Source organism: Staurois parvus, unplaced genomic scaffold (genome assembly GCF_062004578.1).
Source record: "Staurois parvus isolate SC_StPar_1 unplaced genomic scaffold, SC_StPar_1.0 ptg000541l, whole genome shotgun sequence".
NCBI lineage: Eukaryota > Metazoa > Chordata > Amphibia > Anura > Ranidae > Staurois > Staurois parvus.
Window position 1 is genome coordinate 1761653 of NW_028318337.1, and position 55533 is coordinate 1817185.

The 55533-nt window shown below is 42.3% G+C and overlaps 1 protein-coding gene across 1 annotated transcript; it reads left to right on the forward strand.

Annotated features, from left to right (window-relative positions):
* Positions 1-21696: 21696 nt before the first annotated feature.
* AMH (anti-Mullerian hormone) lies at positions 21697-40477 on the forward strand. The gene is made up of 5 exons (XM_089690731.1): positions 21697-22087; positions 22197-22375; positions 23114-23234; positions 28273-28435; positions 39513-40477. The coding sequence occupies exons 1-5, from the start codon at positions 21697-21699 to the stop codon at positions 40405-40407; spliced, it is 1749 nt and encodes a 582-aa protein (XP_089546857.1). The 3' UTR covers positions 40408-40477.
* Positions 40478-55533: the final 15056 nt, after the last annotated feature.

Genomic DNA, 55533 nt, shown 5'->3' on the forward strand with positions numbered 1-55533 from the left:
AAAATCTATACAGTCATGGCCGAAATTGTTGGCACCCTTGATATTTCTCCAGGAAATCATGTATTTCTCACGAAACGTATTGCATTAACACATGTTTTGCTATACACATGTTTATTCCCTTTGTGTGTATTGGGACAAAACAAAAAAAGGGAGGAAAGAAAGCAAATTCGACATAATGTCACACAAACCTCCAAAAATGGGCTGGACAAAAGTATTGGCACCCTTTCACAACTGCGGATAAATAAGAATGTTACAAGCATGTGATGCTCCTGTAAACTCACCTGGGGCAAGTAACAGGTGTGGGCAATATAGAAATCACACCTGAAAGCAGATAAAAAGGAGAGACGTTCACTTAACCTTTGCATTGTGTGTCTGTCTGTGCCACACTAAGCATGGACAACAGAAAGAGGAGACGAGAACTGTCTGAGGACCTGAGAACCAAAATTGTGGCAAAATATCAACAATCTCAAGGTTACAAGTCCATCTCCAGAGAACTAGATTTGCCTTTGTCCACAGTGCGCAACATTATCAAGAAGTTTGCAACCCATGGCACTGTAGCTAATCTCCCTGGTCGTGGACGGATGAGGAAAATTGATGAAAGATTGCAACGCAGAATAGTCCGGATGGTGGATAAGCAGCCCCAAACATGTTCCAAAGACATTCAAGCTGTCCTGCAGGCTCAGGGAGCATCAGTGTCAGCGCGAACTATCCGTCGACATTTAAATGAAATGAAACGCTATGGCAGGAGACCCAGGAGGACCCCACTGCTGACACAGAGACATAAAAAAGCAAGACTACAGTTTGCCAAAATGTACTTGAGTAAGCCAAAAGCCTTCTGGGAAAACGTCTTGTGGACAGATGAGACCAAGATAGAGCTTTTCGGTAAAGCACATCATTCTACTGTTTACCGAAAACGGAATGAGGCCTACAAAGAACAAAACACAGTACCTACGGTAAAATATGGTGGAGGTTCAATGATGTTTTGGGGTTGTTTTGCTGCCTCTGGCACTGGGTGCCTTGACTGTGTGCAAGGCATCATGAAATCTGAGGATTACCAAAGGATTTTGGGTCGCACTGTAGGGCCCAGTGTCAGAAAGCTGGGTTTGCGTCCAAGATCCTGGGTCTTCCAGCAGGACAATGACCCCAAACATACGTCAAAAAGCACTCAGAAATGGATGGCAAAGAAGCGCTGGAGAGTTCTGAAGTGGCCAGCAATGAGCCCAGATCTAAATCCCATTGAACACCTGTGGAGAGATCTTAAAATTGCTGTTGGGAAAAGGTGTCCTTCCAATAAGAGAGACCTGGAGCTGTTTGCAAAGGAAGAGTGGTCCAAAATTCCGGGTGAGAGGTGTCAGAAGCTTATTGATGGTTATAGGAAGCGACTGATTTCAGTTATGTTTTCCAAAGGGTGTGCAACCAAATATTAAGTTAAGGGTGCCAATACTTTTGTCCAGCCCATTTTTGGGGTTTTGTGTGACATTATGTCATATTTGCTTTTCTGCCTCTGTTTTATATTTGTTCCAATACATACAAAGGGAATAAACATGTGTATAGCAAAACATGTGTTAATGCAATACCTTTTTTGTGTGAAATACTTGATTTTCAGGAAAAATATCAAGGGTGCCAACAATTTCGGCCATGACTGTATATACAGTAAAGGAAATAAGTATTTGATCCTCTGCTGATTTTGAATGTTTGCCCACTTACAAAGAAATGATCAGTCTAAAAATCGAATGGTAGGTGTATTGTAACACTGAGAGACAGAATAGCAACAAAAAAATTCAAAAGAAATGCATGTCTAACTAATTATGTACTGATTTGCATGTTCATGAGGGAAATAAGTGTTTGATCCCCTATCATTCAGCAGGATTTCTGGCTACCAGGTAGCTTTCATACAGGTAACAAGCTGATATTTAAAGAAGTCTCTTAAAGGGAGTGCTGCTAATATCATTTTATTACTTAAGAGACACTTGTCCACAGTAGCAATCAAGCAATCAGATTCCAAACTCTCCACCATGGCAAAGACCTGTCCAAGGATGTCAGGGACAAGATTGTAGACCTACACAAGGCTAGACTGGACTAACAAACTATCGCCAAGCAGCTTGGTGAGAAGGCGACAACAGTTGGTGCAATCATTCGCAAATTGAAGAAACACAAAACAACTGTCACTCTCCCTAGGTCTGGTGCGCCATGCAAGATCTCACCTCGTGGAGTGTCAATGATCATGAGAACAGTGAGAAATCATCCCAGAACTACACCTGAGGATCTTGTACTGGATCTCCAGGCAGCTGGGACCACAGTCACCAAGAAAACAATTGGTAACACATTCCGCCGACAAGGATTGAAATCCCACAGTGCCCGCAAGGTCCCTCTGCTCAAGAAAGCACATGTCCAGGCCCGTCTGAAGTTTGCCACTGAACATGTGAATGATGGTTGACTGGTTGAAAGTGTTGTGGTCAGATGAGACCAAAATCGAGCTCTTTGGTATTAACTCGCCGTGTTTGGAGGGGGAGGAATTCTGCGTATGACCCCAAGAACACCATCCCAACTGTCAAACATAGTGGTGGAAACATTCTGCTTTGGGGGTGTTTTTCTGCTAAGGGGACAGGACAACTGCACCGCATCAAAGGGATGATGGACGGGGCAATGTACCATCAAATCTTGGGTGAAAAGCTTCTTCCCCTCAGCCAGGGCATTGAAAATGGGTCGTGGATGGGTGTTCCAGCATGACAATTACCCAAAACACACGGCCAAGGCAACAAAGAAGTTGCTCAAGAAGAAGCACATTTAGGTCCTGCAGTGGCCTAGCCAGTCTGCAGACCTTAATCCGATTGAAAATCTGTGAAGGGATCTGAAAGTTCGAGTTGCCAAACATCAGCCACCAAACTTTAATGATTTGGAGAGGATATGACAAGAGGAGTGGGCCAAAATCCCTCCTGAGATGTGTGCAAACCTGGTGGCCAACTACAGGAAACGTCTGACCTCTGTGATTACCAACAAGGGATTTGCCACCAAGTACTAAGTCATGTTTTGTGAAGGGGATCAAATACTTATTTCCCTCAGGAACATGCAAACCAGTGCATAATTAGTTAGACATGCATTTCTTTTGAATTTTTGGTTGCTATTCTGTCTCTGTGTTACAATACACCTACCATTTGATTTTGGAAATTAAAATGATCAACCTACAGAGGACTGAATTCAAAGACACCCCTAAAATCAAAGTGAAAAAATTATGCAGCAGGCTAATCGGTTTTGCAGAAATTTCATTGCAGCAACTCAAAATGGTATTCAGTAGTTTGTATGGCCCCCACGTGCTTGTATGCATGCCTGACAACATCGGGGCATGCTCGTTTATAAGAACAAGCTTCAACATGCTTTTCACAATTATACCTGCTAATTCCAGGTCTTTCTGAAGCTCTCCACAAGTAGTCATTGGCTCTTGGACAACTCTTCTGATAATTCTTTTCACTCCTCTGTTAGAAATCTTGCAAGGAGCACCTGGCCGTGGCTGGTTTATGGTGAAATTATGTTCTTTACACTTCTGGATTATGGCCCCAACAGTGCTCACTGGAACATTCAGAATTTTAGAAATCCTGTAAGCAATAAAGTTGTGAAGGTCTTGAGAGAGCTCCTTGCTTTTACCCATCATGAGATGTTTCTTGTATGACACCTTGATAATGTTGTTCCCAGTTGTTTCCACCTTGTTATAATGCCACTAACAGCTGACCGTGGAAAATTTAGTAGCAAAGAAATTTCACAGATGGACTTGTTGCACTGGTGGCAATCTATCATGGTACCACGCTTGAATTCACTGAGCTCCTGAGAGTGATCCATTATTTCACAAATGTTTGTAGAAACAGTCTGCATGCCTAGATGCTTGATTTTATACACCTGTGGCCATGGAGGTTATTGGAACACCTGAATCCAATGATTTGGAGGGCTGTCCCAATACTTTTGGCAATATAGTGTATATTTTCCACTAATATATTCAGTGTTTGTTAAAGTGTTACAAAACCCACAACAGTAAAATAAGTCTGTATATGCAGTAAAGCATACTTGTTATACTTACTGTGGAACCTAAGGGGTTAATCCTTAATATTGTGTAAAAAGGATGTTTGAGCCTGTCTTTGATCCTCCCCCTATTCCAGGGTCTCTTAAATATCTGCTGATAGAACAGAGGCTCAGGGCAAGCTGCACATGCTCAGTTTGGTATGTATTGCTAGAGAGTTTTTTTTTTTTCCTTGGGAGAATGCATGTAATCAGCACAGGTCCAATCAGCACTGTCCAGACAGGTCAGGTGTCCTGCATCCTACAGGTGAATGAAAACTCCTCCTACAAGCTGGACACTTATAAAAGTCATAAGACTGCTCTAACTGCTGATGAGAAAAGGTATTTAGCAGTTTATATTTACTAAAATAATTGCATTTCCATGTACTGTCCCAGAGTCCTGGGTTTAGTAACACTTTTTAACTACCTGCAGACCGCAGATAGCCGAATGATGGCTGCACTGCGGCCGGCCAGTTCTGAGTGGACGTCATATGACGTCCTCCCAGAACGCGCTCTCCTGCGCGCCCCAGGGGGCGCGCACCCGGCGATCTCCGTGATCGCTGTGTCCTACGGACACAGCTGATCGCGTGATGTGGTAAAAGGCCAATCACAGCGGCCTTTTACCACGTGATCAGCGGTGTCCAATGACACGCTGATCAGAGGGAAATGCAAGTGCCGGTTCTCGGCTGCACTTTCCTCACGCTGTCAGATCGTGAGGAAAGTACTGCCGAGAACCGGCAGTTGTCAGAGCGGGGATCGGCACCGATCATCAGGGCACCGATGATCGGTGCCCAGCAGTGCCACCCGCAAGTTCCGCCCACCTGTGCTCAGCAGTGCGCCCACTAGCTCCGCCCACCTGTGCCCAGCAGATCACCCACCTGTGCCCAGCAGTGCACCCACCTGTGCCACTCTGCAGTGTCACACACCTGTGCCCAGAAGTGCCACCTACCTGTGCCCAGCAGTGCCACCCACCTGTGCCCACCCACCAGTGCTGCCCACCAGTGCCACCCACCAGTGCAGCCCAGCAGTGCTGCCAGTCAGTGCCACCAGTCAGTGCCCAGAGGTTGTGCCAGTCAGTGCCGCCAGTCAGTGCCCAGCAGTGATGCCAGTCAGTGCCGTCTATCAGTACCCATCATCAGTGTCACCTATCAGTGCTGCATATTAGTGCCGCCTATCCGTGACACCTCATTAGTGCTGTCTATCAGTGCCGCCTATCCGTGCCACCTCATTAGTGCTGCCTATCAGTGCCCATCAGTGCTGCCTCATCAATGCACATCAGTGAAGGAGAAAAAATGCCTGTTTGAAAAATTTTATAATAGAAACAAAGAAACTTTTTTTTTTCAAATTTTTTGCACTTTTTTATTTATAGCGCAAAAAGTAAAGCGCCCAGCGGTGATTAAATACCACCAAAAGAAAGCTCTATTTGTGAGGAAAAAAATGATCGTAATTTCATATGGGTACAATGTTGCATGACCGCGCAATTGTCAAAGTGCGGCAGCGCTGAAAGCTGAAAATTGGCCTGGTAAATAAGGGGGTATAAGTGCCTGGTAGGCAAGTGGTTAAGGAACCCTGTCACCAACCTAAATGCTTAATTTCTTTTTATAGTGTGTCTTCAACTGCAATGTGCTTTTGAACCTGCTAGAGCATTTGACTACAGCAGAAGAGCCTTTTTCCTGACACAACCCCCTGCTTCTTTGGGTGTCATAACACTCTTCTGTTTTGTAAATATATCTAATCATTCTCTGTGTCTGCCCAGAATCCTGGCCCTGCACTTCATCACATAATCTCTTTCTATTTCTTGTCCATTGAGGGACACAGGAATTCATATACTGTTGGGGGATATATTGCTGCCTATAAGAGGATTGAACAGTGGCAAAAAAAAAATCTGTAGGCCAGTCCAATGTAACCACTTTCTACCCAACATGCCTCTGACTGCTAATGCCCTAGGAGGATAGACAAGTTTAACTTTGTTTTCTTTCTCAGTTCTTCAAGCTTTTTTATCCAATCAAGGTTCCCCACTACACCCGTTTTTGAGCTGGTTTTTATATGGCAGCTATCCAGACCTGCTTTCCCCCAGCCTTGGTGTGCCGTATCTGGACCCCACTGGACTGGATGTTGCAAGCCCAGCCTGGAAGAGACCTTTAGGCACTGGGTTCCATGTTAAGCACTTCAGACCCTGTTCTGGTAACAAGTTAGCCCTAGAGCACTTTCCAGTTTTAGAACCATTGGCATTGCCAGAGCGCTTGCCCTGTGTCTGAAGACACTCTCTTGCGAGCAGGCTGATTGGGTTGAGTATCAGGAGCTACCGTTTTTGATTTGTTTTTTTTGCACTGCTGGGTGCCTTCAAATTTCCTGCTACTGTTGTTTTTACAGGGGTAGGTATTAATGCTGTCGTACTGAACACTGACGTAATCTGCTGGGTGGAATGTCTTGTATGCTCTGTACCCTCTTGCTATCTCATGTTTAAAACAAAAAATCATGCATACCCTGCTTAACATGAGTCAGTTGCAGCCTCGTCCATTTGCCAGATCGTAGCAGACTGGACAAATGAATAGAGAACGTGATTCTATATAAAAAGACCAACAATTGCAGCTCATGATTTCGGCACTACATTTTTTGTGTTGATGCTGTGGAGAATGTAATTCTAAACCCTGCTAAATTCCCTGTTTCCGCAGCCTATGTTGTTGCTATTTTTTTTACAGTGGCATGCACCCATTGCATACTGACTGCTGGGGGACCGACCCTTAATCTTTAAACATTTGCAGGACAAGGGAAAGATCCTATTTGGGAAATTTTTGAATGGAACCAGCCTTAACCTAAAAATGGCCTTAAAAAAAAAAATCAGCAGATTTGACTCCAAATTTTGTTCTAGGTAAACACATTTTACTGCACTTTAAGGGTGCCCATGGCAAGATCTTGATTGGCTCCATCCTGCAAAAAAATCTAGGATAGAAGGAATAGCAGGGGAAGCACTCTTAGCCTGACCCCACGAATGAAAACCCTCCAGACTTTCCTGTAGACAGCCTGTGAAACCTTTATCCCAATGGAAAATAAGGTATTGAATACTCTTTCTGATAGGCCTCTTAGACTTTAGGATCATTTCCTCAGACACTGAGCTGAAAGCTTCAAGGTCTGTACTTGTGGAAAAACCTCTGGCCACTGTACAGAAGGTCGTACTTGTCCGGAAACCCTTGGGGAGGCACTCTGGACAGGCACAATAGGCTGGAAAACAAGGTCTCTTGGGCTAATGAGGAGCTACCAGAATCAGTGTGGTGTTCTCCTGCTTTAATTTTCTTAACCACGGAGGAAACGTACCAAAGTTGGAAATGCCATGGCTGTGCCAAAGGATCTATACCCATCTCTCCTTGGATTCAGGGTTTCAGATCAGAGAAAAGAAGCTTTGAACCTTGGCATTGGTCTAGCTGGTAAATAGGGCCAGCTGAGGAATTCCACATTTCTTGGTTACAGAGAGAAACACTTCTTGATTCAGAGACAACTCTTCATTCGTGCCTCTTGCAGTTGGTGACTTAGGTTATCCATCAGTAGGTTCAGGGAGCCCTTTAGATTAACTGCTGAGATAAACTGCAGGTGGGTTTCTGACCAGAAAAAAAAATCTTGCTTGTCAGGGAATTCAGTGCAGGTCTGCAGGTGCCTCTCCCTGTTTGTTTAGGTAGGAAACTGTTGCCACATTGTTCTACAGTACCTGGAGATAATGGCCTTCCAGCTCCTGACCAAACACATGAAGAGCTTCCCAGACTATCCTCAATTCCTTCCAATTTAATTATTTCTTGGAAGCCATCCTGGACCAGGAGCCTTGAGTCACCCTGTCCCCCCAGTCTCAGGGACTTGCATCTGTGATTAATCTGAATGCGATCGGGAAGGACCAAAGGAGACCTTGAGAAAGATTATCCCTGGTCCGACACCACCACAAAGACCTCTTCGCTCTCTCTGGCATGTAAATGTTCTTATCTAAAGAATTCTGATCCCCATCCCAGGCCTCTACAATACAATATTGCAGGATTCTAAAGTGAGCCTTTGCCCACTGCACTGCCAGAATCAAGGATGTCATCAAAACTAGTTAGGGACATAGCCATCCGAATGGGATCAGGAAAATTTCACTGAAACAATGCCAGAGCCTCCATTCATTTCTTGATTTTCTCTTTCGGCAGACAAATCTGAGAAATCCACCACGTACTCCCCAAAAAATTTTTTAAAATGGGATTAAGTTAGATTCTTGCCAGTTACAAACCAGCCAAGATCTTGTAAAAAAAAGGAATAGCTACATGTAGATCTCTCTTACGTTTCTCTTCCTTTGGTGCAAAAAAAAGAGGTCATCCAAATAAGTGATGATCAATATGCCTGCAGCCTCAAAGGATCAAGGGGCTCTGCCAGGACCTTTGTAAAAATTCTGGGGTCAAAAGATATGCTGAAAAGGGAGAGCTGTGAATTGAAAGTGTTGATCTCATCTGTTCCACAGACATGCCAGCTGTAAAAAAACGTGAGAGTTCACGTGTATGGGGATGTACTGCTCTTACTGAAAAAAATTCTTCCATCTGAAATCTTATGTACACAGCAAACTTGTTCAATGGCTTCAGGCTTCCGGACAACAAACGTGATAATACAAACCCTGATCGCTCACTTCTGGAGGTACTGGCACTAAAACCTTCTGGTCGACCAACTCCTTCAAAAGTGACAAGAGAGCTGAAGCGTCTTCTCAGATCTTTTGGAAGAGAAGGTAGAAACCTTCTCAGAGGGAGGCTGCCCAAAAACTCTAGCCGATAGCCTTCTGATGTGAGTTTTTGAATATATACAGTGAGATTTAGCCACTGCAATGGGAAGCGCCCCAATAAATAGAATCCTTGTGAGCTGCTATGTATTCAAATCAACCCAATGTGGTAAATTAAAATGTGCCACAATATAGATACAAATTCCTCACCAAAAACATGTTAATAAAATCAAAAATTATATAACCATGAGGCAGCAGCAATGCACTATATAGACTCTCATATTAGTCACAGAACAAATGATAAATAACATACAAGTGCTGCGCTGGAGTGCTAAACCCCCCTTTTTACAATAAACTCTTCCACCTAATTAATCCCAAAGTGATCACACTGGCCAGTTATGTAAAATTATATAAATAAAAACAAATGGTGAAAAAAAGGAGTGTTGCACTAATGTGCTAAGCACTCCCTTTCCCATAAAAAGTTGTCAGACAATCAAGCCTGAGAAATTACACTACACAGAGTTGACAGTAAAGTGACTAAAACGTAGGTACACACACATCGAAATTTTGATCTGTGTGTGACCCTTTCTGTCCGACAAAAGTCAATCGATAGATCGACTTCTGTCACATGGAACTGTTTGAAAACCTTAATTCAGTCATCTGCTGCAGTGTATTCTGACGGTGAAGGTGTATTTGGCATGCCCAACTGGGACAGGGGCTTTTGGAAGGAACTGCAGGCTAGGCTCTTGCCTACTGACAATGTGCCCTGGCTCTATTCTTTGGGAGGTGTGTGCCTGGGGGACCTTTTGGAGCAGTTTTACTTTGGATTCAAGTCCATGTCTCCAGTTTTACTTTGGATTCAAACCAGCATTGACTGTTTCAACCTCCTCCTAGAACGTAAGGAACGTAAGGATGCCCCATTGTTTGATGGAAAAGAAAATGATCAACCTACAGAGGACTGAATTCAAAGACACCCTGAAAATCAAAGTGAAAAAATGATGCAGCAGGCTAGTCCATTTTGCTGAAATTTAATTTCAGCAACTCACAATGGTACTCAGTAGTTTGAATGGCCCTCATGTGCTTGTATGTATACCTGACAACTTCAGGACATGCTCCTAATGAGACGATGGATGGTGTCCTGGGGTATTTCCTCCCAGATCTGGAGTAGGGCATCACTGAACTCCTGGACAATTTGAGGTGCAACCTGGCGGCATCAGATGGACTGAAACATGATATTCCAGAGGTGTTCTATTGGATTTAGATCAGGCCAGTGTGGGGGCCATTCAATTCCTTCATCCTCCAAGAACTGCCTGCATACTTTCGCCACATGAGGCTGGGCATTGGCGTGTACCAGGAGGAACCCAGGACCCACTGCACCAGTGTAGGGTCTGACAATGGGTTGAAGGATTTCATCCTGATACCTAATGGCAGTCAGGGTGCCATTGTCTAGCCTGTAAAGGTCTGCGCATCCCTCCATGGATATGCCTCCCCAGACCATCACTGACCCACCACCAAAATGGTCATGCTGAATGATTTTACAGGCAGCATAACATTCTTCTTGGTTTCTCCAGACCCTTTCACGTCTGTCACGTGCTCAGGGTGAACCTGCTCTCAGGCGTGAAAAGCACAGGGCCCCAGTAGTGGACCTGCCAATTCTAGTGTTCAATGGCAAATGCCAGTCGAGTTCTATGGTGCCAGGCAGTGAGCACAGGGCCCGCTAGAGAGCGTCAGGCCCTCAGGCCATCCTCATGAAGTCTGTTTTTGATTGTTTGACATTCACACCAGTGGCCTGCTGGAGGTCATTTTGTAGGGCTCTGGCAGTGCTCATCTTGTTCCTTCTTGCACAAAGAAGCAGATACCGGTCATGCTGATGGTTTAAGGACTTTCTATGGCCCTGTCCAGCTCTCCCAGAGTAACTTCATGTCTCCTGGAATCTCATGCATGCTCTTGAGAGTGTGCTGGGAGATAGAGGAAACCTTCTGGCAATGGCACGTATTGATCTGCCATCCTGGAGGAGTTGTACTGCCTGTGCAACCTTTGTAGGGTCCAGGTATCGCCTCATACTACCAGTAGTGACACTGACCCTAGCCAAATGCAAAACTAGTGAAAAACAGTCAGAAAAGATGAGTATGGAAAAAATGTCAGTGGCCTCCACCTGTAAACCATTCCTGTTTTGGGAGTAATTTCATTGTTGCCCATCTAGTGCACCTGTTGTTATTTCATTAACATCAAAGCAGCTGAAACTGATTAACAACCCCTCTGCTACTTAACTGACCAGATTAATATCCCAGGAGTTTAATTAACTTGATGTTATACTCTGATTAAAAAATGTTCCTTTAATTTTTTTGAGCAGTGTACAATGGCTCAACTGGGAGGATTCCTCCAGCTATCTCACTTGCATAGATGGTAGGAATCCCGCTGGCTGAACGGAAAAAAAAACTATGTGTGCATACCCAGCTTAAGTGACACAGGTTAACCACTTCCCTCTGGAAGATTTACCCCCCTTCCTGACCAGGCCATTTTTTTGTGATATGGCTCTGCATTACTTTGACAATTGAGAGGTCATGCAATGCTGTACCCAAATTAAATTTATGTCCTTTTTTCCCCCACAAATAGAGCTTTCTTTTGGTGGTATTTGATCACCTCTGCATTGTATACTTTTTGTGTTATAAACAATAAAAAAAGTGACAATTTTGAAAAAAAACTATATTTTTTATTTTCTACTAAAATTTTAAAAATTTCCTCATAAATTTAGGCCAAAATGTATTCTGCTACATATTTTTGGTAAAAAAAATCGCAATAAGCGTATATTAGTTAGTTTGTGCAACAGATGTAGCGTCTGCAAACTATGGGACATATACTGGAATTTTTTTTTTATACTAGTAATGGTGGCGATCAGTTACTTATAGCAGGACTACATATTGCGGCTGACATTTTTACACTGACACTTTGTGGAAACAGTGACCGTAATACAGTGATCAGTGCTAAAAATATACACTGATTACTGTACTAATGACACTGGCTGAGAAGGAGTTAACATCTAGGCTGATCAAAGGGTTAAGTATGTGCCCAGCTATGTGCTTATTGTACACTAGGTGGTGCTAGAACAAGAGGAAGTGATGGATCATGTTCCCAGCTCTGTTCTTCCTCCCTGCCTGATGATCTGTGGGTGCCCCAGATCGGCTTCTGCTTGCGTCCCCATGAGACGGAAGTGCCATATCATGTATGTATTCGTGATTTGGCACAGGAGAGCCGCCCTGTAGCAGTCAAATTGCTATGTCACACAAGGAACTCTGGTGTTTGATGGCCAGTTTAATATAGTAAAATAGGGCAGATGATAACTATTCAGGGTGACTGATCAGACACATTGATGCTGGCTGACAGGCAGGCACACTGGACTGGGCAGGCATGTAGGCCCAGAGTTTAATTTTGCTCTGATAGGCAGATAATGACTGCTAAGGGTGACTACTGGTCTTGGCAGGCAGTCAGGCAAATGCAGGGATGATTCTAGCTCTAATAGCTTTAATAGCTGGAAAGATGGTGACTGGTCAACTCACTGGTGATAGCAAGCACATTGATCAGAGAAGGCTACTTTGCAATATATATGAATAAAGGTATTTGTGCCTCTAAGCAGTCCTGACCAGACCCAAGGTAAAGGAGTGAAATACTACATCCAATGTTTTATTATACTGCAGAATATTTGGCACGGGTTGTTAAATGGTGCAGACACGATGATTGCAAATTGTAGGTCTTACTTGAATAGAACTTCTCCCCCATTCCATTGTCAGGACTCCCTTGGGCCAGAATGCAAGTGCCCAAAAACCAGCTCAACCATCCTCTTATAGGTAAAGGATTGTAACAATATGGTACAGTACCCCCATAGCCTTAGCTAAATATTTCCTTCAGCAAAGCTTTAATTGTTGGTGCTGCAGTACCCATGTGGGCACCTTAATGCATGTATCCTGGGAGTGTCCTGTGAAAGAACAGTTCTGGCATCAGGTTATGGAAATTATTAAACAAATCATGGGTTTTGCACTATCCCCGACCCCACTGCCTTTCTTCTCCATCTTACACACATGTCCCGGGAGAGATATAAAAAGTCCATGTTCACTAATTTACTGAATGTTGCTAAAGTCTATATCACTGTTGTCAGGGAGCGAGGAGCCAGACACACAAGGAGGTGCAATTAAAGGTACGGTAGGTTTATTAATATAAAAATAAGACAAGAGTCTATGCAAGTCCAACAGCGGAAATCATAGCCAATGCCGGGGTCAAGAGCCAGGAAGAATCGTCGCCAGAGCCAGGATCAGGAGCCAGGAAGAATCGTCGCCAGAGCCGGGATCAGGAGCCAGGAAGAATGGTCGCCAGAGCCAGGGTCAGAAGCCAGGAGGAGTCTTAGCCAAAGCCGAGTCGGTATCCAGGAAAGCAATGAGTAGCTAAACAGGAGCTTGCTGTTGTGCAACAGACAGGACACGAATGCAATGGACAGCCACAAACAGCAGACTTATATGTGATAAGCCGCCACCTCCTGGGGGAGGAGCCTCAGAGGCCTGAAAGCATAAAGGATCCCACAATGCTTTGCAGACACCTAAGATAGATGCCAGCACGTGGAGCAGCACAAGGTCTGAGGAAAGGTAGGACCTTGACAGTACCTCCTCCTCAAGGGCCCCTCCCCCTCCACGGCTCAACATAAGGCTTCTGTGGAAAGCGGGCGTGAAAAGCGTGGAGGAGGGCAGGAGCATGAACATCCGCGGAAGGAACCCAGGAACGCTCCTCGGGACCATAACCACGCCAATGGACCAGGAATTGCACCCGACCGCGGACCAACCGAGGGTCCAGGATGCGGATCACCTCATACTCCTCATGACCGTCGACCCGGATAGGATAAGGCCGAGGCGGAGAGGCAATAAAGCGATTACAGACCAGAGGCTTCAACAGGGATACGTGGAAGACATTGGAGATACGCATCACAGGAGGAAGAGCAAGGGCATAGGCAACCGGGTTCACCCTGCGGAGGATGCGGAAAGGACCAACAAAACGGGGGGGCCAGTTTCGGTGCGGGCACCCGAAGATTGAGGTTACGAGTGGACAACAACACCCGATCTCGGGCAACCATCTACGATCAGCCTGGAGCTTCTGGCGCTGAGCTGAGTCCTTCAAGGACCTCTGGATCTGCCCCCACGAGGAACGCAGGGCAGCAAGATGGTTATCCACAGCCGGAATGTCCTGTGGCGAGAACAACTCAGGCAATACGGCGGGTTGGAACCCATAGTTGGCCATGAAGGGAGACATCCCAGAGGAGGAGTTGACAGCCGAGTTCCTCGCAAACTCTGCCCATGGCAGGAGATCGACCCAATTGTCTTGATGGTCAGAAATATAGCAGCGAAGGAATTGTTCCAGGGCCTGGTTGGAACGCTCCGCAGCCCCATTGGACTGCGGGTGGTAGGCCGAAGAGAAGGAGAGCTTGATACCCAACTGGGAGCAGAAGGCACGCCAGAACCTGAACACAAACTGGCTCCCACGGTACGAGACAATCACCTTAGATAACCCATGCAAGCGAAAGATCTCCCTGGCGAAATCCGTAGCCAGTTCTTGCGCAGTCGGCAATTTCTTGAACGGAACACAATGGCACATCTTGGAGAAATGATCAATGACCATAAGAATGACCGTATGGCCTCGAGACGCAGGGAGGTCTACAATAAAATCCATGCCCAGATGTGATCAGGGATGTTCCCCATTGGGAATGGGTTGCAGAAGGCCCAAAGGAAGATGCCGAGGAGATTTATTCTGGGCACAGGCAGAACATGCCGCTACATATGAGGCGATGTCAGAACGGAGAGATGGCCACCAGAATAAACGAGAAACAACCCAGGACAACTGGTTCCTCCCTGGATGACCGGCGGTCTTGGAATTATGGTAGGTACGCAGCAAGTAGATGTGCAATCCCTCAGGTACGAAACATCTACCAGCTGGTCTCTCAGAGGGAGCATCAGTTTGAGCCACCAAAATCTGCTCCCCAAGGGGAGAAGTCAGGCTGGTACGAATGGCAGCCAGCATCTGATCCGGAGGTATGACAGAGGTCAGCTCAGAGTCCTCTCTGGACAGCTCAGGGTATTGCCGTGACAAGGTCAGTGAGAATGAGAACCGGAACCTCAGAACCCTCGAGCAGGTGCCTCCATTCCTTGAGAGCCTGAATAATGGCCCAAACCTCCCTGTCTCCAATCTGGTAGTTGCATTCTGCGGAGGAAAGCTTCCTGAAGTAGAACCCACAGGGAAGTAGGGGTCCATCGGGCGACCGACGCGGAGACAGGAGGGCGCCTACTCCCGTCTCAGATGGATCAACCTCAAGGACAAAAGGCAACCCAGGATTGGGATGAGACAGTATCGGAGCTGAAGCGAAGGCGGATTTCAGAGCTTCGAAAGCTAAGATGGCCTCGGATGACCACTCGTGGGGATTACTGCCCTTCTTGGTCAGATGTGAGAGAGGCTTGGCCAGCGTGGAGAAGATCCTGATAAACTTCCGATAATAGTTGGCAAATCCCAAAAAATGCTGAATGGACCGAAGACCACTGGGACGAGGCCACTGCAGAACCGCCAAAACCTTCTGAGGGTCCATGGAAAATCCCACAGCGGAAATGATGTAGCCCAAAAAGGCAACCTGGGATCAATGAAATTCACACTTCTCGAGCTTACAGAGAAGCTCGTTCTCACGTAATCGTTGCAGCACTCGCTTAACATCCTGGATTTGAGACTCCATGGACACAGAGTAAACCAGGATGTCGTCCAAGTAAACCACCACGCACTGCTGCAACAAGTTACGAAAGACATCATTAATGAACTCCTGAAAGACCGCAGGCGCGTTACACAACCCGAAGGGCATAACCAGGGATTCATAGTGGCCGGTTCTGGTGTTGAACGCGGTCTTCCACTCGTCGCCCTCCTTGATCCGTACGAGGTTGTACGCAGCCCTAAGGTCGAGTTTAGTAAAGACCGTTGCTCCCTTAAGGCAGTCGAACAACTCGGTTATCAACGGAATTGGGTAAGCATTCTTAATCGTGATTCAATTGAGACCCCTAAAATCAATGCAAGGCCTCAATTCACCGCCCTTCTTTTTCACGAAGAAAAAGCCAGCTCCTGCTGGAGAAGTAGACTTTCGAATGTGCCCCCGGGAAAGCGCATCCGCAACGTACTCCTCCATGGCCTGATTCTCAGCAACCGAAAGAGGATACACCCTGCCACGCGGAGGAGTGGCACCGGGTTGTAAGATTATGGCACAATCATATGGACGATAAGGAGGCAGAGCACCGGCGCGCACCTTGTCAAACACGTCCAGGTACTCCCCATAGTCAGTGGGCAACACAGAGTCCGAGGAGGCACACAACACCCTAACAGGTCCACGGATGCAACCGGCCCCACACTGTGTAGACCACGAGAGAATCTCGGCCGACCGCCAATCAAAGGTCGGATTGTGCTTCTGAAGCCAGGGATATCCCAAAATCACGGAGTAGTGCGGGGAAGAAATTACCTGGAAACAGGCCAACTCCCTGTGAACAGCCCCAATAGATTCTTCCACCAGCAGGGTCTCGTGGGTAACCTGCGGTGGTTGCAGGGGCCTGCCATCTATCGCCTCGAGGACCAATGGAGTAACTCGAGCCTGCAGAGGAATGGAGTACTGGGCAGCAAACAAACTGTCCATAAAGAACCCGCCAGCACCAGAGTCTACCAACGCCTGGGCCGTCACTGAGCCTTCCACAGGCAGTTCTTTGGCTGCAATCTCGTTCTTCAATGCATCTGAGAGACCATGAGAGAAAGCAGCCACCAGAGCCTCATTGTTCCAACCCACCTCTGCCACTAGGGTACGAAATTCTATGGTGTACTCGGCAACGGTTCGTGAATCCTGATGCATGGACATGAGCAGCTTAGCAGCAGAGGCGGAACAAGCAGGTACATCAAATACCATACAGAAGGAGGCAACAAAACCGGCAAACTCGTAAATCACAGGTTTATTGTTCTCCCATAAAGAATTTGCCCAGGCCAAGGCCTTGTCCGAGAGCAGCGAGATTAGGAAGCCCACCTTTGACCTCTCAGTAGGAAAAGTGTGGAGTATCAATTCAAAATATATGCCACTTGGTTAAGGAAGCCCCGACACTGACTCGGTTCACCCCCAAAGTGCTGTGGAAGGGGGGCTGAACCAGTCATACCTCTGGGCACCGCAGGTGCGGCAGCAGATGCGGAGGTAGGCGCAACAACGGGAGCGACCACAGGAGTGACAACCGGCCTAATAGCACCAGGAGCAAGGTGCGCTGTGCGTGCAAGCAGCGTCTGCAATGCCTGAGCGAATTGAGCCAACAAGAGATCCTGCTGATCAAGTCTGGCAACCAACATAGGGAGCGGGGGCGTACCTGCACCGTCAGGATTCATGGCATTCGTGTAGTGTCAGGGAGCGAGGAGCCAGACACACAAGGAGGTGCAATTAAAGGTAGGTTTATTAATATAAAAATAAGACAAGAGTCTATGCAAGTCCAACAGCGGAAATCGTAGCCAAAGCCGGGGTCAAGAGCCAGGAAGAATCGTCGCCAGAGCTGGGATCAGGAGCCAGCAAGAATCGTCGCCAGTGCCAGGATCAGGAGCCAGGAAGAATGGTCGCCAGAGCTGGAGTCAGAAGCCAGGAGGAGTCTTAGCCAAAGCCGAGTCGGTATCTAGGAAAGCAATGAGTAGCTAAACAGGAGCTTGCTGTTGTGCAACAGACAGGACACAAATGCAATGGACAGCCACAAACAGCAGACTTATATGTGATAAGCCGCCACCTCCTGGGGGAGGAGCAGCAGAGGGCTGAAAGCATAAAGGATCCCACAATGCTTTGCAGACACCTAAGATGGATGCCAGCACATGGAGCAGCACAAGGTCTGAGGAAAGGTAGGACCTTGACAACTGGCAGCTGGAAAAAACCTACCCCCTCTCACTCCGACAATGGTTTGACAGGGAGAATGATATTCAGACCATGGAAGACCTTACTGCCACCCTGAGGGACATCTCCGCAGACCAAACTGAGAAATGGTTTTACTGGGAAGAATTTAAATGCTTGTCCGAATACAAACAATGTCGTTGAGAGGCTATTACCACCTTTTCAACCCTCATTTTATTGTTTTTTTCTGCCTTGGGCTGGAACCCTGAACCCCTCCCACCCTCTTTTTTTTCTCTACTCCCCCTCTGCGATCAGAATATGCCCCTCAACATGTGTCAGGGATATCCTTATTCAAACTGTGGAAAATTACGAGTTTGACCGAATGTGTCTATACATGGAGGGGTCTCCAAACCTTCAAAACAAAGGGTCAGTTTGTTGCCCTTCAAACTTTAGGGGGCCGGATTGTGGCCACTGGGAATAGAAAATGCCCTGGCATTGATGGGAATAAACAATGCCATAGGCTTGATGGTCAGTGGGAGTAAAAAAAATTACAATATTGTTTCTGTGTGACTAGAACCGCTAGTCTCAGCGCATAGGAAAGACGTCACATCTACCAGAAACATGATGCCTGGCTCCACTGCTAGGAAGCTTCCTCACCAGCCTGAACCTTCTATCACCAGCCTGGCAGTCCATCTCTCTCCCAAAATCATACCAAATAAATGTAAAAGAAACACAATCGTTGGATGTATAAAAGGGAGATAAAAAAAATTGATTCTAATATAGTTTCGCCTCTGTATAAATCACTTGTAAAGCTACATGTAGAATATGAGATTCATATTTGGTCACCACATTAAGAACATAGATTCTTAGAGAAAATATGGAGAGGATTTGAAGACAGGCAACTAATCTAAAATAATGTAAGAAAATGGTTAAAACAATAAAGGGTACATGCTGGAGATGTCGGTGAAAACCAGCTACTCCATGTTTCTGGAATTGCTCCCTGCTATGTATTTTCTGGTCTGAGGTTTACAAATTGATTCTTAAGTTTACATCCATAGATCAAGGGACAAATTCCATTGGCTATCTACTTCACCTTACCAAGGTCTCACTGAAGTGATAAAAATCTTACCTGATCATTCATCTACTTAATATGACCCACGCCTACATCCATGCCATGTGGAAATAAACTACACCCCTTTCATTTTCTCTGTGGTTTACCAAAGTTAACCAAATCAAAACATTGGAATACTTGTCTGCTTCTCTCCATAAACAAGAATAACAGCTTTGAGACACAGGATTCCCATGAATAGACTTAACCCGCCCCTCTTATGGATCTATGATTCTCCCTCCAATGTTGCCTGACAATAGTGACCCTATCTATATATTTTAATTTATTGATAGCTTTCAGCTAGTGGCCCATGACTCCAGGGCTACATATTGAGATCCAAAATTCGGGTAATACAGCATGTAGCAACTTAGTATTTCAAAACACAGATTTTTTTTTTTTAAATATTATTTTGTTGATCTGTCATTTAATAACATATTGGTCAGAGAAGTGGGATTGTGATTTGAAGGAACCCTTTATAAACAGAAGCATAATCACATATACTGTATCTCCTGAGCATGCTTGTTCCTTAGTTGTCTTACTTGATCAGTACTTTCTAAGTCACTGATTTTCAGAAATGGGATCTGAATCGACAACGTCTGCTGCATCTGGCAGTAGCTTTTCTTGATAAGCTACCTGGGATGCTGGACAGCAATTTATTTGATGCTTTGAACAATCTTGCCTTTTAACTTTGTTTCTGTTGACCCTTGAACTCCTTGCTCCTCCCATGAACTTCCTATTTAAGGTGTTACTAAACCCACAACAGTAAAATCAGTCTGTGTATGCTGTAAAGCATGCATGTTATACCCACTTTGGAACCTAAGGGATTAATCCTCTGCATTGTGTAAAGTGAAAAGGCTGTTTGATCCTGTCTTCTCTGATACTCCCTTCTTGACTGTCCCCAATCCACCTGCCATAGTATACAGCAGCAGTGGTAAGTCAACACATGCTCTGTTTGGTGTATATTGCTAGTTTTTTTTTTCCGGGGGGGGGGGGGTGTGCATGCGATCAGTACAGGGCCAATCAGTGCTGTTCAGACAGAGGGTCAGGGGTCATGCAGTCTAATAGGACAGTCGGAGAAGAGTGAAAACTCCTCCTGCAAGATTAACCAGTGATCGGCCAGACACTAAAACAAGTCACAAGACTGCTATATACTGATGAGAAAAGGTATCTAGCAGTTTATATTTACTAAAATAATTGCATTTCCATGTTCTGTGTACTGTGGCAGACCAGATATAGCGAATGTAGGGTCATGGGTTTAGAAACAGTTTAAGCCATGCCTTTGCACTTCATGATTGTCAGGTTGTTGTCCAATATCTTTCTCCTTTGCATACCTGCAGCTGTCCTTCTCTCCACTGCCTAACTTTGGCTTGCTCCTTGACTACACTTCCACTTGATCCCCACCTGCAACCACCTGTTACTGATTTTTGGCTTGTTCCTTGACTACGCTTCCACTTGATCCCAACCTGCAACCACTTGTTACTGACCTTTGGCTTGTTTACTGACTATGCTTCTGCTTTATCAGTGTAATATCTGTCCTCGGCTTGCTCACTTGTTGGTGGGGCGATCCTGAGGACAACAATCTGGTATTAGCATGCAGCAAACCCCATCTCCACCATCAGGAGCTCTGGTAAATACTGGTTAGTGCTTAACCCCTTGGCGCCGGTGCCTCCCGGCCCTTTAAGGGTTTCGGGAGGCGGGGCGGGGTTTTAGGGTCATGTGACAGCCGTGATTCGCTGTCATGGCGGTCACGTGATCAGGAAAGGTCGAAAGAGGAGATCGGGACCTTTCCGTGAGTACCGAACACGCATGCTGGGAGAGCGCAGGGTGCGCGCTCTCAGCACATATCTGTTTTTTAATAGAACGCAAATGTGCCGCCGCTCGGCATCTAGGCCCAGACGCCGGGAGGCCGCTCATTTGCGTTCAGCCGGCACCAATAGGTTACACCCCGCACCTCACTTGAGCCCACATCATCTGCCAGAATGACCTGCTTGTGTGCTTATCCTGCTCTTAGGTGGGAGCCTCTCTACTGCTATAGCTACTGGTCTCTGAGCCTGACCTGACTGTGACACTGACACAGAACAAATATGAAGGTTGGGAATTCTTTAGTCATTATTTTCTCATCTGAATTCTGTTGGCAAGCTCTGTATTTCTGTTAGTGCATGATTATTTTTAATGCACATATTCATTATACAGACCATGAAGTTTTCATGCAGAGTTGTACAGATTTTTCTAGTACCTCTCTACTCCACATTACATATTATCTAATTATGTAAAATATTGGCTAATTGTAATTGACTTGTTTGTGTTCACAAGAGTTCAAAACTGGTGCTCAAGGTTCAGTTCTGTTACAGCTTTGATGTCAGTAGAAAAGCATTGTAGTCCACAGGCTGAAATATCCAATCTTTCATTAAGCAGATGTCTCTGAAATCTCCCCATTTGTAATAACCAGTTATACATGTGCAGTTGGTCTTTTCTGGCATTATAACAAGTTCCTCAATAGATGTATTGTTATCCTGGCCACATTCAAGGTCAAGGTACAGGAGATTCTTTCACAGGGGCGGAAGAGTAAAAATAAATTCCTAGGGATCCCATTCCATCTGTATTAACAAAATACACACACACATGGGAGAACACAGTTTGGGAATATACATCCCCCAGGTTGTTCAAGGTTTTCAAACTATTCACAACACTGGAACTTCCCTCCCTTCTGCACATGATTTGGCAACATCTTCTCAACAGAATAATTAGGAGTGAGATGGTACCACTACTCAGGAAATACTAGGCTATCTAACAGCAACTGGTCTTCTTCAAAAGATGTCTCTGACCCCGTATGCTCTGGAAGAAACAGGGTTAAAATAGTGGTACAGTCAAGGATACTTACAATTCTATTAATACTTTTTCAACGGAGTAATGGGGATTTTATGTGCTGTGTGGTGGTTTTTGTTTCCCCTAATGTGTCAATCACTGCCCAGCAACGTTGGCACGAGGGACATAGCAGAAAGTATGGTGGAGAAGAAAAATCATGTGCTACCAGTAGAAGTGTTATACTCTGAGCAAAATGAGACAGAATGTGAAGCATTGGCAGGAACAAGCTGGGGTAACCTGGAGACACATGGGCTCCTTAGGGAGTATGAGGCTGGCTTTCTGGATTCGGTCAAGCAAGAGTCTTGGGGACAGTCACACTTGTTTGGCATATGCTTAGAAGACAAGCAGTCCACAGCGTTAATAGCTACAAAGCAACTTGCAAACTTTCTTGCAGATCCTCAAGGAAGACAATTGGTGATCATGCATCTTAAAAAAGGTATTCTCTTTTTTGTTCTCTTATAAAATAAAAAAAGCACATAATTGTCATTTTTAAAATGCTGCATTAATATTAGTAACTAATATACTTTTTTTTTTCTCACCTAAAGTGAAATGGGAACTTGGAGTCAACATGCATTTTCATGGAAGCGTACAGGAATACATTTCTCCCATCCTTCAACACTTGCATTTACTAATAGGAGTATTTTTTCTTGATACCCGCAAGCTTCCTGTGAGCCATCTTCAATCCAAGATCAGAATGTCAGGAGAAGCTTTCCCTCAACCACAAGTAGGTATAGACAATTTAATAAAACATTTATTCAGCTGGGAATACTGTATGTGTAAATGTTGAACATCATGTACACTCAATTGTTGCTAATATAATGTTATATCTAGAATAAGCATGGACAGTATGTAGCTTTTAGAGCTGGTGGGACATGTTGGAACTTGTAGATTTTCTGTGGTTGAAGCCACTATATGGATAAATGTTTTTTAAAATGGTGAAGCCACTATATGGCTAAATGGTTGTTAAAATGGTGAAGCCACTATATGGATAAATCGTTGTTGAAATGGTGAAGCCACCATATGGATAAATGGTTGTTAAAATGGTGAAGCCACCATATGGATAAATAGTTGTTAAAATGGTTAAGCCACGATATGGATAAATGGTTGTTAAAATGGTGAAGCCACCATATGGATAAATGGTTGTTAAAATGGTGAAGCCACCATATGGATAAATGGTTGTTAAAATGGTGAAGCCACCATATGGATAAATGGTTGCTAAAATGGTGAAGCCACCATATGGATAAATAGTTGTTAAAATGGTGAAGCCACTATATGGATAAATGGTTGTTAAAATGGTGAAGCCACTATATGGATAAATGGTTGCTAAAATGGTTATGTGAATTACTATTATTATATATTATACTAAGATGTTATTATAATGACTGTAACAGGTTATTATTGTTTAATATTTTTTGCTTGTTAAGACAAAGCTGAACTTTTGATGAAAGCACTGTATTTATAGGTTGTCTGCATGTCACCAGAGACTCGCTATCTTGTTCTCAAACTCAGTGGAACAGTTAAGAGTGTTGAGTCGGGGGACCTACAGCTCCACATCTCCTTTCATATGAAACAATATCCTGAGGGTAAGGAAGCAAAAAGAATAACAAGCTATGATTTCAGTTTAAAGGAAGCACATGAAAAAAAGGAGGAAAAACCCTGTTTGCTGGCTTGTTTTTAAAAATGTCCAGGGCAGACATTTGTATCCCTACTCACTATCTAGCTAGTCAGTGAAAGGAAGCTACTGTTTGGCATGCCTGTTCCAGTTCAGTGGAATACTAGGTAGTAAAATTAGATTTAGGGTGATGAACCCAGGGTCTGTATATTTAAAAAAAAAAAGTCAACAGTGGCAGCTTCCATATTTCTTTCTTTACAAGGGCACTTTAAAAGGCTAGTCCAACTAATATTGATATTTTAGTGTTTGGAAGCTCCTGGAGAGGTAATACCTGTGAGTATTAACACCAAAGTGACGCCTATTTTGTACAACAGTACTGTATCTGTACATCATTTTAGTTTCTTGTTGAGCACTCCATGTGTCATCAATACCAAGATTAGCACCTTTGGTCACTGGATCTGGCCTGTCTTTTCTTACCTTCTGCATATTACGATTGGACCACCACAATGTTGTGTGGTCTCATTAACCAATAGTGAAGGGTGGGATTTGGTGGATCAAAGCCGGTGATCACAGAAACTGCTAGCTACTTGCATATCAGAGCACCTCAGTAATCAGGGCTCAAAAAATGATTTACAGATAATCAGAAATTACATGTAGGCACCTAGATATATGGGACACTAACATTATGGTAAGGCCCACAAGTCAAATATAATTTAATCCATGCAATAGCTGTTATATATTAAGTGCAGTCACTCCAGCTTTTTTTCCATTCAGCATTGAATTTGCTCAACTAATTTAATGAAGGGTAAGCCACCCAATTAGAAATGTTTCTGATAAAAGGCACTGTAAAAAACAGCAATTTTATCAGAAAGAAAGATATACATCTGTAAAATGTTTGTGAATAGTTAACTTGTGTGGATTCTTTTGTTTTCAACAAAATTAGACTTAGGCTCCATTCCTATCTGAGCGTAGCATTTTTTAGGGTTTTTGTGCATATTTTACCGTGATTTTTGCATGTTTTTGCTTCAGCATTTCCATCTGCTTTTATTTCTTTTTTTATTGTTATTATTATTATTTTTATTATTAATATTAATAATTTATTATTTTACTATTTATAAATTAATTATTTTATTATTTAATATTTTTTGATAGGCTGATGATAATAATAATAATAATAATAACAATAATATTAATAATAAATGAATAAATAACTGTTAAATAAATACACAAGTAAATAAAAATAATCATATATAAATGCTATGTAATAAAAAAATAAGTAATAATCAACCCCTAACCTTAACCCCCTAACCCCTAAAAATATATTAAATTATTATTATTAATAATAATACATTTAAAAAATACACAAATAAATAAAAATAATCATAACTAAATACTTGTAATAATAAATTAATAATAATTAACCCATAACCTTAACCCCCTAAAACCTAAGAAAGTTGAAAACCAACAACAACAACAACCAAACAAACCAAACAACAACAACCAAGCAAACAAACAAACAAAACAACAACACCAACAACGGAACACCCAAACAACAACCAAACAAACAAACCAACAACAACCAAACAAACAAATAAACAAACAACAACCAAACAAACAAACAAGAACAACCCTAACCATTTTTATAAGTTTAAGGGTTAATTATTATTTATTTTACATTTATTTATTCATATATAATTACTATTTTTTTTAAAACATATTTTCATTTGAACAGAAAATCGCGTAAAAACGCACCAATTAAGCATTTCTATTCTTTTCTATAAGAATAAAAACATGACAAAAACGTGCATATCTGCCCAATTTGAGCTACAAAAGTAGCTCCAAAACTTTTTTGAGCTTCAGGCGTCCTACTTCAGGTGAATTGGAGTGGAGATGTGAACCATCTACATAGAGTAATATTGATTTTTTTTCCCCCCTGAGCGTTTTGGAGCTCTGCACTACAAAATGCTCAGGTGTGAATGAAGACTTATAGTTTAAAAGGTGTCAAAGGTTAAGTTAGCACTTACCTGCTGTAACCAAAAATTCAAAAAGGCTATAGGTTGTAGTTCAATTTCATAGTTTGGCCTAAGGGTTAAGGTAAAAAAATAGGAACAGGGTCAGACATTAGGATTCAACTAAAGTAGACCTCGCAACCCACAACAATTAAGGGCTTTATAGTAGCCAATTCCCATCTTAAATAATTATGGAGGAAAAAAAATGTTTCTTGTTCCCCAGTTTCCAGTTGTTTTGCCTAGGTGAGAGTGATGTCACCAAGTATATTAGCAGGATCCTGGGAAAGTCAAGGATCCTATTCCTGCATTGTACAGGAGTGCCTTCTTGTGAGATTTGGGATCCTCAGCCTAGGTGAGACAGCCAGAAGCAGAATTCCAAAGTAAATATTGTTTTTACTTTGAGTAATAGTTTTTTTAACCCCAGAAATATATGATGTAATGGGTAAAGAGTGCGTGTGTACACGAGGGGGGGTCTACTGTAAAACCCTTAGCAGCTGCAAAAAATACTGTAAGGTCCACCTCAATTGTTAAAAGTTATTTTTAGTGTTAAGTAGTTAATTAAAGAAAATTGAACTGTACTGCGCCAAAAACTAACATTTACCTGGAACAGATTCTTGTTTTTTTATCAAGTTGTCTTCTTATATCTCGAAATTAAATTATAATATCTGCCTCCACTATAAAATTGTTTATGCTTTTTGTTTAGATAAATGGCATTAAAATATATGTACTTGCAGGCTTATAGTATACATTGTAAATGATTGTAATGTTTATTGTATATTCAACTTAATAATGTATAGGTTTCTGCTGTTTTGGTTATAAGTATAAGGAAATGTACCTTTAGAGCCATAAATCAGATAACCCCTCTTTTTAATCCATTCTAGATGAAATGCAGCTAAGGTTTTATTGATGTTACAGACAGATCAAGTCCTCCTCTTTCTTCCATTATAATAAGTGGCCCTTATATGTTAAAGCACTAGTACTAATGGTTTTAAATTGCCCAACAGCCATCAATCAGTTTTAGGCATATAGGTTGTAACTGTTTTGTTTCTTAATCTGAATGTGGGAAATAAACAATGCTTGCTCAAAGATCCTGCAGAAAAGATCTGTATAGGATTAAATGAACAAAAGCAAACAAGGGTGCACTCCCATCATGCATTACTGCGGTACACCATGTGTTTATTGGGGCAGCACAGTGGCTAAATGGTTAGCACTTCCGCCTGGCAGTACTAGGGTCGTTGGTTCGAATCCCAACCACGGCACCACCTGCCTGGAGTTTGCATGTTCTCCCTGTGCCTGTGTGGGTTTCCTCCGGGTACTCCGGTTTCCTCCTACACTCCAAAGACATACTGGTAGGTTAATTGGATCCTGTCTAACTTGGCCCTAGTATGTATATGTATGAATGTACGTTAGGGACCTTAGATTGTACACCCCTTTAGGGTTAGGGACTGATGTGAATGTACAATATATATGTAAAGCGCTGTGTAAATTGACGGCGCTATATAAGTACCTGAAATAAATAAATAAATAATACATAATCAAATAGATATATACTCACAAACCAAAGGAGAATAAAAGCAGAATAAGTAGTCCGCAATGGCAGTCAATACAATGCTGTGCCCTAATTAGGAATAAGCTGATGCGTTTCGGGGAGACGAACCCCCTTCTTCAGAGCTATATATATAATTTGATTAGGATATTTGATAGTTCCATCAAATATCCTAATCTTCCCAAACCATTTCATAGTATACTGTATTTCTACCACAATGAACAATTATAAATAGTCATGTTATATTTCATGATTAAAAAAAAAGGAAAGAAAAACATCAGAAGCATCAATCCAACATAAACTTAACTGGGGCGTCATATTTCAATATATATATAAACATGATTGTAAACCCATTAGTCCTATAATCCACCAAACATGAACCCTTTTGGTTAGTAATATTATAAAACAGAATTCAAATAGTTTATAATTACTGCAATAGTGATCTAGTGATATATCAGATTTGTTGGATTTAAATACACATTGATTGGTTAACATATTGTGCAGACTTTGGCTTTTGATGTGCATTTGAGATACAGCTGATGATGTGCAATTTGTTTAAAATTTGTCAAGTTACATTTAGGCTACGTTCACACTAGCTTTGTCAGCAGGCGTCAGACAGGCGTTTGGGAAGCGTTTTTAACGCTTCTCAAACACCTATGAAAATTCTGCACATGGCAGCACACAGTGCTGTTCACACTGAAGCAATAGCATCGCGTCAAAACTTACGCCTCGTGTCCAGTCAGGAGGAGTTGAAGCCTCCCATTCAAGTCTATGATGCCGCCCCACAAACGCTTGGCAAGCATTTGTCGTGCGGTTGCTGTATGGTTGCGGAGCGTTAATACCATTTAACTTCATTATAGGCATTTGTGGTGTGGTTTTAACACTTGGCAAACGCCTCAAACACGCCTCAAAACCTTGCATGGGGCATTTGGGGAGCGTTTGCGGAGCGTTAAAAACGCTTCCCAAATGCCTGTCTATCATTTGTCAAACGCTATAGGGGTGTTTGGCAAGAGTTAGAATTAGTCAAGTGTGAAAGAGCTCTTACTTTTAGATAATATGGAAATATTTATTTTTACAATTGTATCTACATGCAGTTAAGATAACTGGATTTTAGCTATAAAATAAAATATACTTAGATGAATGGTGGTAGTTATAAACACAATGGTCTATTTAATTAGTGATGTATAATATTCTCTACTTAATAGGTCCATGATAGTTTAAAATTAGATTTATTTGTTCAGTAAAAAGTACTGAACTTTGATACACAAGATCTACTACAGGAATAAGATCTTTGTTTCCATTTGCAACCTGTTTTGAAACATTAATATTTATTGCTAAGGACAATCTTGACACATTTCTGCACTTTATCTTCTGACATATGAAAACATTGACTTGTATACCATGGAATGTATATTTCTTCACTCACTTTGTCTTACAATGTCTTATGTGGACAGGACTTACAGTTTCAGCTGCTGAATCAGAACAGTACTTGTTTGGTATGGATGAAAATTGTTTGACCAAGATCACACCGGTTATATTTATGATTGTAGGCCATCATGCCCAGGCTGCAGTCTATCCATCCATCATACAGTCTGATCGAAAAAGACCAAGTTCCAGGTGTGTATAAAAGACCATTGCCTCCATTATCTTTTTCTCTAGTGACGTTATTTTGTAAGACCACAGGGTTCTCCTTATTTGTATACTTACATAGCAAAGTAACTATAGCATAGATACATCTGTCTATAAGCTGTTCTGTAAAGAAATATTTGCTGCTGATAAACTGAATATTGATTCAATATTCAAAATAATGAATTTGCTTGTTTATTATGTATTGGCTTAAACATCAGTAATGGTAAAAGTTTGTCTGGGAAGCCAGTGCACCTAGAAATAAGTACTGATGCCTATTTTTTAAACCTTCCAGTGTCTGCTGTTCATAAGTTGGACTGATCAGCTTCTAAATGCATTAATTTGTTCACCCTTGTAATAAATAAACAACAGTAATGCCTATAATCTCAAAAGAAATGTAATCAGTTTGATTAAAATTAACTTGTGCTATTTCTTAATTAAACAAAAATAATAGGTATGCTGCGCGCAGGCATCACATGGTCATAGTTGTCTTTGAAGCCCCTCAAAAGGCCTATGCAAATATCAGGTTTCCGAAAACTGCGCCATGTGACAGTACTTGGGCCAGGCAATTGGCAGCTCAGGAAGGATGGAGACATTCAGGAGCACAATTAGTTTTCTCTGCAGTGTTTATAGAAGAACTCAATAAATACATATTATGTATTTGTTAACATTGTTGAATATATTCTAAAATACTATGGATGCTGGCACCAAGAGCTGGAAAGGAGGCATTTCATAAATTGCAGGAGGAGCAAAATACAGGAAGATAATCTATGTGATTATGTTCTTTTATATCGTAAGCAGGCAGATGAAACATGTAGTGCTGATGGATTGGCTGAGCAGAATTGGAAATATTTTGGAACGCAAATCAGTTATATGTGTTTCAATATGGCGTTAAGTTGTTTGGTTGGAGTTCCACCTTAGTTTTTTTTAATTAAATTGGTGTGGAAAAAATAAAAGAGCTACCATTGCTTGCTGGTTTTTAAAGTTATAGACTCTGGGGCTGTCATCCAACCTGATCCTGAATTTTCTATCAAGTTACTGATGTACTTGGAACAAGCATGGAGCCAGAGAAGTGTAGAAAATCTCAACTAAATACTTGTTCCAGGTCAGTGGCTCACAAGTGTCATGGAATTTAGTTACAACACAAATTCTTTGAAAGAATTGATTAGTGGCTCCTAATTGCTCTTATCAGTATCCTTGTAGGGAGTGAACAGACAAGCATGCTAGGCATGTTTCCAAGGCTGCTTTAACCACTTGCCCTCCTGAGGATTTACCCCCCTTAATGACCAGGCCTCTTTTTGTTATTCGGCGCTGCACTCAACTGATAATTGCGCGGTCATACAATGCTGTACCCAAACGAAATTTACATCCTTTTTTTTCACACAAATAGAGCTTTCTTTTGGTGGTATTTGATCACCTGTGCGCTTTGTATTTTTTTTACACTATAAATAAAAAAAAACACAAATTTTTAAGAAAAGTGATATTTTTTACTTTTGGCTATAAAAAATATATATTAAACTCAAGGTTAGTCATAAATGTAAGCCAAAATGTATTCTGCTACATGGTTTTGGTAAACAAAAACCCAATAAGTGTATATTGATTGCTTTGTGTGAAAGTTACAGCGTCTATAAACTATGGTATAGATACTGCAATTTCCACCATTTTGTGCTTTACAGTGCTGCACTAGTTTAACTGACAATTGCGCGGTCATGCAATATGGTACATAAATGAAATTTACGTCCTTTCTTTCAGTGGTATTTGATCACCTGTGAACTTTTTATTTTTGCCGCTATAAACAAAAAAGTTTTGAAAAAAAAATATTTTTTCATTTCTGTCATAAAAAATATCCAAAAAACTCAAATTTCGCCATAAATTTAGGCCAAAATGTATTCTACTACATGTTTTTGGTAAAAAAAATTCCCAATAAGTGTATATTGATTGCTTTGTGTGAAAGTTATAGCGTCTACAAACTATGGTATAGATAATGGAATTTACACAGCTTTTACTTTCTGAATGATCACATTTCTTGAGGTGCTAAAATACCAGGATTGTACAAACACCCTCAAATTACCCCTTTTCGGAAAGTAGACACCCTAAGATATCTGCTGAGAGGCAGATTGAGTCCATGGAAGATTCTTTTTTTTTTCCACAAGTTTCTGAAAAATGCCAAAAACATTTTTTTTTTTACACAAGGTTTTCATTTAAATTATATATTGCTCACACAAGCCATGGATATCTGTGGAATTACACCCCAAAATACATTCTGCTACTTCTACCAAGTATGGGGATACCACGTGTGTGAGACTTTTTGGGAGCCTAGCCACATACAAGAGCCTGAAATCCAATGACCACTTTGAAAGCCTAAAGGTGCGTAACTACTTCATTTTACTTCCTCACTACCTATCACAGTTTCAGAGGCCCAGAAATGCCAGGATAGCACCCCCCCCAAATTACCCCTTTTTGGAAAGTAGACACCTCAAGGAATTTAACAAGAGGCATGATGAGTATTTTGCAGATCTAATTTTTTCTCACAAGGTTTTGAAATAATAAAAGAGAAAATGTTTTTATTTTTGTTTTCTTTCTTCATTTTCCAAAAACTTGTGGCAACAAATGAGATCTGCAGAATACTCACCATGCTTCTTATCAAATTCCTTGGGGTGTCTTACTTTCCAAAAAGGGGTAATTTGGGGGGGGGGTTTGGTGCTATCTTGGCATTTAACGTCCTCCGAAACTGTGATAGGTAGTCAGGAAATGTAATGAGGAAATAAAGCCCTTTAAAAGCCTGAAGGTGCTTATTGGATTTTGGGGTCCTGTACTTGGCTAGACTGCCAAAAAGTCTCTCACATGTGGTACCCCCAAACTCGGGAGAAGTAGCAGAATGTATTTTGGGGAGCAATTCCACATATACCCATGGCATGTGAGAGCAATAAATCATTTAATTGGACAATTTGTGTAAAAAAAATGTATTTGTTTTATGTTATTTTCCAAAAACTTGTGGTAAAAAAAATTAATTCTTTTATTGATTCGACATGCCTCTCAGCAAATAGTTTGGGGTGTCTACTTTCCAAAAAGGGGTCGCTTTGGAGGGTGGAGGCATTTTATTCCCAGCATTAGAAGTTTATGCCACACATCATTCACTCTTCTAACCACCTGAAGACCAAGCCTTTTCTGACACTTTTTGTTCACATGAAAAAAATCAGTATTTTTGGTAGGAAATTACTTTGAACCCCCAAACATTATATTTTTTTAAAGCAGACACCCTAGTGAATAAAATGGTGGGTCCTGCAATTTTTTATTGCACAGCGATTTTTCAAGCGCCAATTTTTAAAAAAAAATACACTTTTTTTACTTTTAATGCACAAAAACACAATATATTGGCCAATTATTTGCTACAATATAAAAGATGATGGTATGCTGAGTAAATAGATAGGCAACGCTTAAAAAGCCTCACTGCCCTTGATCTGATGTTTGCGGCGATACCTCACATGCATGGTGCAACCGCTGTTTACATACAGACACAGGGTCAACGCTTGCGCATGCGGGAGGGGGGTCGAGGGTGCTTTTTTTTTAGTTATTTTGATTTTTTTTCATTAGTTTTACACTGTCCCTTTCATTTTTATTTTTATTTTTTTTTATCACTTTTAATGCTAATCACAGGGAATGCAAATATCCCCTATAACTTCAATGGGCATTGTCATATATTCTTTTTTGAGAAATCTGGGGTCTATCAGACTCTAGATATCTCCTCTGCCCTTACATTATCTAATCTCACCAAGATCGGTGTAATCAGACGGTTTCGCAATTTACAAATGGCACTGTTTATATCCTGCGAAACTGAAGTGATGAAATGATCGTAGCTTCCGGTCTCTTAGACTACAGATATGATTGGCACCATTCCGGTCTCCAATCAGATCTATGGTCAGTTGGCAGAAAAACAGGCTGCATTCTCAGGTTCCCCTGATAAGCACGGGATTGCCTGAAAAGGCCGTGGAAGGCAGCGTGGGAGGGGGGGGGCATCATCTCCCGCTGCTTGTAAAAGCAATCATGCAGCTAATTAGCCACTAGGATATCTTTTACATGAAAGAAGATCGCTGGCTGAAAAAAATGATACCAGGATGATATCTGCAGCTGTAGGCATCATCCTGGTATAACCATTCAAAGTCCAGTGATGTACCAGTATGTTGCTGGTCCTTCTTGGGTATATATGCTATGTTCTCTTATTGTCTTTTGTATGCAGCCTGTGGGCTGAATAAAAAAAAAGAGAAGAAATCTCTGCCAGAAAAAGTGTGTGGTATGCTCATCATTAGAATATACCGCCCTGCATCCACCCACTTCTAATAGTGGGCACACATTAGATCACACAGTGCCACATGCGCCAATTCCAAGATTGTACAAATGTCTAAATAGTGGCACGCATGAATAAAAATTGTCCACGTATAAGTGGTACCACATATGGAAAAAGGATGACACCAATCCCAAACTATCTTGTCACTACTCCCCATGTAGTCTGGGCATCCAGGGGGCTCCACGTGATTATCTTTTCCCTCGTAAATCTGAAACTTATATGTATAGCATGTTGCCCTCTCACAAGTCTTATACATCTTGACCCCATATCTGGCATGCTTGCTGAGGAGAAATTGTTTGAAAGCAAGGCGACCAGAAAAATTAATGAGGGACTCATCAACGCAGATGTTTTGCTGGGGAGTATAGATCTCTACAAATTTTTGGTTAAGGTGATTTACGAGGGGCCGAATTTTGTGGAGTCGGTCAGATTCAGGGTCACCCTGAGGACGACAGAGTGTGTTGTCGTTGAAATGCATAAAACACAATATACTCTCATATCTATGCCTGGCCATGGCAGCAGAGAACACGGGCATATGATGAATCGGGTCTGTGGACCAATACAACCACTATTCATTTTTTTTAGTAATGCCCATGTTGAGGGTTAGGCCCCCAAAAAATTTAAATTCGGAAACTGCAATGAGTTTCCATGCGAATGGCCTGGCAAGGTTTGAATTTGACTGCGATAAATTGTTGTGCATAAAAATTGCTTTGCTCCACAATCAATGCATACTGATCTTCCATGAAAACAGCTCATAAAAATCTAATTACATTTGTTGTTTCCACCTGAATTCCAGGTTGGGCAGTGAATGGGGGAAGTACGGGTGTTGATTCTGTGAACACTGCGGTTTTGTGTGCAATGTATTAGGTGACAGTGACCTACTGACACTGCACTTGGTGGGGGAGAAGGGGGGGGTAAGCGTAGGGGCTAAACGCAGGTGCTGGCAGGTGCCGGGGCTGATTCCGCTGCATTTTTGGAGTCACTATACTAATGTGAACGCTGGTATAGTGCTGATCTGATCAAAGATATTGATCCGTTCAGACACTATACTAGCAATGGTGTATGAGCGTGTTCCTGGCAATCAAGGGGTTAAATGTGATGACTGGTGTACTGACGGGCAATCTGACGCTATCAGGGAGGGGCGTAAAAACCATGGGAGCGCAATTCACGTATATATGCATGATTTTGCACACCCGTGCCGCCCTGTAGCAGTTTTTCTGCTACAGGGAGGTCAGGAAGCAGTTAAAAAAGCCGTTAGTGTTACGACACTGCGTTACATTAACTGACAATTGCGCAGTCATGCAACGCTGCACCCAAATTAAATTTACATCCTTTTTTCCACGAATTGAGCTTTCTTTCAGTGGTATGTGATTGCCTGTGCGTTTTTTATTTTATGCGCTATAAAAAAAAAAAGACCGACAATTTTGAGAAAAAAACTATATTTTGGACTTTTTGCTATAAAACATGTCCAGTAAAAAATGTTTAAATCAAATTTAATCATAAATTTAGGACAAAATGTATTCTGCGACATGTCTTTGCTGAAAAAAATCCAAATACGTGTAAATTAATTGGTTTATGTGAAAGTTATAGCGTTTACAAATGGCAGTATAGATACTGGGATTTTTTTTATACTAATAATGGCGACGATCAGCGACTTATGGTGGCAATCAGTGACTTAAAGCAGGACTGCGGTGGGCATTTTTACACTGAGGGGGAACTGATTTGGTGTCACTGACATCCCCAGTGACACCAATACAGTGATCAGTGCAAAAAAAAAAAGCACTGACACTGTACTCTTGGGACTGGGGAGGAAGGGGTTAACATTTGGGGGGCAATCAAAGGGTTAACTGTGTGATGGGAGTGTTTTACTAGGAGCAGGGGGTGTGTACTTCAATGTAAGCACACTGATCGGGATGGCTGTCCTCAGCCATCTTGATCAGTGTGCCCAAACTGACAGGAAGGAGGGCTGCATTTGTAAACAATGCAGCCCTCCTCCCTGTCGGTGTTTGCCGGTAATCACCGGGTGCTGGTGGGTAATCACCGGCTGGGACCCGGTGATTGACACCCAGGGGCCGCGATAGGTGGCATGGGTAGGGAGGTCAAGCGCCTCGTGCGTGCCCCCTACCCGGACATGCAAAATCACGTATATATACGTGATTTTGTGTAGCGGGCCCGCCCTGCAGCAGTAAAAGTACTGTGGGTGAGCCTTAAGCGGTTAAGCTGTAAAAACGCTCTAACGCTGAAAAACACTGTTATATGGTGTTTATGAGCGTTTTTGATCCTCAAGCTTGTGTAGGAGTATAGTTTTGCTAAAAGACGCAAATGTTGAAAAATGCTAAAAACGCTAATGCAAAAAATCTAAAAACCGTGAACAAAATTTTTACAGCTAACACTACTAGTGTTTTTATAGCGTCCAGTGGGTATGAGGCCTATTTGCACCAAATGCTGAAGACTGTTATTAGTGGGGTCTGGTTAGACATACTGTCATACAGGCTCCAAGATGTTTCTACTGACTCTTTAATCCTCATGCAGTTCACACTCAAGGATGTACAGTGGATATAAAAAGTCTACACACCCCTGTTAAAATGTCAGATTTCTGTGATGTAAAAAAATTCGACAAAAATAAATAATTTCAGAACTTTTTCCACCTTTAATGTGACCTATAAACTGTACAACTCAATTGAAAAACAAACTGAAATTTTTTAGGTGGAGGGAAGTAAAACTAAAAAACTAAAATAATATGGTTGCACAAGAGGGCACACCCTCTTATAACTTGGGATGTAGCTGTGTTCAGAATTAAGCAATCACATTCAAAATCATGTTAAATAGGAGTCAGTACACACCAGGGGTGTGTAAACATGTTATATCTACTGTAACTAAACACATAGATGTGAATGCTATAAGGTTTAGGTTGTGGGGGTCAGAGCTATCTGGTTATATAGTGATTTATGCTGGGGACAATAGTATTTAGCAGACAGATTTGGAAAGAAGTACTGTATGCACAGTATGGGAATCTCTATATGAATAATATAAAACGTCTTATGCGCTGCCAAGGGAACAATGCCCACCCTAAATTCTGAAAGCACCAAAAAGTGTCCTAACACTCAATTGGCCAATTAACAAATGAGGAGTGCTGCTACTAAATAATCCACCCATCTAGACTCAATTGTAATAAGAAAGCTGACAAACCATTTAAATTGAAAAATAATAAATGCCTAGCAGAGCCTTACTCAAAAGACTGTAAACACAATAATCTATTAGTGTATTTGTTTGTGAAATCAATAAGAAATGTGTTCAAACTGAATAATGTAAATAAATAAGATCATGAAGGTAAATCAATAAATACCCGGCTGACCTGCTAGTCTCAGCTGTGCGAACAAATCTCAATATAATGCCTTAGATGAAAAAAAGTGAACAATAGAACACAGTCCCAAAACAACTGAAACTTCCAAAAAAATCCCAAAGAAACCCCCACCCGCATCCGGTGTGTATATGAAGTGATACAGTAATAAATCTTCTTATACATAGAAATTCTCTGTGCATAGTGCTCCAATTAGTGCTCCCCCTCCAGATCCCACTCACCACAGATAACTGACCACCTGGAATGGTCCACTATGGCAATATCCACTATGGAGTCTGTCATCAGTGTATAGAGGTGTCAAGACTACACAGATGGCCAACTTTCCTGCAGAAGAGCACTGCAACATCTTATGCAATATTTGACCTACCATTCCAGGTGGTCAATTATCTGTGGTGAGTGGGGCTGTGGAGGGGGAGCACTAATTGGAGCACTACGCACAGAGAATTGCTATGGATAAGAAGATTTATTAATGTATCACACTTAATATTCACATTGGATGCAGATGGGGGTTTCTTTTGGATTTTTTTGGAACTTTCAGTTGTTTTGGAACTTTTATATGTTTGCACATTATTGGGACTATATATATATATATACACACAGTGAGGGAAATAAGTATTTGATCCCCTGCTGATTTTGAATGTTTGCCCACTCACAAAGAAATGGTCAGTCTAAAAATCGAATGGTAGGTGTATTGTTTCAAAAGAAATGCATGTCTAACAAATTATAAACTGATTTGCATGTTCATGAGGGAAATAAGTATTTGATCCCCTGCACAAAACATGACTTAGTACTTGGTGGCAAATCCCTTGTTGGCAATCACAGAGGTCAGACGTTTCCTGTGATTGACCACCAGGTTTGCACACATCTCAGGAGGGATTTTGGCCCACTCTTCTTGGCAGATCCTCTCCAAGTAATTAAGGTTTGGTGGCTGACATTTGGCAACTCAAACTTTCAGCTCCCTCCACAGATTTTCAATCGGATTAAGGTTTGGAGACTGTCTAGGCAACTCCAGGACCTTAATGTGCTTCTTCTTGAACCACACCTTTATTGCCTTGGCCATGTGTTTTGGGTCATTGTCATGCTGGAACACCCATCCACGACTCATTTTCAATGCCCTGGCTGAGGGAAGAAGGTTCACACCCAAGATTTGACGGTACATTGCCCAGTCTATCGTCCCTTTGATGTGGTGCAGTTGTCCTACCCCTTAGCAGAAACACACCCCCAAAGCAGAATGTTTCCACCACCATGTTTGACAGTCGGTATGGTGTTCTTGGGGTCATAGGCAGCATTCCTCCTCCTCCAAACACGGCGAGTTGAGTTGATGCCAAAGAGCTTGATTTTGGTCTCGTCTGACCACAACACTTTCAACCAGTCCTCCTCTGCATCATTCAGATGTTCAGTGGCAAACTTCAGGCAGGCCTGGACATGTGCTTTCTTGAGCAGAGGGACCTTGCGGGCACTGCAGGATTTCAATTCTTGTCGGCGTAGTGTGTTACCAATTGTTTTCTTGGTGACTGTGGTCCCAGCTGCCTGGAGATTATTGGCAAGATCCTCACGTGTAGTTTTGGGATGATTGCTCACTGTTCTCACGATCATTGACACTTCACAAGGTGAGATCTTGCATGATGCACCAGACCTAGGGAGACTGACAGTTGTTTTGTGTTTCTTCAATTTGTGAATGATTGCACCAACTGTTGTCACCTTCTCACCAGGCTGCTTGGCGATAGTTTGGTAACCCAGTCCAGCCTTGTGTAGGTCTACAATCTTGTCCCTGACATCCTTGGACAGCTCTTTGGTCTTTGCCATGGTGGAGAGTTTGGAATCTGATTATTTGATTGCTCCTGTGGACAGGTGTCTTTTTATACAGGTAACAAAATGAGATTAGCAGCACTCCCTTTAAGAGACTGCTTCTAATCTCAGCTTGTTACCTGTATGAAAGTCACCTGGTAGCCAGAAATCCTGCTGAATGATAGGGGATCAAATACTTATTTCCATCATGAACATGCAAATCAGTGCATCATTTGTTAGACATGCATTTCTTTTGAATTTTTTGTTGCTATTCTGTCTCTCAGTGTTACAATACACCTACCATTCGATTTTTAGACTGATCATTTCTTTGTGAGTGGGCAAATATTCAAAATCAGCAGGGGATCAAATACTTATTTCCTTCACTGTATATATATATATATATATATATATATACAGTATACACAGTTTCATGGCATTGTATATGTGCTATTTTTGTCGTTTAAGCACCTTGTATTTACATATTGGTTTATTTAGGATTTAGTCACTGGGGAAGAGGGATATAATTGCCAGCCCACGGGGCATTATAGCACATGTACATTTGTGGGGACTCTTTGTGCAGTAGGAGTTCATTCATTCATTTATTAATTATTTAAAGTAGTTTTTGGGAGAGGCAGCACAGCAATTTTTCTGCTTGCACTCACATTTGTTCACAGTACACATTTGTGATTTTGCTAGCAGCAGCCAGTCTAATTGATTAGTCCTCTGTGCAGGTTATACTCACACAATATAACACAGTGATCAGTAAAAAAATGACAGTCCCACATGGCAGTGAAAAGTCCCACTAAACATAAAAAAGTGATAGGAGATCCTTCTGTACGCTCACCTCCACGAATTGTCCAATCGGTCAGAAAAGCATTCAATCCAAATCCTCAATCCTCTGTATGTCAAGGCTGGCGGGCATCACCTCCTCTACATATCAGGGCTGTTGGGCATCTCCTCCAGACAGTATCCAACTCAGGAATGTGCTCAAATGTAAAGAGAGGAGCTTCTCATAGCGCAACCAATTTTTATTTCACAGACAAATAAATAATAAAACCACACTCACATACAAATCCAGGGCTATGAACCCTCATAAGACATGACACATAGGATAAACAAAGATGATGGTGATTGTCGCCATACCGGAAATTACGTCATCATGTTGACTATACGACTATATGCTATATGATTATTATTATACAGGATTTATATAGCTCCAACAGTTTGCTCAGCGCTTTACAAAATAAAGGGAGACAACACAGCAACAATACAGTTCAATACAAGAGGGTTAGGAGGGCCCTGCTCTTTGGAGCTTATGATTGCTATGAAAGCAAACAGAATTCCAATTAGAGAAGCATAGGACCACCTAATAATTTTCCTAGGGGGGCCCGTGATCCATAGTTACAGTATTATACTGTAAAATGTAAACCAGACATCTTTTAGGGGTCAGCATGCTTCCAAAAATTGCCATTTTACTGCAGTGTACAGTCACTGAGATCCTAACCCCTTCCTATGTACTGCTCACGAAGCAAATATCTCCTGTGTGACTAATACTAAATACTATGTTATATTTGCAGGATGCAGTCTAATCAAATAGTGGTTCCATCTAAGAAAAAGGACGAATTTTTAGAAACACTGTCTCACTTCTCAACACTTTTGATGGCATCTAATGGAAAAGCATCTTCTACTATTCATCTTCCACTTGATCCTGATGATGACAGTGCTGGTGACCTTCGACCTCAGCTTTTCAATGTTACAGAAACTGAGGCTTTGGAATGGTTGGTCGAATCTCAGGAACCTCTTGTTCTTCTATTTTTACCTGGCAGCAAAGATGTACTGGCTAGCAGAATTCAAGGTAGCTTGAATGGAACATTGCTAGAAAAGATAACAGAAAAGATGCAAGTGGTACTAGAAGACTTGAAGGAAATTCTCTCAACTGCTGAGCATATTCAAATTCTTCAGAAACTTTTAAATTCTTCCTATGGTTATTTTAACATTAGTTATTTGCATGGGGGAGAGGAGAAAGTACCACAGTTGGCTGAAAGTAAGCATAGGAAACTACATTCTCTGATGCTTCTTAAAATGTTACAGACAGTTCGAGCTTATTGGCAGGACCACAAAAAACTTTCTCGCCAAAACCGGGGAGCAGATCTAAAGCCTTATTGTCGCTTGCAAGAGCTTACCATCAACTTAAAACCTTACGCAGAATACAAGGATATTCATTTTCCTGAAGAAATCAACATAAATAACTGTGTGGGACCATGCCGTTTTCCACAGACCACTCAAAGTGACTATCAGGCGCATGTTATTCTGCTTATCCAACTTCAAGAGAGAAGGCAGTCTGTCCTTGACCGACCTCCGTGCTGTGTCCCTGTACAATATCAAGAACAATGGCTTATGGTAGCACACGAGAATGGCATTAAGCTTCAGCTTTATCCCAACATGGTTGCAAAAGAATGTGGTTGCAGATAATGACATTAATGTGAATTGTACACATTTATGTCACAAAAGCAACTTCTTTATAAAATATATATATATATTATGAGAGCAGGGAAGGTGTTGAAAACATTTGTAGTTCCAGCATAATTTTCCAAGTGTAGGCTAGAATGTGAATGAATAAATGACTAGTTTGCTGGGCAATATTTCTACTTTTTCCTTCCTTCCTGTGTACTACTGTAAAAAAGTTGAGATTTTCTCTTGATCAAGGGATTTGCTGCATCCTGAATAACATATTTCTTCACAAATAGTGCTCTTGATTTTATTTCTTTAAGTATGTCAAATATGTTTTATAACCCACATTTCTGTTCATATCTACATGTAACCAGCATTTGCATAAGTATTAAGTTCAGTACACACAAGCCATAAAAGGGAGCATTTGTTGCTGAAGTCTGCAGAGCACCGTACAAAGTGAAAGTTGAAAAGTTTGGTTCACATAGAATTTTGCCAGTGGTATGTAGGCCAAGCCTGAATCTATAGGCAAATTAACTTATATCATTCCTCCTAAAGACTACCTCCCATCCAAAACCTCCCTTTAAAGTGTATGTCCACTTTTGCAGTTACAGTTGGGAACACTATTTGTTTTGTGTTCCCATTCACACAGCTCACAACAGTGGCGTCCCTAGGCGGGTGTGGGGGGTGGGGGCCGCATCGGGTGACACCATCACAGGGGGTGCAGGAGCAGGATGCCAGTAGAGCCACTGGGCCCTGTGAAGGTCCTGGCCAGTTGGGGTGATCCTGGATTCCCAGAACAGTAACAGCTGCCCCCAGTGTAGCAGTAAAATGAGTATCCCGTGAAGATATGTATCCCCTGAAGCAACTGCACATGTGCCGGTTTCAGGCCAAAGAAGCCAATTGCCAACCTCCGACTTTAGCACAAAGCTGCCACAGTTAACCCCTTACAGGCTGTAAACTGCTGAAGCTGATCCCGTGGATCACTATGGGTTGCAAGATCAGTTAACCCCGTATAGGTTAACTGATCTTGCAACCCATAGTGATCCGGGGTTAACTGATCTTGCAACCCATAGTGATCGGCGGGATCAGCTTCAGCAGCTTGCAGCCTGTAAGGGGTTAACTGTGGCAGCTCTGTCCTAAAGTCGGAGATCGGCTTCTTCGGCCTGAAACCGACACATGCGCAGTTGCTTCAGGGGATACATATTTTCATGGAATACTAATTTTACCGCTACACGGGCACCACTCTTTCCTCTCTGGAGGGGTGACAACCCTAGGGACGCCTCTGACACAGCATACCTAAAAACAAAAAAATCTTTCTTAACTTTCTAGGCAATTGTTTAGAGCAAGCTTCAGACAGACAGACAGACAGACAGACAGACAGCTACTCTAAACAATTTTAAATGAGAGGAAACTCAAGTCTGTCCCCACTGACAAAGAGTGGGACATACTGAGTTTCCCCTCATTAACATACTGAACATGCAGAAGTCCAGCTTCTAGATCTCTATTACTTTTGTTAAGACTGACAGTGTTCAAATTTAGTATACATCTAATAATGAGATCTACCAGAACAGTACATACAGGAAAGTCTGGAGTTTTTAGAAAAGACAAGTAAAACATAAGCAGCCATTTTCTTTTAAGTTATGCTATTTGCATAAGAACACAAGTGCAGTAGTAGGTATTATCCCATATTGGCTTCCAATGTTCAATTACACTTTAAGTATAAGTGTATTTTATTGTAAATTCCAGGGCCAGAAATGGTTACAATATTACCTACCAATCTGTGAAACAGCGTTTCCTTGTTCTCTATACATGTGAAAGATCGAAAGGAAGTAGCAATCAGTACATCAACATAGAATCAACAAAGGGTAAAAAATTGAAGCAGGATATGTAAGCATTCAGTGTCATACTTTGGTGACATTAAAGTGTTACTAACCCACAACAGTAAAATCAGTCTGTATATGCAGTAAAGCATGCTTGTTATACTCATTGTGGAACCTAAGGGGTTAATCATCTGCATTGTGTAAAAAGACTGTTTGATCCTGTCTTCTCTGATCCTCCCCTTCATCCAGTGTCCCCCTCTTATCTCCTGATAAGAAATATCGTGTGGAGTCACTCTGCACATGCTCAGTCTGGTGTGTATTGCTAGAGAGTTTTTTTTTTCTTAGGAGAGTACATGTGATCTGCACAGGTCCAATCAGTACTGTCCAGAGAGAGGTCAGGGGTTCTCCATACACCTAGAGCAGAATGAAAACTCCTCATACATGTTTTAAACAGTGCTCAGCTGGACACTGATAGAAGTCACAAGACTGCTCTAACTGCTGATGAGAAAAGGTATTGAGCAGTTTTATATTTACTAAAATGATTGAATTTTACATTGTAGGATGCGGCAAAAGTCTTTAATTTGAGCTTCATCCCCAGGTTCCTGCTTTCCAAACTGATTGCAGGGAAATCCGAGGATACGTAAACCTTTCTCAGCATAATTGGCGTGAATTTCTGCAAGCTGAGTGTAGTTTACAGGTGTTTTTCTTCATTTAGATGCTACATTGACAATGATACAGACATAGCCCCTGTATTTCTCCAGGGAAACTGCATTGCCATCGATGTCCGTAGCAGAAAATTCATAAATAATCTTCGCATTCTTCCAGTCATCCACCTGGGCACACATGGCTCGCCCGCACAGCAGTAAAGCATGCTTGTTATACTCATTGTGGAACCTAAGGGATTAATCATCTGCATTGTGTAAAAAGACTGTTTGATCCTGTCTTCTCTGATCCTCCCCTTCTTCCAGTGTCCCCCTCTTATCTCCTGATAAGAAATATCGTGTGGAGTCACTCTGCACATGCTCAGTCTGGCGTGTATTGCTAGAGAGTTTTTTTTTCTTAGGAGAGTACATGTGATCTGCACAGGTCCAATCAGTACTGTCCAGAGAGAGGTCAGGGGTTCTCCATACGCCTAGAGCAGAATGAAAACTCCTCATACATGTTTTAAACAGTGCTCAGCTGGACACTGATAGAAGTCACAAGACTGCTCTAACTGCTGATGAGAAAAGGTATTGAGCAGTTTATATTTACTAAAATGATTACATTTCCATGTTGTGTGTACTGTGGGAGACCAGATATAGTGAATGCAGGGTCCTGGGTTTAGTAACTCTTTAATATTAGTAGAATATATTGGTCTTTGAAAATCAGATCTACAGTTTAAAATGCTAATGGCTACATGACATGTTCTAATTTAAAAATGAACCAAATTTAGGAATAATTAATAAAAAAAATATTGTACTGGCTTATAAAAAATAAAGAACAAATTACAGATGATTGCTTGAAAATTGCTTAAGCTTCTATCACCTCTCAATAAAGTCATTTGTGTACCTTCTGAACTGGAAGATTTTCCATAAAGGTTCTCATCCGTAAACATGATTTTGTTCCATGTATAGCTGATACAAAAGATTAATTAAATAATTAATTACAAATGATTAAGCCCCAGAGGTTCGGCAAAACATGTTGGGGGCATGGCTTCGTTAAATCGAGCTAAGGCTGCTTTTACCTGCTAACCACTTGGGACGAGTTGTGCGGCGATCAGGGTATCTCTTCCTATTTCAGTATTTCTACAGTGTGATACAAAAGGGAAGACTAAAAGCAAGCTCACAGGACAGCACTGCACTTTTGCAAAAAGAAAACTCATGAAACATACATAAATTGTGACAGAGTAAATAACCAAACATCTGGACATACACTATGTTGCCAAAAGTATTGGTACACCCCTCCAAATCATCGGATTCAGATGTTCCAATTACCTCCATAACCACAGGTGTATAAAATCAAACACCTAAACATGCAGACTGCTTCTACAAACATTTGTGAAAGAATGGGTCACTCTCAGGAGCTCACTGGATTCAAGTGTGGTACTGTGATAGGTTGCCATCTGTGCAATAAGTCCATCCGTGAAATTTCCTTGCCTCTAAATACTCCACAGTCAACTGTTAGTGGGATTATAACAAAGTGGAAGCAACTGGGAACAACAGCAACAGGCCATGTAAAATGACAGAGCGGGGTCAGCACATGCTGGAGTGCATAGTGCTCAGAAGTCGCCAACTGTCTGAAGAGTTGGTAGCTAAAGAACTCCAAACTTCATGTGGCCTTCAGATTAGCACAACAACAGTGTGTAGAGAGCTTCCTGGAATGGGTTTCCATGGCTGAGCAGCTGCATCCAAACCTTACATCACCAACTGCAATGCAAAGCATCGGATGCATTGGTGTAAAGCACGCCGCCACTGAACTCTAGAGCAGTGGAGACGTTCTCTGGAGGGAAAAATCACACTACTCTGTCTGGCAATCTGATGGCCGTGTCTAGGTTTGGCGGTTGCCAAGAGAATGGTTCTTGCCTGACTGCATTGAAGTTTAAAGCTTGGTGGAGGGGGGATTATGGTGTGGGGTGGTTTTTCAGGGGTTGGGCTTGGCCCCTTAGTTCCAGTGAAGGGAACTTTTAAGGCTTTGGCATGCCAAGACATTTTGGACAATTTCATGCTTCCAACTTTGTGGGAACAGTTTGGGGATGTCCCCTTCCTGTTCCAACATGACTGTGCACCAATGCACAAAGCAAGGTCCGTGAAGACATGGATGAGTGAGTTTGGGGTGGAGGAACTTGACTGGTCTGCACAGAGTCCTGACCTCAACCTGATAGAACACCTTTGGGATGAATTAGAGTGGAGACTGCGAGCCATCAGTGCCTGACCTCACAAATGCACTTTTGGAAGAATGGTCAAACATTCCCATAGACACACTCCTAAACCTTGTAGACAGTCTTCCCAGAAGAGTTGAAGCTGTTATAGCTGCAAAGAGTGGGCCAACTCATTATTGAACCCTATGGACTAAGGCTGGAATGTCATTAAAGTTCATGTGCATGTAAAGGCAGATGTCACAATACTTTTGGCAATATAATGTATATTGCTGTATCTTTTTGCACTATAAGTCTTGGGGTATCCATATGTCTTTACAACTTATTGTTGCTAATACACTGTTCAACAAATTTTTATTTTTTGCCAGTTTTGGAAACAAAAGGATGCATTTCTTAATGAATTTCACATTCTGAGTTCAAATATAACAATGAAATTTGTCAATTGGCTCTAGTTTTTCTGTAAACGGAAAGTTTTCTACTATAGGCGTAATGACTACATAATGCACAATAATTATATAGATAGATGTCTTTCCACAAATATAAAGCAAGTGATATTGACTACATAACAAAGCCTAAATGGCATAATATATTGCATAGGATTACCAAGAAAAATTATAGCCATAAGCTAAGTTGAATCATTTTAATACTTAGGATTCTCACTAGTTTTGTCTTCAGTTTGTGTCGGTTTTGCTTCTCTTGGCTTTTCTCTTGTATTCGAGGAAAGGGCTATCTCTTACAACTGCACGTGACTACACGCTTCAGGTTCTTCCTCACTTGACTCAACCACGAAGGATTCTGGTGCTTTAGGAATTGGTAGCCCCTCTCCATGAGGAACTGGACGTATTGCCGATGGAATATTTTGATAGTGCACAGATAACTTTTTCTTCTTATTTAGCCCTTTTACAATTGGAGGCACCATACAAAAGTAACAATTACTAACATGATCTGTTGGCTCTCTCCAAATCATTGGCACAGCGAAAGGCATAGATGCCTTTTTTCCATTCAACCATTGCTCCAGTGCCGTCCCACAAGAATTGCAGCATATATGTGGTGCCCAGCTCTTGTCCTGGTCTCCTATCTTGCAGCCAAAATACAAGTTGTAGGCTTTCTTAATCATTCCTGTTATCCTCCTTTTTTGTGAGATAAAAGTTATTTCACCGCAGATATAGCAGAAATTATCTGCTTTATTCACACAAGTTCGAGGCATTACTGAGTAGCCTATATAAGTATAAAACGAAATGTAAAGACGCTGTCGAACTACAATCAGCTACAGATACTGCAGCTTTTATACAGTGAAGTGATGCAATTAAAGGCTAATATTGCATCATCTCAGTATACATGCAATTTTCTATTGGTCACCAGTATCAATTGCGCAATATGCAGCTGCAGTTGCATCATAATTTTGAATGGCTTACGTCATTAGATGGGTGAATATATCATGGAAACTAGAGCCAATCAACAGTTTTTAGGGTCATTTTAGTTTTCAGCACCCCAAAATTATGTAAGATTAGCTAATTCTATGCCCAAAACTTTTTACCTGTTGAACAGTGTAATATGTCCCATCCGAATCTCCCTAAGAGAAGGAAGGGGAGACTTCCTCTGTATGGCCCATCTTACTATGGCCTATAAATAAATTATTAGGGTCTATATGACTGCCTAGTTCAGAAACTACTTTTACTGCTAAAAATGTACAGTATATCTATCACAGTAAAGTGTATCAGTTATGGTCTAATCCTGTTTCTCAGATGTTCCCATTGTATTGTTTTTAAACAGAACAAGAACAAACTCTATTCTGGACATGTTCTGAATTGTTTCTGGTTCATCCCCTCATTTGCTCACAGACATACAGTGCCTGTATACATTGCATTGCTATTGGCATATGTGATAAAAGTAGCCATGCATAATTGCTTTTATCCTCATTAGAGTTTATATGTGATGATATATAATTCTGTGTTGTAATTGTTTTGCTAGGTAAAAACAACTCTGTTATAACAAATTCTACAACATGGATGTATCTAATTTTTATATCATTGTTTGATGCAGGGGGTGGGGGCTGGTTCTGCTTTTAGTTCTATTCTTCTGTGCAAACTTTGTAAATTCCAAATAAAATCTTAACTGACATATCTCAGTTTTTTTACTCCAGGAACTTATATATGTCTACATTTTTAAAGTTAGTTAAGAAAATGTACTTAGTTTACCTAAGCTATAACGTAAACTACTGTTTTTTATGTTTAAAGAACATAAAGAATATAGCCATTATAGGTGGATGCTGGTGTGTTGAATCCATAACTGGGCTTCTCTTACATTATTATTATTATACATTATTTATAAAGCGCCAATAGTTCGCTCAGCGCTGTACATTACAAAGGGGGACGGAACATGTGACAGAACAATACCAATACAATGCAAAACATGAGGGGATTGAGGGCCCTGCTCTTTCGAGCTTACAATCTAGGAGATTTACATTGATTACTCTAGATTTCCCCACTAATGATTCCAGTTTTATCCCCCACCCCTTCTCTTCCCCATTTACCTGGCCTTGAAGGCAAACTCATGTTGTTCCTGCTAGAAGGGCTTAAAGGATTTGCAGTGAGGGAACATGTAGGCTGCCATTGCTGACTTCTGCTTCTAAACATTTTAGTTAGTATCTCTCAATCTCTGTGCTTTTTATTTTGTGTTGATAAGGCAGCATTTACTTGTTACTGGTTCACAGCACACCACTGCATAGTTTTAAAGGAAAAAATGAAGTGCAAATTCATCTAAACCACCTTCCACCAACCACCACAATCATAACACTTACATATACCCCTTTATCCCCATAGTAAAAATGATGTATTAGGTAAAAGTTAGGCACACACCAGCTAGGCTATAATCTTTGATTAAGACTGTCCTGCTGCTGGCCAGTTTTATGCTGCCTATGCAATTTGTCTCTAGTACTTTTAGATTTATTCTTGATCATAAAAATTGCCTTCTGCCGACCATTTATACACTGCTGTGTCATCTGCAGACTTTTCAATTTTCTGGTAAAACACCAGGCTTTGCTTTTTTGTCTCTAGTACATTTCTGCCGAAATGTTCCCTCATTAAAAATGTCCTGCTGCTGGTCAATTTTACACAGCTGTATCATCTGCAGTCTCTTAATTCTTAATAAGAGTTTGTCAGAAATTGGCCAGTGGCAGGACAATTTTGCATGAACAAGTACAGGGGGAGCCTCATTGAACTACTAGCCATTTTCTATCTGCCAGTCAAAGTGGGCCTGTCCCTGCTAAACAAATAAGCATATGTTGCTGATAACACTACCATCTGCTGTATGTCAATCTAATTGTAAGAAAAAAAAACATTTACACAGCCAAATATGTGTTGCCAGGGTGCTTGATTGCTGAGGCTGTCCATACAAATTGTACTTTTCAATAAAACCACATACAGTTTTAATGCACCTCAAGTCTATAATTTAAATGATTTGTGCTTTTTCATGCTGCACTTGAAGCTGCATGAGAAGGCTGTCTTCTTGGTGTATGTTGTTTTGTTTTTTTTTGCATTGATATTTGCCTCACATGGCTTCCCATACCTTGTGTTTGGCAATAGATTGCTTATCAGCCCTTTAAATGGCCAGACTTGAATAACAAGGTCCCCCCCCCCCCATATAGTTCAGTGACACCAATGTACAGTATATAATATAAAATTAGATGTGCAAAAAGTAAACCATGTGATGCATAAACAGAAAATTACAGTGTTGTAAATAACACACAACCACTAATTTATATAATATTAAATGTACATTAAAAATTGATGATGAAAATTAAAACCATATAAAAGCTTAAAAAAATAAATCCCACTCATGAACTGTATGATATATCAAAAATGAAACATTCCATATAGTATGCAAATTATATATACTGTACAAGTGATGACCACTCTACAATTAATGAATAGTAAATAAGGTGAAGACAAATCCACAAATAAAGTGTAATCATGAAGACAAGTCCTTATATTTGATTGGTACAGTATAGCTGCAAAAAAATGAATCCCATTAGGACAAAGCCAAAAGTGCAGTGATACCACCACTGTGCAGCTTACAGGAACACATGACCCTAAAAAACAAAGAATGAGCAACAGTGCATGAGATATCAAAATAGCCCAGACTGGCAAAGTGCTCCTTCAGATCACAACTTTGGAAAGCCACAAAAAAATTAAATAGAAAATCAGCAGAAGCAAAATAAGCCTTGTGTTTTTTTAGTGAAACCATTACATAAATTCCCATTTAGCACTGACGTCCTCCCCCCAGGTCCCTATCGCACAGGTGTGAATGAGCCCTTATTATTTCCTTTTACAAATACACAAAACTGCAGAGCATAGAAGTGAACCAGCCACATAGGACAGAAGAATATTTCAACTTGAAATGCATTTTCTTGCAGTAAAATGTATGTGTTTGACTAACAGAAAAATGTGAGAGCTGTGAAAATGTGGAATAGACTCCCTCAAGAGTTAGTTCTGGCCACCTCAGTAGATTGCTTCAAAAAAGTCCTGGATTCTTTCTTAGATACACAGAATATAACTGGATACAAACATTTATAGGTAAAGTTGATCCAGGCAATATCCGATCGCCTCTCAGGGGATCAGGAAGGAATTTTTTTCCCTGCAGGAGCAAATTGGATCATGCTTTGCTGGGGTTTTTTTGCCTTCCTCTGGATCAACTGTGGGTATAGGATTATAACTTTATTTTTTTTTTAAAGGTTGAACTTTTGTCTCTTTTCAGCCAGACTAACTATGTAACTATATGTGAATAGGCTTTTATTTCTTTCAGATACTTATATAGCACTGTAAATTTATGTAGTGTTTTACATATAGATTGTACATTCACATCAGTCCCTTAACCTCAAATGGTGTTCAATCTAAGGTTCCTAACTCACATTCATACATATACTAGGGCCAATTTAGACAGGATCCAATTAACCTACCAGCATGTCTTTGGAGTGTTGGAAGAAACCAGGGTACCCAGAGGAAACCCACGTAGGCACAGGGAGAACATGTGAACTCCAGGGAGGTGATGCTGTGGTTGGGATTTGAACCAACAACCCTAGTACTGCCAAGTGGAAGGGCTAACCATTTAGCCACTGGGGTTTCACAGCTTCTGTACACACAATAGGGTGTGATTAGTCTTGTTAGATTCTGATGAAGCAGGAAATCCAGTAGATAAAAGTAGAACTCTAGGTAATTTTGTTTTTTTGTTTTAATTTTGGACACAGCAGGAAAATGTTAGGACCCCTGTCCAGGGCTTTTTTTTTTCTCAGAGAAGAGGTGCAGGTACTCCCCCCCCCCCCCCCCTCTGAATCACCCTTTGTCTCCACCCCCTACCCATCTCTGAGCACCATCTTTTGGGTTGATTTACTAAAGGCAATTAGACTGTGCACTTTGCAAAGTGCAGTTGCACTCTGCAAGTGCAGTTGCTCCAGAGCTTAGTAAATGAGGTAAAGCTTCCCTTTGCCAAGAATACCCAATCACATGCAAGGAAAATTAAAAAAAAAAAAAGCATTTTTGCTTGCACATGATTGGATGATGAAAGTCAGCAGAGCTTCTGCTCATTTACTGAGCTCTGGAGCAACTGCACTTGCAAAGTGCACAGTCTAATTGCCTTTAGTAAATCAAACCCTTTGTTTCCACCGTCTACCCACCTACCAGTAATGCCCCTTTTAGAGAAAACAGAACCAAATATCATTTTGTGGTACTAAGTAATTTGTATGGAATTTGTTAATGATAACAAGAAAAAAAGTAAAATAGATCCCCTGCCCATGACCATGTTGCAAAAATGAATACACCCGACTGATAGGCTGGCCATACAAGTATAGATTTTCATTCAAGAATTTTAATTTCAAGAATATTCGTTTGATTTTCTAATCGTTAGTGGGGTCAAATCGATGTTTGTTTTCAACAGCAGTGACAGGAAAATTCGAAGGGGCAGGAATGAAAACTTTTCTCGATCAAATTAATTTTCGGCCAATATACGTAGTTATCGTTCAGAAATTACATTCATTTTAAACTCAAATGTTAAAAGCAAAATACAATTTTTAAACGACATTTGTCCATTCACCGAATGTTCAAAGAATTTTTGTATGACTTTTTGTACAAATATTCTCATCCGAAAATCTACACGTGTATGGCCAGCTTTACGATCAAAGCTAGATTTTAGAAAACAAAATCCTAATTAACAAGAATTCAACTACAGGTGAGTCTAATTATTCATTAACTACATGCCGCCCAGCCACTGTACATATACGGCGGTAGGGCGGCACTCGCAGGCAAAACCACGTTTTAAGACGTGTGTTTTGTAAACAAATAGGGGGCACGCGCGAGGCGCGCCACCGCCCTATCTGTCCTGTGGATCATCGCCGCAGATGTCAGTCGCCGGGTCACAGCTGCTCGTCACTTTTTATTTATAGCGCAAAAAATAAAAACCGCACAGGCGATCAAATACCACCGAAAGAAAGCTCAATTTGTGGAGAAAAAAAGGATGTCAATTTAATTTATGTACCATATTGCATGACCGCGCAATTGTCCGTTAAACTAGCGCAGCGCTGTATAGCAGAAAAATGGCGTAAGTTGCAGTATTTATACCATAGTTTGTAAACGCTATAACTTCCACACAAAGCAATCAATATACACTTATTGGGATTTTTTTTACCAAAAACATGTAGCAGAATACATTTTGGCCTAAATTTATATCCAACTTTGAGTTTACTATATATTTTTTATAGCTGAAAGTAGAAAATATTGTTTTTCTTCAAAATTTTTGGCCTTTTTATGTTTATAGCGTGAAAAATAAAAAGCGCACAGATGATCAAAAACCACCGAAAGAAAGCTCTATTTGTGTGAAAAAAAGGACGTAAATTTCGTTTGGGTGCAGCATTGCATGACCGCGCAATTATCAGTTGAATTAGTGCAGTGCCGAGTAGCAAAAAGAGGCCTGGTGTCAGGGATCGCGGCTCCGGACTCTTGTGTCACGACGCCGTCCCCCGTGCATGCGCACTGGCGGCGGATCGCGCCGGGACACGGGCACTAGGTCCCGGCGAGCCGCGGCTGACAGGGAGCCGCGCATGTGCAGTAGAGAGCCGCGGGCACGCCTCAGGCGTCCAATGACAGCCGGGGGCGCGTCCTAGCCAGCCAATGACAGTGCAGGGCGCACTATTTAAAGATGCCCTGCACTGTCACCAATTGCCGCAAGGTCTTCCTGTGATCCTGAACTCCTGCACCCGTTTTGTGACCCTGTTTTTGACCCTGACTACGCTGCCTGCCCCTGTGATTGACCCGGCTTGCCCTGACTATTCTACCCGCTCCTGTGATTGACCCGGCTTGTCCTGACTATTCTGCCCGCTCCTGTGTTTTGACTCGGTTTATCCTGACTATTCTACGGACTGATTTACCTGGCTGACCCTGCATGTGACCCGACTACTCCTTGCCCGCCGATTCGGTACCCCGCTTACCCCCACGGGACCACTATCCGTACCACCCTGCTGGGGCCGCCATCCTCTTCACATCTGGCTCTCCCGGTACCTACACACATCCCCGGAAGCCTCCTCAGCCGCTGGTGGGCCCGCTCAGAGGTCGTGACCTGGCCCGGGACTGTTTCAAGTCCATCCCCACCATCAGGGGCCCTGGTGAAGGCACAGCCCGGGCTTAGACCCCACGCTCTGGGTTGGTCTGTCAGTTGGCAGCTGGAGGGCTCCGCCTGGCGGATCATAACAGTACCTTGCGGCCATGACAGAGCCAGGAAGTGGACCGGTGTCCCTAGAGGATATTTGCCAGCACCTGGCAACTTTGACCCAGGCTTTCCAGAACTTGCACAGTCGCTGCGCCCGACTGGAGGACCGCATGGAGACGTTAGCCCCCCAGACTCCCCCTGCTCAGGGTTCTCCATCTGTGGAACCTCCCGCTACCCCGGCATCTGGAGCGGTTGCCACACCCTCAGCTCCTGAGCCCCGCGTTCCCCTGCCGGAACGGTTCCGTGGTGACCGGAGCCGCTTCCGAGCCTTCCGAAACGCTTGCACCCTGTATTTTGACTTGCAGCCCCGCACGTTCTCCACCGAGACCATCAAGGTGGGGTTTATAGTCTCTCTCCTTCAGGATGAGCCCCAGGATTGGGCTCACCGTCTGATGGAGAGGCGCGACCCCCAGCTTGACTCCGTGACCGAGTTCTTTCAGGCCATGGCAGTATTGTATGACGACCCTCAGCGGGCTGCCTCCGCAGAGGCTACCCTATACTCTCTGCGGCAAGGCCGCCGGGCAGCCGAAGAATACGCATCCGATTTTAGGCGATGCATGGGAGACACCAGATGGAACGATACGGCCTTATGTCACCAGTTCCGCATCGGACTGTCTGAATCTCTCAAGGACGAACTTGCACGAGTAGGCCTACCTGACTCCCTGGAAAAACTGATTGAGTTGGCCATCCAGATTGACCGTAGGTTAAGGGAACGTCGGCTGGAAAGGAGCAGCCAGGGTCAAAGGGTGGCATGGATCCCACCAAGAGACACAGCTCCAACCCCAGGGAACCATCCCCGAAGCACGGAATCGGGGGACAACCCGGAACCCATGCAACTGGGACTGGCCCGTTCCCACTTATCGGTCGAGGAACGTCAAAGGAGACGATCGCTGAACCTATGCCTGTACTGCGGGGAAGCTGGTCATCAGGTGCGCTCCTGTCCTGCAAAAATGAGTAAGTCCGCTTCCTTTTCTTTTACCTTACCTGCAGGAAGGGATGATCAGTCAAATTACCTGGCCATACCTGTGTCTTTACAGCTCCCGGGAAGAACACTGTCGGTGACCGCAATCGTTGACTCAGGAGCTTGTAGTTGTTTTATCGACCTGACTTTTGCCCACCGGCAAAAAATACCACTTCAGACCAAAGAAAGGGGGTTCAACATCTTCTTGGCAGACGGGTCCAGTATAAAATCAGGGGTGGTGGACCAGGAGACACCACCCATTTTCACCACAATGGCAGACCATCACCAGGAGTTCCTCCGTTTGGATGCCATCGCATCTCCCCTATTTCCAGTCATTCTGGGGCTCCCTTGGCTGCGGGCCCATAACCCCCAGATTGACTGGGAAAGGGGAACGATTCAATTCAGGTCACCTTACTGTTTGAATCACTGCCACGTCACAGGATCTGTGGGTCCCCGGTTCCTCCTGTGCGTGGATGGCGATGCCAATCTATCCCAGACCATTCCCCCGGCCTACCATGACTTCTTGGACGTTTTCAGTAAGCGAGGAGCTGACGTTCTTCCCCCGCACCGTTCATACGATTGCCCCATAGACCTCCTACCCGGATCTGAAATCTCATTCGACCGTATCTTTCCTTTGTCAGAAACAGAATCGGGAGTACTGAGGGAATATATTGACGAGAACCTTAGGAAGGGATTTATTCGTCCATCCACATCCCCAGCCGGGGCCGGGTTGTTCTTCGTAGAGAAAAAGGACAAATCGTTACGGCCCTGCATAGACTACCGTGATCTGAACAAGATAACGGTAAAAAATCGTTATCCCTTACCACTAGTCCCCGAGCTCCTCCAGAGATTAAGATCAGCAATGATATTTACTAAACTAGACCTGCGGGGGGCCTATAACCTTGTCCGTATCAGGGAGGGGGATGAGTGGAAGACGGCCTTCCGTACGAGATTCGGTCACTATGAATATTTAGTGATGCCGTTCGGGCTCTGTAATGCACCGGCAACCTTCCAGCATTTTATCAACGATGTTTTTCGTGATTTCCTCGATGTTTTTGTAGTGGTTTATTTGGATGACATCCTAATTTTCTCCCCTTCACTGGAGGTTCATCGAGGTCACGTATTACGGGTATTAGAACGGTTGCGTCAACACGGGCTATACGCCAAGGCAGAAAAGTGCTGTTTCGAGCAGCGCGAAATCACGTTCTTGGGACTGGTTCTCTCTTCCGCGGGGGTCGCGATGGATCCCCAGAAGGTCACGGCGATCTTAGATTGGCCAATACCCGCCGATAAAAAGGGGGTACAGCGTTTCATCGGCTTTTCCAACTTTTATAGAAAGTTTGTTAGGAACTTCTCCGGTCTGGTCTCCCCGATCACACAACTGACGAAACAAGGGGTCCGCTTTAAGTGGACTCCCGAAGCTCAGACGGCGTTCGAGAAACTCAAGAAATTGTTTACTTCTGCTCCCATTCTCTGCCACCCGGATTCTTCTCTCCCATATGTCTTGGAAGTGGACGCCTCCGAGAACGCGGTAGGAGCGGTTCTGTCCCAAAGAAATGGAACCAAGGAACTACTGCACCCCGTGGCGTTCTTCTCCAGGAAGTTGACACCGGCAGAACGTAACTATGATATTGGAGATCGGGAGCTCCTGGCCATCAAATCCGCTCTAGAAGAATGGAGGTAATTACTGGAAGGAGCCACACACCCAATCCTAATATTCACAGATCACAAAAACCTTGAATATTTAAGAACAGCAA

Excerpts from the sequence above, each read along its gene's own strand:
- AMH (XM_089690731.1), top strand. The coding sequence starts at position 21,697 with ATGGGGATTTTATGTGCTGTGTGGTGGTTTTTGTTTCCCCTAATGTGT. Across the intron at positions 22,088-22,196 it reads GATCATGCATCTTAAAAAAG|TGAAATGGGAACTTGGAGTC; the intron begins GTATTCTCTTTT and ends TCTCACCTAAAG. Across the intron at positions 28,436-39,512 it reads CGAAAAAGACCAAGTTCCAG|GATGCAGTCTAATCAAATAG; the intron begins GTGTGTATAAAA and ends TTATATTTGCAG.